Source organism: Gadus morhua, chromosome 2 (assembly GCF_902167405.1).
Source record: "Gadus morhua chromosome 2, gadMor3.0, whole genome shotgun sequence".
In the NCBI taxonomy this organism is placed as follows: domain Eukaryota; kingdom Metazoa; phylum Chordata; class Actinopteri; order Gadiformes; family Gadidae; genus Gadus; species Gadus morhua.
In genome coordinates, this window is record NC_044049.1 from 7,528,175 (window position 1) to 7,595,674 (window position 67,500).

The following is a 67,500-nucleotide window of genomic DNA, read 5'->3' on the forward strand; positions in this document are numbered from 1 at the left end:
CGGTCAGGGACATAGTGCCCCTTACCAAGGCAAGCGAACAGGCCAGAGTGCTTGCGCTGGTCCCCTCAGGGTAAGCTCCTCCTCCGGACTCAGAACACCACCTTTGATGTTGTGCTTATTACTGTTTTACTTGAACACACTCCAGGTGATTCACAGCCTTTTCCTTTCGCCAGTGTTCACACACTTGAGGGGAGTTTTTCCGTTTTTTTCTAAGCCAAAGGTGCTGTTTAGTGCCCTATGTCATCCATCTACCCCCCACACACACACACACATGTGCACAAACACGCACGCACACACACACACACACACGCATAAACACGCGCACACACACACAGCCGCATAGACCTGCATCGGGGGGGTGTGTACTATTTTCATACAAGGCGTCATCGGTACTATTTTGGTTGTGGTTGTTTTTAAAAGCCGCCGGTGAGACCTCAGTGGAGGTCCGTGCTTACACCGGCCCCCGGCAGGCTGCTGGGGGCCTTTTGTTCCACCACTGCTCGGGATTCCACCGATGTTGTCCCACCTCTGCACTGCCGACCCAAGTGGATCTCTGCGTTGGGGGGTTCACAGCGGTATAGTGGTCAGACGTGGTGCTCCAACGAAATCTCCAGCCAATAACCCTATCTTCATTCCCTACCTCCCTCCACCCTTACCCCATCCACCTTTACCTCCCACCGCCCTATCCTGCCTCAACCCTTACCTCCTTACCGTACCCCCTACCTCCCTCCACCCTTACCCCATCCACCTTTACCTCCCTCCACCTATCCTGCCTCCACCCTTGCCTCCCCCCCCCCCACCTCCATCCATCCCTAACTCTGTGTCAATGGAAAGAGAGAAGGACAACATGAGAGAGACAGAGACAGAGTGAGAGGGACAGAGTGGGAGAGAGGGACATAGCAAGAGAGAGACAGATAGAGCCAGAGACATAGCAAGCGAGAGACAGACAGAGCAAGAGAGAGACAAAGACAGAGCGAGAGAGAGACAGAAAGAGACAGAGAAAGAGAGAGACAGGGAAGGAACAGAGCGAGAGAGAGCGAGAGAGAAAGAGGGATGTATTTATTTACCTCAGAGGCCCTGGTTGGTATTTACATCTGCTAAGAGCTTAACAGTGGACTTTTTTGGGGGGTTGTTTTCTTTTTGTGAGTGTGGACCTTGGGAGAGATGTGTGTTCTTGGCTCTGTGTGTCTGTTTTTCGAGTCTTCCTGCGTCATTGCACTACTCTCTCTCCCCCCTCTATCTCTCTCTCTCTCTCGCTCATCTTCCCTCCCTCTCACTCTCTCGCCCTCTTTCTCTCTTCCTTCCTCTCTCTCCCTCCCTTCCTCTCTCTCCCTCCCTTCCTCTCTATCTCTCTCCCTTCCTCTCTCTCCCTTCCTTCCTCTCTCTCGCACCTCTCTCCCTCCCTCACTCTCTCCCTTCCTCTCTAACTCTTCCACTCTCCTTATAATTCTCCCGCTCCGTCTCTCTCTCCCTCTTACTCTATCTCCCTCTCTATCACTTTATCTCTCCGTATCTCTCCATCTCTCTGTCTGCCTCCTTCTCTCTCTCTTGCTCTCTGTCTCTTTCTTTCTCCCTCTCTCTGTATCTATCTTTCTCCCTCCCTCTCTCTCTCCCTCTCTCTGTCTCTCTATTTCTCCCCCCTCCCTCTCTCTCTCTCTGTACCTCTTTTACTCCCTCTCTCTCTCTCTCTCTCTCTCTCTCTCTCTCTCTCTCTCTCTCTCTCTCTCTCTCTCTCTCTCTCTCTCTCTCTCTCTCTCTCTCTCTCTCTCTCTCTCTCTCTCTCTCTCTATCTATTACTCCCTCCCTCTCTCTCTCTCTCTCTCTCTCCCTCTCTATATCTATTACTCCCTCCCTCCCTCTCTCTCTCTCTCCCTCTCTCTCCCTCTCTCTCCCTGTTTATGCAGTGAAGGGGCTCTTTCTGGCAGGGAGGACGGGAGGCAGGATATGCATGCCTCCCACCGTCACTCGATATCTGTGGAAAAAAACGGGTCTGATGATTGGATAGTGCAACACCCCCCCCCCCCCCAAACCCTGTGCTCTACATCCCAGCTCAGTTTATCCCCCAGCTCTCTCAGCCACCACAAGCCAAAGTACCTTGTAACACATTGTTTTTGTTGTTGTGCTGTTGTTCTATGTGGGGTGGGAGGAATGTACAGTATGGCCCAATCCCATTTCTACCCCTTACCCCTTCCCCTTACCCCTCCCCCTTGTTTTGAAGGGGTAAGGGGTAGAAATGGGATTTGGCCTATGTATTGCCTGAAGGGAGCCATACTATATAACAATATTACAAGAAATGACACAACAAACGACGCAAAAGCTCATAAGTCATATGAGCTAGAGGTGGTTATAGGGTGTTTGGACTCCCGAAGAAGTCTAACCTTTACCCCGCTGACTTCAATTACATTTATCTCTATCTTCACCATAATCTGTCGCTCACAACAACGAAGAATGTATGTGTTCGACCAAAGTCATGGCCGAGACGCTGCACGCTGAGGCCCCTCGTCAGGGATCACCCGGTCGCTTTGCATTCTCCGCGATAGGGAAATGCGTCTGACGGGGGCAATGCAAAATTACCAAACCACATGAGAGAGTGAGCAAAACATCACAGCACGATTCGACGGCACCCACTCGTGATATGGAGAGGTGTTTTTTTTTTTTTTTTCAGGGAATAGTGAAGTTGAAGAGCAGAGGAGACAGGGGAAGGGGAAGTGGACAAGTGGAGGAGAGACCTGCAGGGGCACCCTCAGGGGACACAGGCCGCGCTCTGTGTTTTCTCGATGGACCAGAGAGCGTGCCGGTTAAACGAAGCACCTGGCACGGAGGCGGGAGAGGGGGAGAGAAAGATATTTGAGAAGCCTGTGTTCATTAAACATCTGCTCTTCATAGGCCGTATTCTAAATAAAACCAAATGCAAACACAAAAACACAAATATAGGCCTACCTTGTCCTTTTTGCGTCATTTTAATCAAGCACTATTGAAAAAGCAAAAACGACAACAAGCACTAAGAAAAGGTAATACAGCAATTTGAATGTTGCCTACTTCACTTAATGAATATAACAGACTTGAATAGGCTTAAACATCTTCGTCCACATGAGCTTCAGGTTCAGCCCTCTACCGCCATCTTGTGTCAACTCTCGCGCAACTCGGAAGTCACATACAAACGTTTCAGGTACGGAGTGTGCATGTGTTGCAATGCAACTGCACATCTTAACTAATTGTAACAGTGAAAATAATGTGAAAAAATATATACAACTATGGTAGATTAATAATAATAATAATAATAATAAATTAAATTTATATAGCGCTTAATATGGTACTCTAAGACGCTTTACATATTGCCCTATCAAAACTATGTAAGACAGACTAGGAATAAAAGAAAAACAGAGGTTAAACATGAAGAATAAGGTGTGAGTTAGGTGGGGAAGGCTAGTGGGAAAATGTATGTTTTGAGGGCAGATTTGAAAGAAGAGAGGGTTGGAGAGACTTTGATGTGGTTTAGTGCTTTAGATTGCGGTAACCCACATTAATGCCGCTTTTCCACTGCATGGTACCAGCTCGACACGACTCGACTCGACTCAGCTCGCCTTTTTTGCGTTTCCACCGCGAAAACATGGTATCTGGTACCTGAAGTGGCTGCTTTTTCTAGTACCGCCTCGCTCTAGGTTCCAAGCGGCTGAGCCGATGCTAAAAGGTGACGTCGGCAGACGGCCGGCCACTGATTGGCCAGAGAGTGTGACGAAGTCACGAGAGCGACATGGCAACCATGCTGGTAACAGCCATAGCAGCGCCGCAGCCAACATATTCCACTTCTTCAACATGCCAGCTAATAATACGAACACGAATACCATCGCATCGATGTTCTCCATTGTTGTTATGTGGGTTCTGTCCATGTGTGGGTTACGTAGGTGTTGTTTGGGTCGCGTACAAAAATACGTCACGGCCCTTTCGCGCAGCCGACCCCGCCCACGTCCCGGAGGTACTATTTGCGGTGGAAAAGGACCCGCGCTGCTACCGTGTCGAGTCGTGTCGTGTCGAGTCGAGCTACATGTGCGGTGGAAAAGCGGAAAAGTGTTCATAAACTTTTGTGAAAGTGAAATTAACCAAGGCTGTAGGCCTACTTTAATTTGCCTCAAAGGAAGTCTGAATTTAATTCAGACTTCCGGCCAGGCAAAATGAAAAGGTCATAATTCAGTGAATTATGACCTTTTCATTTTGCCTGGCCGTCTTGACAGCATAGACGCTGGAAGTGGGGGGGCTGGGGGGGCTGGTGGCGAGAGGCTGAATGTGAAATGCAAAAACCCCCGTGGAAATAAATAAATAAATACATAAATATATCAGACTATTATTATACTATTGTCATTTTATTTACATAACTCAAACAACATATTTGACTATAAATGTCACAAGCATGATTTGATTCACAAAATGTAGTACATGTAGGCCTAGTAGCCTACTGGATACACTGGACGTCCCTGCTCTGATGACGGAATTCATCAGCACCACCCCAGAACGAAAGACCACCTTTGGAGTCCTACCATCTACTTAAGGTAAGAAAATGTCTTTTAAATGCGTATCGGTTTGGGCCCTTGATTAGCGATATCAGATGGTTGGTTGAGGAGGAAGAGGAAGATGGTTTGTAGTTCACCACTGTGTGCGTGCTTGCATGCGTGCGTTTGCATCGGAGTTCGGAGGAAGGAGTTTTTTTTCTTAACGTTAAGTTTGTTAACTTAAAACGATCAAATCAGTTAGCCTCATCTAGGCTATGTTACTTGTTCATAACACTGTCTAATGCATAATATCAGTACCTTGTGCGTGTAATTAAATATTTGAGGTCTTAATTAAAGACATATTCTGAGAAATACTTGCATTTCATGTGTGATTCAATGAAGCACATTCACAAGTTGGCCTTATGGTGTATTTCTAAAACCTCTGGTCTAATACAGGTTGGTTGTGATGACATCTTATTATAGCCTTTATCACATGATTACTAGGCATATAAATAACCAAGTGTACAGTAACACCCTATCGAAAACGTTATTAATTTATGTTTGACCTTTCGCATTATGAAGTCATCGGAACGTTTCTCAGCCCCCTCAACTGTGAATTACTTCCTGCGTCCCTGCTTCACAGGTTACATGACTCAAAAGAAGAACGTACACATTATTTCAGTTCGGAAGTTAGGTAGTTAACCTCACTTTAACTCTACATTACAACTGACAATAGGTTATATTTAAGCAATAGATCACGACAGGCTGTGGTATGTGCTCATTATACTACTGGGCGTTGTTCGGCCCGACGCACAGCGAAGGGGGCCGGCGACCCCCTTCATAGTGGTATAATGAGCATATACCACAGACTGAAGTGGGCTATTGCTTTTATACAGCGGTTACTATTATGGAAAAACGAAAGTAATAGACACATTACATTTAAAAAAAAACAAGAAAGTCAAAGTAGCTGTTTTTTTGAAGAATACAAAAAAGTAGGCAATTTATCCTATGGAGCAGTTCACTCACCGTGTGCCTAAGCTTTCGTTAGTCTCTCCATCGCCTTGCTCACTCCCGGAGTAACAACATTTACACCCGCTCCATCATTCAACATATTTTTAGGCTTCAGTGAACTGAGCTATATAGCTTTTATACAACTACTTTTATACTTTTTAATCGTTTCTAGGCTACTTCCAGGCGCGGAGTGATATGCAAACTTTCACAAAATGATTTGGCGTCATAGCAGTTATGACTTATGGAAGCCCGTTTCCGCCACGTAAAAGAAAAAAAATGCAGGTCACAACTCATTATTTTGAGATAGTATCTCATTATTTTGAGATAGTATCTCGTTATTTTGACATAGTATCTCGTTATTTTGACATAGTATCTCGTTATTTTGAGATACTATCTCATTATAATGAGATACTATCTCATTATTTTGAGATTTCTCAACAGGACCAGACCAGTCATTGTAGCCTAATTGTAGCTTATCCATAGGTGCTACATATAGCCTATTATTACAGTAGATTAGCTGGAGATGATGAACTCGATTATTAAAGATTATTTCAGACGGAGGTATACAAATGCTGAAATTTTGGCTCGATTATCTATGGAGCACAACATAAACATTAGTAAAAGAACTATAGAAAGAGTGCTTCATAGAAATCAGCCGTACACCACCAGCGTTCAATACGTTGGTTCCCCGTGCTTGGACCTAGAGTGACACAGTCTGGGGAAATGCCGTATTCACTGCCGTGAATAAAACTTTGCATTGCGGCAATGTGTGTGTTCTCCGTTCCGTGATCCAATCTCACTTTCAATGGGCGACCATGCTGCATCATTGAATCAATGAAATACCCCGCTATAAGACGTAGGTCGCTGTTAGTTGAGTGGGTGTTTAGCCAGATCATCTTTGGCGAGAACCCATCAATGCAACCACTGATGCATATCCCATACGGCTTCAATTACAGGACTTTGGGACTCCCCATACAGGACTCCCCATACAGGACTTTGACATCTTAACAAAAACCCGGTTTTACACACTTAATTTATTAATTTTATTAATTTCTCAGATTAACTTTGTTAAATTAGTCTGGAAGTAGGCTGGACACGTGTTTAAAGTGAACTGTGGGCTTGGCCTACGATCATTTAAAGGAATGTTGCAATATGTTTATTTATGTATAAACTGCTGCAGTCGATAGCATAATAGTGATTGTGTTGGATACAGTTGTATTAACATTTTACATTCAAAAGGCATGTATAATCTAACAATAACCCTATCGCGTTTTTAGACCGCATATACTGTCTAAAACCCCCCGAAGAGGTACCTGTACAATGTAAAAACATTACCGTCAACGGTAGATATAAGTACCCCTTCGATGAAGTGTGCGACCAACTTCAAATCTACCACGATAATCAGGTTAGATCAAACTGTCTGAAGCCATGATCGACTTTTTTTCTCTTAGCATTCTAGAAATGAAATGGGCCATATAAGCTCTCAAATGAATATGTCACCCATATTTGCATAGTAGGCTTAATACGAGTAACATAAAGGGTAAACTGTAGACGCATGCAGCTTCTTAATCTGTGATACTTTTAATTGTATTTGATAACGTTTTACTGGAATCATGTCTGTCCAATTGTTTTTTTGCTTAGACAGTAAAGGAAATTCATGATTACATGACATTGCCCATACAAGATGAATGTTTGAATCTGACTGTGAAATGCGTCAGACGAAGGAGAAGTGAAATCTGCAAGAGATTTGGCACTGGTAAGAGAGAAATCCATGCTTGTAACACTATTAACTAAGGTCTATTTAGTCACCTGTTGCTTCCTAATAGCTTCATACTTGTCAACTGACCGCTCATCTTCGACAGTTACAGATGCTTCCTCTTTATCAGACCCAGGAAAACGTAAGCAGATGTGTTTCTTCTAGTCACTAGAAGAAACAAACGCACACAAACACAAACACACACACACACACACACACACACACACACACACACACACACACACACACACACACACACACACACACACACACCAGGGATGGTTTTGTATGTTGGCAGGTGAATTGTGTCACTTTCTTTGTTTCACTTTACTTCCAATAGCTAAACAACAGTTAAACAACACAAGTGAACCGACTGACACAGACTTGTGTACTTGTCAACTGACCGCTCATCTTCGACAGTTACAGATGCTTCCTCTTTATCAGACCCAGGAAAACGTAAGCAGATGTGTTTCTTCTAGTCACTAGAAGAAACAAACGCACACAAACACAAACACACACACACACACACACACACACACACACACACACACACACACACACACACACACACACACACACACACACACACACACACACACACACACACACACACACACACACACCAGGGATGGTTTTGTATGTTGGCAGGTGAATTGTGTCACTTTCTTTGTTTCACTTTACTTCCAATAGCTAAACAACAGTTAAACAACACAAGTGAACCGACTGACACAGACTCAGTGAAAAGTAAGCTGTTTATATTGTTAATACGCAATGCTGTTTATATACATGTGTGTATACTGACCATCAAACATCAAACACGGATCAAAGTACCCAGCCAGGTGATGTTTTTTTACCCCTTTCTGTTGGACGTTTCCATGACATCAGACATCATTCATTACATTATCTAGTTGTGTGACCGTCAAGTGTCGAACAGTGAGAGATTTCATGTCATATTCAATGACACCATACATGTAACTGAGGCTATTTTTTGAGTTGATATATACCCATCAGCTGCGGTTAGTGTTGGTGTGCCGTTGGCGGTGGTGCTACTGCTGTTGGTGCCGTTGGCGGCGTTGGCGGTGTGGCTCTGTCGACGAAAAAAGAAACCGACGTGAGTGTCCACACAATCAATTTTTTCATTGTGTAGGTGTGTTATTGTTCAATTGTGTTTATATTGTGTGTGCAATCTGATTAAGTACAACTATCCTTATTATGTATTGTTTATTCACCAACGTTACAAGACGCCATTCTAGTTCTGAATTCTCTGGAATTAATTTCACATTTCACATTTCCCAAGATGGTTGCTTGGAATCTGTGTGACATGATGTCTGAAGATTACAATTAGACTCTTCATACTAGAAACATGCATTCGACTATTAGTTTTGTTTATTCAAATCATCACATTAGCTTTTTTAGCTGGATGCCACTTTATTAAGTTGAGGAACTTAAACTTAAATGATAGACAACAGAAATCTTTTTAGTTCTAACACTAACGTGGACAAGACATGCCACTCACATGAGGGCGAGGGTGCAGCCAAATTCTTGACTTTAAGGAAGAACAAACTACCCACAACAGAAAGGGAGTGGGGGGGAGGATTCAGTCCACATCCTAACAATCCAGAGTTTATAGGGCTTGTTCATTGCAATGTCACATCACAATGACCACCTCCTTTTTTTGCAAGCATAGGAGCATTGGAATGATAGTCATTCTGTTGGTAGTAATTTTATTTTGTTCATTGTTTACTAGTTATTCGTGAAATGATTTTCTTTATTGCGAAAATGAGAGAGAAATTGTGGTTCAAACTGCCCCAGCATTTTCATGCCAATTCAGAAAAAATATGTTTTCAGTAACGTATACATTTACGTCGATATACAGCTGAGTATTGCCTACGAAAATTCCCATGATGCAGTCTGCTGTACAAGCCCTATTTGCTGACTTTGGTATATATATTAATATACAGTTTGAGATTTTCCTGACAAGAAACTTGTTAGCTTTGTATCGGATACATTACTCTGTGATATGTTATTGTTATTTTAGGTCCATATATCCTGTTGCCCATTACATTGATATTGAATTCATCCAGTAGGCAAACCAGGAACCAGAGCCAGGTGTTACCTGTAATGAAGGGACTTTACTTTACTTTTTTTGCTGACTCATAACGATGGTTATAAGTCAGCACCAGGAAATGGGTATGTAACCAGGTGCCATGTTCTGGGGTCTCATTTATAACCGTTGCGTACCCACAAAACGGCACAGCAAATCGCAAAGTGTTAAAATCCCAGAGTATTCATGACCAGAGTAGATTTTATACACTTTGGTGTTGAATAGGCACTAAGTACATTTTTTGGGGTGTACCAGAAACACTCTTGGGTGTTGTCTCTAAGTATAATGCTGGTGTAGAGTAATTTAAGTGTTTATTTTAGGATGATGGACTCCCTGAGTGTACAACGGTTGAGTGTCCTACTATCCCGGCGGCACGTCGGTTTAGGTTTCGATTCGTCATTGGCTCGCTGCGCCTTCTCATTGGTTGAATCTAGAGACATGTGACCGTTTGTCCTCTTCCACACTACGCGGCAAACTGTTTCGACAGAGACGGTTGACTAGAGAGGATCGAATCAATATCGCCAAGGAATTGCTCCGAGTGAACGAAGACATTTTTGAACTTCACGGGAATGTAAACAGGTAAGAAAAGTACCAAGTGAATAATGCACAGGGTTTCTATGTTTCATAGTTAGTTGTGCGTATGTCCTTCATATAGGTCAGAAATTGTATTCATAATGGGTCTTAAGAAGGTATTAGAGGCTTAAATTTAACTTGTTCAAACCTGCAGAAACCCTGAATGCAGAATATTCAGTATTTCTTCGTCTTTTAGATCTGATAACCAACTTATAAATGCTAACGATTTTAGCTAACGTCAAACTTAATGGCCAATGCTAATGAGGCACATGTCTTCAATTTAGCTAACGCCTCGTTACCATTTTTAGCTAATGCTAACGAGGCACGTGGCTTTAATTTAGTGGGAGCGTGTCTATGTTCCCCGGGTCCTATGTTCCCCGGGTCCTATGTTCCCCGGGTCCTATGTTCCCCGGGTCCTATGTTCCCCGGGTCCTATGTTCCCGGACCCCGGGTCCTATGTTCCCCGGGTCCTATGTTCCCCGGGTCCTATGTTCCCCGGGTCCTATGTTCCCCTCTTTGTATGAGACTGGGGAACATAGGACCCTTTTTTATTTTATTTTAAAAAAGGGTCCTATGATAATAACCTGTTTGTATTTGGCCACCTTTTTAGATGCTGACTATTTATTGACAAGAGCTTTTTGAACCTTTTATGTTGTGTCATGTGCTTTCATCAGGTGTATTTCATGCTCAAAGTATGTGCTCTCCCTTTTCAGGTAGGGATAGTGACATGGCCTCACTTCTCCTGCTGGTCTACCTCCTGCCACCACCTCCAAGTGGAAAGAATGGAGCTGTCAAAATCAGTATCCGGGAAGCTGTGGATCGTGTAGTGAAGTTTCACAGGGTAATTGTATCCTGATAATTTTTATTTTATTTTTAAAGGTCCCATGGCATGCCGCCAGGGCTTGTGTGTTGCTGATGGATGTCACAATCTCTGTGTTTGCCAATCTACTTATCGAGTCTTGAAAACAAAATGGCGTCGACGGGTGATCTACTGATGGTATTGTGTGTATAAAATGTAATTTTATTTTTAATAAACAATCTGTACACTTACAAAGTTCTCAATGCCTCGTTTTATATGTTAATACCCTTATTGAACTACCAAAGAAGTGTCGGGCTACTTCTAGCCTTTTAAATGGTTTAAAATAGCGATTTAGTTTTTACCATAACCACTGCCCCATTGTTCCAAGTTTATAGCTTTTTGATAGAATCGGCTAAAAACAGCCAACTGAAGAAAGCGTCTATATGCGTTTTTTTGTGCTCCAAAACAAACGTTTCAACTCATTATCATACAAAACATATCACAAATCCGTTTTACACCGGAATTCCCCTTTAATTGGTTGACAGGGACACATTTATTTATTTATTTTCAAGTTGTTTGTTACATCATATAAATGTAAAACTAAAAATGGTTCTTGATGTAAAATAATTAAAGTTTAACTATAATGTTAACTATATTATATATGTATGCACTGTAACAACAACAGCAGCAAGAATCTAATGTGTAGACCAGGCCTATTCAACTAGCGGCCCGTGGGCCAAATGCGGCCCCTCCTAATTTTTTTCTGGCACGCAAGAGGTTGCATGCAAAAAAAAAATAAATAAAGGAGAAACATAGTTGCATGCAAATCAGGTTTCTGTGTGTAGGCGGTGATACTAGCCAGTATCAGTACCCCACAATCAGGAACTGGCATCACTTATTCTGACAATGTTTGGCTCAAACGATACGTATGAGTCTAGCTTTTCTCATATCAATGCCGTCAGAACAAGGGCACGTTGCTCGATGACCTATGAGAAGCTGCATGAGTGTCTCAGGATGAGCCAAACTAGGCAAACAAGGCAGTGCAATCTTTCTCACTGACTCACTGGCTCAAAATTTCTCATATGTACAGTAGTTGTTTTGTGATGATTCCAACAACATTGTGGAATTCTAAATACGTGTCCAAAATATGTGAGAACGAAATCTTTTATAATGATACGATTAAAAGTGAAGAAGGAAGGAGTGCGTCTGACAAGTTTATTCCATATAATAGTACTATATATATTAAGTTAACACTACTTTAAGTACGATTTATTTTTAGCGATTCATTGACGTAGTTTTACTCTGTGTGGCCCATGAACCCCCAGTGGTTTTCCTTTTCGGCCCACTTGTTAAGGAGGTTGAATAGCCCTGGTGTAGACTATTCATTCATGAAGTGTTGATAATTCACCTCAAAGGTGTTGGTTGTACACCAGTCAGAGTACATTCTCACTCTAGAAGTATTAAATAATCAGCTCTGCGAAGTGCTACAAAGCACTGACTTGGAGTACATATTTTCTCTCTCTGGGGTTCTAGGTTTACACTGCAGGTGTAAGGAAGCACTGAATGAGTGCCCAAAAGTACCACTAATAGAGTACATTTGCACTCTCAAAGTGTTCAAATGTAACTCTAAATTTGGAGTACATATTTTGCTCTTCTAACAGTGTTCAGCGAACACTGAACTCTTGGACCTATATATATACCCAGAAATGAGTGTTAAATGTACACCCATAGAGTACAATGTACACTGTGATATTTGCTGTGGGGGCTGAAAGTGGCGTAGATGACTTTCCACGCCAAGGTTGTGATCTATAAAAAACTAACTTGACGGGAGAATGTGCGCAGCCCTAAGCAAACTCTGACCCATGCGTACACATGGTTTGGAGGAAAAGGAGAATTGGCGACACAGACGGGGTGGTGGTGAACGATTATGTTTTATCATTGCCCTTCATAAATTTAATTTCAACCCGTATCATGTGTTAAATTGATGTAATCAGAATAATTTAAGTCAACTGCGTTATTTCTCAGTTATAACTCCAGAAACATTTCCTTAGAATCAAAGTGAAAATTCAAAATCTAAATTCTCTATATTTAATCCCGTCACTCCATACTGTCCACTGACGGCGCAACTGCATGGAATAAAGCATCTGTCCAACATGTGTCAATAACATAATATTTTTATGTGACACTGTAAACACATAATCAAATGTCAATTAAATCCCAAGTGTGGAAAACCAAGCCACATACTCCTCATCACAATTGTTATATTATTGTGTGTTCCTCTTGATGCTTTTCATGACAAATCAGGCATTAAAAATCAGGCATTAAAATGTTCAAGAACATTTTACGTGGGTAATTACAAACTGATAATCCAAGGTGTTCTCGGTCAGTCTTATTACCGTAACCCTATAAATACAGCGATGAGCCCCGTAAAAAGTTATTGAATGGAGGTTCAGACAGTACCAGGATTATACTAACTGTGGCTGGCGTCTCTCTTTCCCTGGCTCAGGGTCAGGACTGAAGACGGGGCTCTCCCTGAGCAGACTGCGGCACAACCTGAAGCACAATCACTGCTAAGTGGAACCAGTAGGTAAGAAGATACTGGCTGTACTAAACATTACAATTTTTACATTGCCAGTGCCCATTTTATTAAGCAAGTAAGTAGTAAGTAAGTAAATACGTAATTAGCCCCAAAGTGGCAATTCAGTTGACACAACAGCATAGTGAGTGGCAAAAAGGGAAGTAAATAAACTAGTAAAATAATTAAAATAAAGTAATGGAAATGAAGATGCCACATACGATGTTCAGTGCCTCTTGTTCTATGTCTTTGTTGACATAGATTTCGTCCGGGGGCTTTTTCTGCGGACTACAGCGCTGCTACAGATGATGTGACCGTGACCATGCCAGATGCCTTTGGTAAGTAAAGGTGGCGTCGAATCAGATCCGGCTGTTGGGCACCCTAGTCCTTTGGCTCCTGTAGGTATTTCTATGGGAAGGAAGTATTTGATGCAGTGGCGTGTCCGTAATAACTGAAAAGAGAAGGGTTGGTGCATTGAATAACAGGGTGTGGCACCAGATCACAAAGCGGTCCGGAGAATGTAGACTGCACCGCTGAAAGTAGGCCTACTTTACAAGCGTTTTGAATCTCTCTTCAAACATGATTTGAAAACGGTGATGTTACGGTTATGATATCGCATCGGGTGGGACCGGTTGTACGAGGAATGCACTCAATTGTTGTCAGGTCACGTGCGAGGCTCAGCCTACGTCTTCGGCTGCCAACCGATATAAAGCAAGGCATATGCATAGTCATATGCAAATGTGTCTGAGGCATTGCCATGCTGGGCCTACTGATCTTATGATTCAACCCATCCTCGACCTTATACTTCGATTATTAAACATGATTTGTTAATGTGTCGTTAAAATAGTTATCGAGGCCTGAACATTTTATATATTTATTTTTTGGTTTCATTGGTTGATATTTGATAGTGGCGTTATAACTGTACTAACCTGTTTTTATTTATTTTTTCATACAGGAGGGAAAACACGTTTGAATGGAGATTGTAGAGATTGAGGGCGAAAATTGTATTGAAGTATTGGCTTTGGCCCCGTCCACACAGTCTTGTACGTTTGGTCCGACCGTCCAGACAAACCCGGAATTTTGGATACCTGCAAACACATTTTTTTAAACCAGGGACCTCTACGAATTCTCTTTTTTGCATAGGAAATTCCCTTCCTATGGAGATGACCCCGGAAGTGCTTGGAGGAAAGGTGGTTCGAATTCTAAAAATGCTCAAATTCTAAAAGGAGCCTTGATGCTTCTTTTAACCCTCCTTTATACTCCTGAGATTCCTTTGCGAAAGGAAAGGAGATAGTGGTATCCCATATTCCTTTACGGCGGCAATATTTAAAGCAACATGCCATCAACGAAGTTAACCGACTCTACGCAAAGACGCATGAGAGATGGGGGAAAGCAGAAGAATAGAAGAGAAGAAAATACAATTGATGATACCTGATACCAATTCCAGAAACATAATTATTTGAATACAAATGAATTCATTTATTGCTGGTTAATAAGCACATAAAATGCACCATAAGAAAAGAAAATGCCAACTACACACCAACCCTACCAGCTGGGCATAGTTCGATTTCCGTCAAATTTGTTTGATTTGATTTGTATTATTTTTGTAGTTTTAAATACAGCCCCTTGGTAAATTAATTATTAACTGTACATTAAAAAGTATATTTTTAACGTTGTGTGTGTGTGTGTGTGTGTGTGTGTGTGTGTGTGTGTGTGTGTGTGTGTGTGTGTGTGTGTGTGTGTGTGTGTGTGTGTGTGTGTGTGTGTGTGTGTGTGTGTGTGTGTGTATGTTGGGGGGGAGGGGGTGATGAGGTCAGCATTGAAAAGAGCGGTTGCATTTCCTTAGCTGCCGAAGACAGTAGATTCTCTGGTGGGCTTTCTTAGTGAGGGAGCTGATATTTGATTCCCACTTGAGGTCTTGGGAGATGACTGTCCCCAGGAAGGGATATGATTCGACAGTGTTCACTGGGGAACCATGATGCATGATGGGGGCTAGTGGAGCTGGAGATTTTCTGAGGTCCACTATCGTCTCCACTGTTCTTTCTGCCTTTAGGGCTAGATTGTTATCCCAATCTCATGAGGGCTCATCTAATGGTTCGATTTAGTTGGTTTTTCAATTATCACTTTACCACTTTCAAACATTCTAAAACTGGTGTAAAATGTTGCTGGCCAAATTAATGCCAAAACAATGAATATTGCGCAGCATTTATAATGAATCATCATATAGACTTTCTCTCAGCACCCCCAACTCGGACTGACTTCCCGCGTCCCTGCTAGGAGTCAGTAAGTCAGAATGTTGTGTGCTCCCTCTATCCCCCCTCCAAAATCCCCACCACGTGTGGATGGTCTTCCTATAGGGAGGATAAAGGTCTTGTTTGAAGTGAAAGTAAAGAAAATAAATATCTATATATTTTTTAAACATATGATGCAACAGTTCATTAGTTATTTGGGATATAGGTCAGGATGTTGTAGGACTCCCAGGAGGTTTAACCTTTTCCTGCTCCCTGAAACAACTCATCACAGTGAATCCTCACACTGGGCGAAATATTTGGCTTTGCATGCTCCGTGATTTAGGGAAATGGGGTGCAAGGCGTTTTTTAAGTTAAGGGGACAGACTGAATGCTCTTTGGCAGGCCTGATGGTCATTTGTCAGCTGCTTTTCATAGGCCAGATTCGAAATGCAAAAACAAAAAATGCATTTACAAATCCACAAACACATCTATGTTCCAATTTTCTTATATAATTTGCAGGCCACACACAAATGTGGCCCTTTTTATTTTATATATATATGTATATCAATTTCCCCCCCTTAAACTTCAAAATTAGACCATATCTTTAGCCTAACCACTGTCTAACATTTTTGAGTTAATTGTAATTTTGGCACAATTAAGAAAAAGTAATACACTCATTTGAATGGAGCCTACTTCACTTCATGAATATAAAATAGTATTGAATAGACTTTCAGGTTCAGCCCTCTACCGCCATCTTGTGTATTTGCTCAACTCGTCTAAGTCACAGTCCCAGGTCGAGAGAAAGAACGGAAGATGCAACGTGTCTTGAATGTCAGCAATTACTGTGAATCTTTTTGCGTATTCGCCGATCGCCGTTGTATTTACATGGGCACAGACAGAGGGGCGATCAAACATGTATCGACATACAATAGGGTCATGTTATGCATTAATTTTCCCATATTGGTGGTAGTTATCAAATGGTCATATCTCTTAATCCCAGGTAAATAGATTGGACGATCGATATCTATCTAGAGATAGGCCTACTCATCTGTATATAGCCTACTGTAGATATCTATAGATATAGCGATATAAATAAATAAATATAAATCACATTTCTCTGGGGCAGCAGGTGTCGTCAGTCTCTCCGGTGCAATGACTATTCATTCATTATTTCCGCATTTACACATTTTTCCTACAGGGGATTGATAAAGTTCTATCTATTGAAAGGAAAGAAACACTTGGTCATACTTTACACGCTTTACCACAGCATTGGCCTACTGAATGCAACAGATATATTTTAAGCATTGGAATGAATGCCACATTAATATTTGATGCAGTGGCGTGTCCGTAATAACTGAAAAGAGAAGGGGTGGTGCATTGAATAACAGGGTGTGGCACCAGATCACAAAGCGGTCCGGAGAATGTAGACTGCACCGCTCCTGTATGTTTTTGCAGGTTTGCAACGTTTAAAAGTTCAGGGGAAAGTATATGCCTGTCTTCTGGGGTTGCTTAAAACAACAGCCTTTTGAGGGAGTGTTGTTTCTGAATATTAGTGTTGAGGGCCAATAATGCTTACTATCATACATTATTCACCATGTCTGTGGACACATTTGTAAGCAGTCACATGTTAATATATCCCCCCCCCCCCCCCCGTGATAATATCTCACTCTGAACTCAGTTCAAAACTTGAGAGCCCTGTTTCCGTTGACTCCCGAGCTGCCCTAGCCCAAGCTAAATCGTACAATGAATGGTTTATTCTATATGATTTGTATTCTGTCAATTTCTCTCGCACCACCCGTATCAGGTAAGAAGCAATATTCTTTCCAAACTCACACTACCGGACTTTTACATTTAAACAAAATCCCGCCTGAGGAGAGCAGCTCGCTGTCAAATTACCTTGAAATGGATGAGGCTCGGTACCGGACACAGTTGTGGGATGTTTTCAGATTGTTCACAGATCAGACCTATAGGATACTATGACTTGGAAATGGGTCTGGAAGTATGGTAAAAGTCCTGTAGTGTGAGCTTTGCCGGTGATCGTTGAAAGGAATGTCGCAAGTTGTTATTTATTTATTGACTAGCGATAGATAGGATTTCATTTGCATTTGACGCATTTCTAGGAAACATTTGCCTTGGAACCCCTTTGGTAATAACTATACAATGTAAAAACATTTCAACCGGAGATGGATATTATGAATACCCCTGGTCTCTGCCTCCGGGTAAAGTGTGTAAAGATCTTGAAGTCTACGCCGACAATCAGCCGGTAAGTCTTGCTAGACCCATAAATTGGCTTATTTTTCTTCTTAGCATCTTTCTCAATATAGGCCTATAGATGCCTACATGTCTGATCTGTTTAATTTGAACAATATGATGTTTGTGGACTAATACGAATATGCCTAATGCCTTATTGCCTTTCGATGAACAACAGCCTAAGCCTATTAAATAGATGATAATAAGACCATATTCCTTATTTTAATCAGCTAAACTACCTGAGGCTGTGTGGCTAGCCTGTGCATAAGGAAACAATGCAAAGTAACACACCTTCCTTTTTGTGTAGAAGTTGTATTTGAATGTAGTGTATGGTAATTCATTGTTTACTGTTCCTCCCGAACAATGTCTGATGGTTACTCTCTTTTTGTATCTGCATAAGATACTACTGGCCCAACATCCTAACGCAACACTCCCTAAACTAACACAGTGTCGAAACCTGACTGTGAGATGCATCTACGAAATGAATGGCACTGTAAATGTGGATGAGATGTGCAGGGAATTTGTCACCGGTAAGAGAAAAATCAATGCTTTTAAGTTGTGACACTATTACTAAGGCTATTTAGTCACTGGTTGCTTTATAATAACTTCACATATACTTTTCAACTAAACACTCATGTTCAACAGATTCAGATGCTTCCTCTTTATCAGAGCCAGAAAGACGTAAGCTGATGTGTTTCTTCTAGTGTGTGTGTGTGTGTGTGTGTGTGTGTGTGTGTGTGTGTGTGTGTGTGTGTGTGTGTGTGTGTGTGTGTGTGTGTGTGTGTGTGCACTAAACTGATCTCATATCTGCAATAGCTAAACAACAGTTAAACAACACAAGTGAACAGACTGACGTGGACTCAGTGAAAAGTAAGCTGTTTATACTGTTTATACGCAATGCTGTTCATACACAATGTGTGTATGTATACTGACCATTGTCATTGAACTGATCTCTTAACTTAAACAGATGAACCATCACCCACGGATCAAAGTACCCAGCCAGGTGATGTTTTTTTCCCCTTTCTTTTGGACGTTTCCATGACATCAGGTTCCATTACATTATCTAGTTGTGTCACCGTCAAGTGTCGAACAGTGAGAGATTTCATGTCATATTCAATGATGCCATACATGTAGCTGAGGCTATTTTTTGAAGTTGCTATGTACCCATCAGCTGCGTTTTGGATTACTGTTGTTGGGCCGGTGGTGGTGTTGGCGGTGGTGGGCGCAGCGTGGTGGTGTGTACGAAAAAAGAAACCGATGTGAGTGTCCCCAGTTTGTTAAAATAGTTGAAATCTCTTGTTTTCTTATTGTGTTTATATTGTGTGTTATTATGTATTGTTTATTTGCCAACCGGTGCCACAATGCTATGTTCCAATCATGTGATCTGAGTTTCTGAAAGCAAGTTACGAGCCACCGTTCTAGTTCTGAATTCTCACATTGCATATTTCACATAGTAGTAATTGTTTGTATAAAAATGAATAATGGTGAAAAAGCACCAAGATGGCTGCTTTGAATCTGTGTGACATGATGTCTGAAGATTACAATTTGACTCTTCCTACTAGTAACATGCATTTGACTTTTAGTTTTGTTTATTCAAATCATCACATTTGCTGTTTTAGCTTTTAACCTGGATGCCACTTAATTAAGTTGAGGAACTTAAACTTAAATTGATAAACAACAGAAATCTTTTTACTTTTAACACGCACGTGGACAAGACCTGCCACTCACATGAGGGCGCGAGGGTGCAGCTGAAGTTTTTTTTAACCTCAAGGAAGTACAAACTACCCACAACAGAAAGGGAGGGAGTGGGGGGGAAGAATTCAGTCCACACCCTTTCAAACCAGAGTTCATAGGGCTTGTTCATTGCAACGTCACATCACAATGACCACCTTAATGACCAGGTTTTGCGCAGGTTAAGTTTGAAACATAACCCGGTTTTGGGTTATGTTTCCAGAGGTTTTAGCGTTCCCTTTTCTTGTGATAATGTCCTTCTCCTCGTCATAGCTCTCCAGGAGAACCTGGAGTTCCATTTCATTGAAATTAGCGGCCCGTTTCGCCATATCGATCAGGGTTTCCATGATCCATACATCACGTCTTTTTAAGTTTGGCGTGGACGCGCACAACCCTGTGTTAACCAACCCCGAGTTGATTGAACTAATGCATAACCGCTGCTGTGGAACCGAAAACTCTGGGTTGGTCGGCACAGGGTCAATCAACCTAGAGTTCAGCGTTAACTCAGTGTTTGTTTAACCTCCGTTCGTGGAACACCCCTCAGGTTTTGCGCAGGTTAAGTTTGAAACATAACCCGGTTTTGGGTATTTCAACCGGCGTTCACCGCAGATTTCATGTGTTCACAATGGCATGCCCTTTTGATGAGAGAACTGCTGATATCAGAGCGCAAATTATACGTGCAATCCACCGGGAGCGATTGATAAGACCACGGCTCGACATCTTGGCATATTGGATGACTTTTTGCTGGAGTGGAGAGATATAGATTCTCGCGCAAATCTTTAATATATTTAAATAGCCTTACATAGCCAACACTACCAATCGAGGACCTGGCCTCAGTTCACTCCAGACTATTTGCGTAGCCCTCCGTTTTTTTCAAATGGTAGTTTTATCTAGGCTATAATGCTGGAGATGCTGAGCACATCACAGTCGTTTCAGATGACCCATCCAAGATTTGTATCAGCCTCCTATCATACAAAGAGCAATATTGTCTGAGTACTATGCCGAGAGGCATTTACAACATAAAGTATAAAATAGTCCTAACGGACTTGCATCCACTGGAGAATGTTCGATCGTAGCCGGCGGCTTCATTACAAGCACTGATCCATCTTGATCTGTGAAGTTGATGAATTGTCACTTTTAGGTTTTCTACCCAGTTACCAAAAAAAGAAACATTTGGAATAGTATGCGCTGTGGCAAGCACACGGTTTGCATGTGTTACTTCGAAGGCAAAAAAAATCTAAAATAGGCCTACAAGAAAACACAAAAACCTACATTCAACCAGTGTGGGGTATGGCCCATGATGACCCTCTGAGGTGGTAGGTACCTCCAGGTACCGGCCTTTTCACGATTGGCTTAAAAAAATGGCTTATTTAAATTTATACCAATACGATGGTGGGAAAAGCTTACCAGTTTGAATGTTTTTTATACTTGATCCTCTGACCGCTTGGAAGCAATCGGAGTAGGCTACATATTGTTTTAGAAGAAAGGGGTTATGTGGTAGGATCTTTAAGAATGCTTAATTGGGATATTTATATATTCATGGCTCAAATATTAAGGATCATGCTTTTGACGTGTAACTAACGCATTTACGCGGTCAGCGATCCGCTGCCAGGCTTTGGTTCTCCGGGTTCCAGAGGTTTTAGCGTTCCCCTTTCTTGCGATAATGTCCTTCTCCTCGTCATAGCTCTCCAGGAGAACCTGGAGTTCCATTTCATTGAAATAAGCGGCCCGTTTCGCCATATCGATCAGGGTTTCCATGATCCATACATCACGTCTTTTTAAGTTTGGCGTGGACGCGCACAACCCTGTGTTAACCAACCCCGAGTTGATTGAACTAATGCATAACCGCTGCCGTGGAACCGAAAACTCTGGGTTGGTCGGCACAGGGTCAATCAACCTAGAGTTCAGCGTTAACTCAGTGTTTGTTAAACCTCCGTTCGTGGAACACCCCTCAGTCCTCCCATATTAATGTGTAAACCACATAACAAGTAGTCAACAGAAGACAATGTTTTAATAGGTCATTTTTAAGGTGCAGTAATTTCACACTTTTACACAATTCAATTACTGTATGGTATGTTAGATAACAACAGTAAGAGCTCAAATTAGAGCAATTGAAAGAGTGAAACATTAGTCTCCTGTCATCTCCTTCTCATGCACTGGTTAGCCATGGTTGTAAACAGGTCATTCAATTATTTTGAGTAGATTTTGTCCTTGTTTAGCATGTGCTATTGCTACCATAGATAGGCTATACAGAGGACAACTTGTAATTTTTGTGTTCTATTTTTTCATACTGCTATTAAAACTGATAAACCTACTCAGCTTTCCATGATTGTTGATAATCGTTAAATCAGCGGGTTGTAGACCCCTGCGTTGGTGAGTGTGGTGCGACACCCCATAAGCGCCACACACGTACGTACCGGTGGGACGGGTTTGTACGAGGCTTGGAGGGAATCATCACAGTATACCCACTAAAATAAAATAGAGTAGGAACGCACCAAAATTTGCGTATATCCACTTAAAAATGTGCACGGATACGTATCAATCGTCTTGTGACAGATCTTTCACTTCTGTGTTTATTTTTCGCAAATACTGGTTGGGTATAACTGCAATAAAATACTTTAAGCAGGGGAAATTATCTCCTACATTCACCATTCATAAAATTCCCCCTGCGCGCTCGCGCTCTGCCCTGTCTCTGTTACGAAGCGCGAAGCTGCCCCTGCATCTCTGCACGTTGGTTGGCGGGCCGAGCCCCTCATTCTCGCGTGTGTGTGCGCGCGTGTGCGCGTGTGCGTGTGTGTGTGTGTGTGTGTCCAGTCCTCCCATATTAATGTGTAAACCACATAACAAGTAGTCAACAGAAGACAATGTTTTAATCCCACTTTATATCTCCTTGTTACTTTTAGATGAGAACCCCTGGTCAGCCTTTCAGACTGGGTGTCAGGCTAGGGAATTTAAAAACAGGCATCCTTGCTTAGAGTGGAGGGAAAAAAAGTTATGTAAATATCAGCCAACATACAGTTGGTATACACAATTGAAATTCATAATGTTAATCACTATGCAAATGAGAGTAGCTAATTCATGGTCATTTTTAAGGTGCAGTAATTTCACACTTTTACACAATTCAATTACTGTATGGTATGTTAGATAACAACAGTAAGAGCTCAAATAAGAGCAATTGAAAGAGTGAAACATTAGTCTCCTGTCATCTCCTTCTCATGCACTGGTTAGCCATGGTTGTAAACAGTTCATTAAATTATTTTGAGTAGATTTTGTCCTTGTTTAGCATGTGCTATTGCTACCATAGATATACAGAGGACAACTTGTAATTTTTGTGTTCTATTTGTTCATACTGTTATTAAAACTGATAAACCTACTCAGCTTTCCATGATTGTTGATAATCGTTATACTCTTAAATCAGCGGGTTGTAGACCCCTGCGTTGGTGAGTGTGGTGCGACACCCCATAAGCGCCACACACGTACACGTACCGGTGGGACGGGTTTGTACGAGGCTGGGAGGGAATCATCACAGTATACCCACTAAAATAAAATAGACTACACCACTGAGCATTGGAATGATAGTCATTCTGTTTGTAGTAATTTTTTTTTGTTCATTGTTTACTAGTTAATCGTGAAATGATTTTCTTACATTGCGAAAATGAGAGAGAAATTGTAGTGCTTCAAACTGCAACAGCGTTTCTCATGCCACCTCGGCAAAACTATGTTTCAGTAGATTACGATATATTTACGTTGATATATGGCTGAGTATCGCCAACAAAAAATCCCATAATGCAGTCTGCTGTACAAGCCCTATTTGGTGACTTTGGTATATAAATTAATATACTGTTTGAGATTTTCCTGACAAGAAACTTGTTAGGTATGTAGGTATCGGATACATTACTCTGATATGTAATTGTTATTTTACGTCCATGAATCCTGTTGTCCATCACTTTGAATTGGAAATCCTCCTGTAGGCCAACCCAGAACCAAGGACTGGAGTTAACTGAAATGAACAGACCCGACGATGGTGATCAGACACCATCAGGACATGGGTATGTGACCAGCAGGAGCCATATATTGCACTTTGTAAAATTGGCTAAACTATGATTATTTCAATGGTTAAGATGTAAGAGAGTTTTCAATGATAAAGATTCAATCTTATCTTCTTGATGAAATAGTTAATTTCTTCTAGTGTTCTGGATCAAAGCAGTGCGTTCCTAACTACTGACAATAAATTGTTGGAATGGTAACGCCATTTTGAACCACAGGGCAATGGGGAGGAAAGACTGAAGGGTTTCAAAGCGATTTATTACATGTATTTGGATATCTTTTTGTCACGGTTAGCGGGTGGCAGGCAGGCAGGTAGGACCCAAACGCAGACAGTTCGAGTAAAAGGATAATTTATTAACTCAAAAAGGCAAGGAACACGGGTGACGCAGGTAACACCGGGAACACCGGGAACACAGATAACACACAGGACAGAACTCACCACAAACTAAAATGATCCGACCAGGAACAAAGCAAAGACAAGGGCTTAAATACCAAACGCACACACAGGGCACGCAACGAGTAACAGCTGAGACACATTAGGGAGGGAGCAGTAATCACACAGGAGGGATACCTGACATGGGGAGAAACAAGACCGATAGCAAAGTAAAACAGGTAACACACCAAAACAAGACAAGGAAACAGACAGACCATGACACTTTTTTGTTTATGTATGTGTTTATTACGTTAACTGCATAATTGTGCATTAGAAGTATAGCAGTAAAGTAGTAGTAGAAGTAGTAGTTATACTAGAGTACTGTTAGCAACAAGCACGATATTCAAGATAGTCTAGTCCGGCCAAATTGACTGGGTTCGCACCCCAATGTCTGCTGATGTCTAGCCCCTACCTGCCCCTTAATGACATGTATCTGTAGTCAATATTGGATGCATCTGCTAAACAACTAAATACTAAACCATAGTAGCAGAAAATTACACTTTAGCTCGTGTTCAATTTTCAATAATAGCAGATTCTGTGGCATACAACAAATTATGATAATATAATATATTGATCAAATTTAAATGTATTAATTGAGAGATGGGAGACACGGGGGCTCCCACTCTTCCAGTAGGGCATACTGTGAGCTTTTACTTGTTTCTGTTTGTGCTTCATGCTGCCTCCAAGGAGACAGTGTGAGGAGTGACTGAGCAGGTACCACTTACCTTTTAAATTGTGCTAAAAAGTTGTTGAATGTCGTAAATTAAGTTCAGACAATGACCTGGTTATACTAAGTGTGGTATTACAACCTTACAACGTCTCCTTCCGTGGTTCAGGGACACGACTGAAGACGGGGCTCTCCCTGAGAAGACAACTGAGAAACCGAAGAGCAATCACTGTTACGTGGAACTGATGAGTAAGAACAAACTGGGGACGGGACCGTCACCCTGACAAATGATTGGTCCCCTTTGGAAGGACCAAGGCGCCGTTGTCTCACTTCTGGCTGTTGGACAGATCTGTCTGTTAGTGCTCTGGTGCCTAGTAGTTTGTGGTAGTATTTGATGCAGTGGAGAGTCCAGAATAATTTAAAAGGGAAGGCGTGGCCTAGGAGTTTGGATAGAATGACAGGTCGTGGGCTGGGTGGTGTGGACTCCGCACAGCTGAACATAGGCCTTGTGTACACGAGTTTTGAATCTCTTCAAATCGTGATTTGAAGCGTTTGCATGTTAGTCAGCTAGTTTGCTATCATAGCCTCATATGACACAAGCTGGACTTGATTGAGTCACTCTTACACTCACAATAATAATAATAATACCTTCATGGATATTGCCATGCTGCATACTTAACATTATCATTAACAAGCTTCGGATAATGTTAGGAGAGTTTCTTATTTTCTTCCTGTTTCTTTGTAACTTCTACTTTACCTTTTATACCATACAATAGAGTGCCTGATCGATGCACATATAGCTCTGTGTGTGTGATCACTGCCCTTCTAGACACTGAAGGCATACGTTATCCCTTTAAAATCGATATGAGGTTAGATGCAATCAAATTCGTTTTTGCAGGGCATGAGCAAACCCAGGTTACCTTGTTGTCACGCCCCTGATTGGTTGATATTTGGGTATATTTGCGTTATTACTATACTAACTAACCTGTTTTTATTTTTCCTTTTCACACAGGACGGAAAACCTGCTGGAATGGAGATTGTAAAGATTGAGGGCGAGGTATAGCCTGGGTATACCCATGCTGCCATGCGCGAGATTTCATTTTGCCCTGCTAGGCAGCCTGGATTCCATGGATCCGATGTTCGCTTCAGGGAGGGAACCAGGGCGAGGGGACAGCTAGACGATGACGACGTCTTTGCCACACTCCAAAGCTTGTACTTTGTTCATATCTATGGATCCAACATGGTTGCAAATGCAAAGTTGCCTTTCGATGCAGCCTTAGATAGTGTTCTAAGTAGTTAAGAACGCAAGATGGTTTAATTGATACGATGGTTTAATTGATACGATTGGCTATGAGCTACGTACAAACGCATTTGATAGACATTCGTAAACACTCTGGGCATTCGTAAACCACGCCTTAAATACGAGAAAATTAATGTGTGGTTCCCAGACCAAATCTCAATGTAGATTGAGGTGAGGTCTGGTGTTAGCCAGGATTGTTGAAGTATGCAATTATATGAAAATAGTACAATGGTATAGGAGAGACTTATATTCACATGAGAAAGATATTTAGCTTTCTAAGTTTAGATTTAGCTTTCTGCTAAATCTTAAGTACATTGCACTTTCTATAATGCATTCTTCAAGATTTGCATGTAAATTAAAAAAATATGTATTATAAAGTTAATGAGGGCTGGCAAATGTCCAGTTGGAAAGTTGTAAATATATACAAAGGAACTCAAACAATTTGAGGGAGGGTGGGGGCTTGCAACAGTGAGAGACCATGTTAGGAGTTACTCAATCTTTGGGGTGGGATGGGACATTTTTGCGTAGGTAGAGCTTTCAGAAATTACTGTGCAGGGTTTCATTTCTGTTTACATTGAAACACCTTCTTCATGAAATGCATTCAGAGATGGAATTGCTGTTTGAACTTTGCTTACTGTGACTTGTGAGAGTCAGCCCACAGTGTGAAGTCTTACAGCCTGCCGTCTGATACAGCCTTTTGTATTTCTATTTATTTTAGAGGAGCTCTGGTAGTCTAGTTTTCCCAGCTTTATTTTGTAGTTTAGTCTTGATGTTGTTTTGGTAGTTTAAGAGCTACTGCTGGGTCCTACGGCCTACAGCGGTTGGCCTAGTAGTTCATCCAACTTTTTGTTCTGTTTCAACCCATGCACACGCTCTCACGCCACACTTCGTGCTCTTTCCTACATTATCAATTGCTTATGTCTAGAGCTGTCAGTTAAACGCGTTATTAACGGCGTTAACGCAAACCAAATTTAACGGCTTTACATTTTTTATCGCGCGATTAACGCAATTATTTTATAAAAAATAATAATAAAAAAAAAAATAAATAAAAAAAATCTTTGGCTCAAAACAAAGAAGCAGTAGCCTGACTGCTATGTTCAAATGACATTTGTTCAAAGCAGTCGTTTAATTGCACTATAGGCTCTTTTTTTTGTATCGTCCTGTTTTGATCAGTGTATATGCCAATGTTGTTATCAATAAAAAATCATTTGCACAAGGCAAGCCGATGCACTTCACCATGTTGATAAGAGAATTAAAATGAGAAGAATTATGGGACAAAAAAATCAAGGGATATTTAGCATAGAAAAATAATTCGCGATTAATTAGAGTTAACTATGACATTAATGCGATTAATCACGATTAAATATTTTAATCGCTTGACATGTTGATCAAAATGTATTGGAATGGTCTCTATGGAATAGTCTCACCCCCACAACATTTAGGTATTAGTTCATTGCATAAGTCTTTATGCAAAATGGTTGAACAAGTTGTTATAATATGTCAAGCATATTTTTTTATACATTTCTATACACTGGCATTAGACTCTTTTTTTTGTTATTTTTTCTAAATATGTCCTGAATTGGTCAATTGCTACCAGGTGAATCTTGACTTTCTCTAAAGAAGGGAAATGTGTGAAGTGTTAGATCAACCAACAATCAACCAGTTCTGGCATAGCTCAAAGGTGCATCACCTGAACCATGAAATGGCAAATATATATAGCTGGAGCACAACACAATGTTACACGAATTTGTGGCCCAACAGACAGGAACTGCATCCTTCAGGAGTTGTAGGATGACTGCACTGTAAGTCCTACAGCAATGCATGTACAGTTTACCCTAAAGAGATTTTCCTATGTTCACATTTCTAGCAATGACGTGGTCTGTCAAAAAATTACAGTACAAACAGTCAAAGCTCTCTTGCAATCAATCTCCCACATACACTAAGGTGTAACTTACGATTTACAATAAGTGACTTCAAAACTTTTGCCATAGTTTACATCAGAACATCCCTCCAGAGTACACTGTTATATTGACAACATGACTAAGCAATTTGACTGTCCTATCCGTAGACAATGACACAAGGACTTGTCATTCTGATGGCACTGACATGTTCATCGAAACAGATATTTACTTTTGAGTGATGAACTAAGGGTTTTGAGCAAGAGACTGGCTTTTGCAGGTAATCCATGGCGTTTTGCTATTTTAACGCATTGTTTTGAGTAATGCACTTACTGCTTTGCAAATTTCAATTCTGATCTTAGAAATGTACCAAAGCGACTGAGAAAAACTGCATTGAGACTGTTCTGACCCCCCCGTGAACGCAGACTTTCAGGTTCAGCCCTCTACCGCCATCTTGTGTCACGCTGAATTATTTGCTCAACTCTCTAAGTTTAAGTTACATTCCCAGGTCGAGAGAAGTTAGAACGGAAGATGCAACGTATATTGAATGTCAGCAATTACTTTCGAATATTTTTGCTTATTCGCCGTTGTATTTAAATGGGCACAGAGGGGCAGAGGGGCGGTCAACCATGTATCGACAACGTTTGTCTTACAAACAATAGGGTCATGCTATGCATTCATTTTCTCATATTTGGTCATATCTCTTAATCCCAGGTAAATAGATTGGACGATCGATCTCTATCTCTAGAGATCTATACTCATCTACTGGATATCTACAGAGAGATATCTCTATAGATTGATCTCTATATAATTTAGATATCTAAATAGATATCTCTATATATCGGTTAATAGAAATAGATATATATGGAGCAACATTGGAAATAATAAATCACATTTGCAGACACATGGCTCCTTATTATCACTGCTATCTGAGGGAGGATCGCTCCAGCCTGGTTGAAGAGCAGATCACGTTACTCTGGGTTTTGCCACCAGGGGTGATAAATCACATTTCTCTGGGGCAGCAGGTGTCGTCGGTCTCTCCGATGATAGCTATTGATTCATTATTTCCTTTGACTCTCGAGCTGCCCTAGCCCTAGCTAAATCGTACAATGAATGGTTTATTCTATATGATTTGTATGCTGTCAATTTCTCTCGCACCACCCGTCTCAGGCAGGGCCGGATTAACAATTGTCTGTGCCCTGGGCAACAAGGCTCTAGGGCCAAATCCTGGGCCCCTATACTATAGGTACAGATGGGCCCCCCTGCGCCAGGTTGTTGACGGGGGGGGGGGGGGGGGGGGGGGGGGGCGTAAAAAAAAAGTTATCAAGGGCCCCTTTCATGTCACGGGCCCTGGGCAAGTGCCCAGTTGCCCTAATGGTTAATCCGGCCTTGGTCTCAGGTAAGAAGCAATACGCTTTCCAAGCTCACACTTCAGGACTTTTACATTTAAACAAAATCACGTCCGAGGAGACTGGAGAGCAGCTCGCTGCCAAATTATCTTGAAATGGATGCGCGGTACGAGACACTTGTGGGATTCTTTTCAGATTGTTCACCGATTAAACCTATCCTACGACTTGGGAAATGGGTCTGGAAATAACTGAAATGACGTCGATTGTTGAAAGGAATGTCGAAAGTTTTTATCTATTTATTGACGCGCTATATAGATAACATGGTTTCTGTTTTGGATGTGGCATACACTTCCTACTGTTGGCGCTGTGGTTTAATTGGAATTTTACGCATTTGTAGACACCATAGGATGCCTTGAAGGCCTAATCCGTAAAGAAACGATACGATGTAAAAACATTTCAACCGGAGATGGATATTATAAATACCCCTGGCCTTGGGTTGAAGTGTGTGATATTGAGCATGAAGTTTACGCCGTCGATCAGGTAAGACTTAATAGACCCATAAACGGCTTATTTTTCTTTTTAGCATCTTTCTCAATACATAGGCCTATGCCTACATGTATGATATGTTTCATTTGATCATGCGCATGTTTATGACTAATACTATTAATACGAAGACTAATACGAATTGCCTTTCGATGAACAACAACCTATAAGCCTATGAAATAGATGATAATAAGGCCATATCCCTTATGTTAGGGGCCACTCACTAGGGCCGCGGCCCCGTGCCCGACCTCATTTGCATACTAAAATCTAGAACGTTTGGCTAGTGTGTGACCACGCCATCCGTATTCCAGCATGGAACAGACCCTTGGCCACGGCACACTTGGGAGAGGTGTGCCGTGGCCAAAGTACAGATGCTAATGAGATGACACGCGCACACGACATGGCAAACTTGCCTAGTGTGAGTGTGCCCTTACACTGTGTGTGATAGGGTGTGTGGCCATAGCCGGTGCATAAGGAAACAATGCAAAGTAACACACCTTCCTCCTTGTAGTGCATCAATGATAAACTCTGAATGGAACAAAATGTAAAAGACATGCATGTTTCTTTTAAATTCGGAATGTTTAGTTCCTTGTGATCTCGGATGGAGGTGATATTTGCAAACATACTATCATGAATTACAAATTCACTTATTTTGTACAGTAGGCTTGACATCTAGAGTAGTGAGTAAAGGAGTGAGTAGGAGGATTATACCTCTCCAATGGCTTGGGTTGCTACGCCGGTCGCATGTGCTTCTGCATCTGTAACACTTTGAATTTCTTTGAAAAAGTTGTGTTTGAATCGTGATTTGTATGGTAAGTAATTGTTCACTGTTGTTCCCGAACAATGTCTGATGTTTACTCTCTTTTTGTATCTGCATAAGACGAAACTGGCTAACGGTATTGGTGAACTCCCTCAACAAAAACTCTGTCGAAACCTGACAGTGAAATGCTTTTACAAAAGTGATGGCAAAAATAAAGAATTCTGCGCAAAATTTGTCATCGGTAAGAGAAAACGTGATGCTTGTAACACTATTAACTAAGACCTTACTATTTTGCCACCTGTTGCTTCATAATAGCTTCATACTTGTCAACAGATCACTCATCTTCTGCTTCCTCTTTATTAGACCCAGGAAAACGTAAGCTGATGTGTTTCTTCTAGTGTGTATGTGTGTGTGTGTGTGTGTGTGTGTGTGTGTGTGTGTGTGTGTGTGTGTGTGTGTGTGTGTGTGTGTGTGTGTGGCTGTGTCTGTGTGTGTGTGTGTGTGTGTGTGTGTGTGTGTGTGTGTGTGTGTGTGTGTGTGTGTGTGTGTGTGTGTGTGTGTGTGTGGCTGTGTCTGTGTGTGTGTGTGTGTGTTTGTGCACTAAACTGATCTCATATCTGCAATAGCTAAACAACAGTTAAACAACACAAGTGAACAGACTGACGTGGACTCAGTGAAAAGTAAGCTGTTTATACTGTTTATACGCAATGCTGTTCATACACAATGTGTGTATGTATACTGACCATTGTCATTGAACTGATCTCTTAACTTAAACAGATGAACCATCACCCATGGATCAAAGTACCCAGCCAGGTGATGTTTTTTTCCCCTTTCTTTTGGACGTTTCCATGACATCAGGTTCCATTACATTATCTAGTTGTGTCACCGTCAAGTGTCGAACAGTGAGAGATTTCATGTCATATTCAATGATGCCATACATGTAGCTGAGGCTATTTTTTGAAGTTGCTATGTACCCATCAGTGGCGTTTTGGATTACTGTTGTTGGGCCGGTGGTGGCGGTGGCGGTGGTGTTGGCGGTGGTGGGCGCAGCGTGGTGGTGTGTACGAAAAAAGAAACCGATGTGAGTGTCCCCAGTTTGTTAAAATAGTTGAAATCTCTTGTTTTCTTATTGTGTTTATATTGTGTGTTATTATGTATTGTTTATTTGCCAACCGGTGCCACAATGCTATGTTCCAATCATGTGATCTGAGTTTCTGAAAGCAAGTTATGAGCCACCGTTCTAGTTCTGAATTCTCACATTGCATATTTCACATAGTAGTAATTGTTTGTATAAAAATGAATAATGGTGAAAAAGCACCAAGATGGCTGCTTTGAATCTGTGTGACATGATGTCTGAAGATTACAATTTGACTCTTCCTACTAGTAACATGCATTTGACTTTTAGTTTTGTTTATTCAAATCATCACATTTGCTGTTTTAGCTTTTAACCTGGATGCCACTTAATTAAGTTGAGGAACTTAAACTTAAATTGATAAACAACAGAAATCTTTTTTTTACTTTTAACACGCACGTGGACAAGACCTGCCACTCACATGAGGGCGCGAGGGTGCAGCTGAAGTTTTTTTTAACCTCAAGGAAGTACAAACTACCCACAACAGAAAGGGAGGGAGTGGGGGGGGGGGGGGGAGAATTCAGTCCACACCCTTTCAAACCAGAGTTCATAGGGCTTGTTCATTGCAACGTCACATCACAATGACCACCTCCATTTTGCAAGCATAGGAGCATTGGAACGCACCAGGATTTGCGTATACCCACTTAAAGGCACCCAGTGCAACTTTATGTAAGCATTCAATGAAAAATAAACATTCAATTTCTAGTCTTTTTTGCACGTAGTAAGTTTCAATAACTCCATACCATTACATATCGACATTCAAGGAGCAAAGATGAGACGTCGTTGTGTGGTGAGAACTGATAGAAAATCGTAAACAACAACAATCGCCGGTGGGGAGAAGCCATTTTTCCATTGACTGGAAGCCTGCTTTATTAATCGTAGGCTACAAAAAATAAAGAAAATGGCGGCATTGTTGTTGTTATCGATTTTGTATCAGTTCTCACCACACAACCGACGTCTCATCTTTGCTGCTTAAATGTCGGTATGTAATGGTATGGAGTTATTGAAACTTACTACGTGTAAAAAAGACTAGAAATTGAATGTTTATTTTTAAGCCTCGAAAGTTGCATTGGGTGCCTTTAAAAATGTGCACGGATACGTATCAATCGTCTTGTGACAGATCTTTCACTTCTGTGTTTATGTTTCGCAAATACCGGTTGGGTGTAACGGCAATTAAATACTTTAAGCAGGGGAAGTTATCTCCTACATTCACCATTCATAAAATTCCCCCTGCGCGCTCGCGCTCTGCCCTGTCTCTGTTACGAAGCGCGAAGCTGCCCCTGCATCTCTGCACGTTAGTTGGCGGGCCGAGACCCTCCTTCTCGCGTGTGTGTGCGCGCGCGCGCGCGTGTGCGTGTGTGTGCGCGCGTGTGTGTGTGTCCAGTCCTCCCATATTAATGTGTAAACCACATAACAAGTAGTCAACAGAAGACAATGTATAATAGGTCATTTTTAAGGTGCAGTAATTTCACACTTTTACACAATTCAATGACTGTATGGTATGTTAGATAACAACAGTAAGAGCTCAAATTAGAGCAATTGAAAGAGTGAAACATTAGTCTCCTGTCATCTCCTTCTCATGCACTGGTTAGCCATGGTTGTAAACAGGTCATTCAATTATTTTGAGTAGATTTTGTCCTTGTTTAGCATGTGCTATTGCTACCATAGATATACAGAGGACAACTTGCAATTTTTGTGTTCTATTTTTTCATACTGTTATTAAAACTGATAAACCTACTCAGCTTTCCATGATTGTTGATAATCGTTAAATCAGCAGGTTGTAGACCCCTGCGTTGGTGAGTGTGGTGCGACACCCCATAAGCGCCACACACGTACGTACCGGTGGGACGGGTTTGTACGAGGCTTGGAGGGAATCATCACAGTATACCCACTAAAATAAAATAGAGTAGGAACGCACCAAAATTTGCGTATATCCACTTAAAAATGTGCACGGATACGTATCAATCGTCTTGTGACAGATCTTTCACTTCTGTGTTTATTTTTCGCAAATACTGGTTGGGTATAACTGCAATAAAATACTTTAAGCAGGGGAAATTATCTCCTACATTCACCATTCATAAAATTCCCCCTGCGCGCTCGCGCTCTGCCCTGTCTCTGTTACGAAGCGCGAAGCTGCCCCTGCATCTCTGCACGTTGGTTGGCGGGCCGAGCCCCTCATTCTCGCCTGTGTGTGCGCGCGTGTGCGCGTGTGCGTGTGTGTGTGTGTGTGTGTGTGTGTGTCCAGTCCTCCCATATTAATGTGTAAACCACATAACAAGTAGTCAACAGAAGACAATGTTTTAATCCCACTTTATATCTCCTTGTTACTTTTAGATGAGAACCCCTGGTCAGCCTTTCAGACTGGGTGTCAGGCTAGGGAATTTAAAAACAGGCATCCTTGCTTAGAGTGGACGGAAAAAAAGTTATGTAAATATCAGCCAACATACAGTTGGTATACACAATTGAAATTCATAATGTTAATCACTATGCAAATGAGAGTAGCTAATTCATGGTCATTTTTACGGTGCAGTAATTTCACACTTTTACACAATTCAATTACTGTATGGTATTTTAGATAACAGTAAGAGCTCAAATAAGAGCAATTGAAAGAGTGAAACATTAGTCTCCTGTCATCTCCTTCTCATGCACTGGTTAGCCATGGTTGTTAACTAACCCTCAACAGAAGACAATGTATAATAGGTCATTTTTAAGGTGCAGTAATTTCACACTTTTACACAATTCAATTACTGTATGGTATGTTAGATAACAACAGTAAGAGCTCAAATTAGAGCAATTGAAAGAGTGAAACATTAGTCTCCTGTCATCTCCTTCTCATGCACTGGTTAGCCATGGTTGTAAACAGGTCATTCAATTATTTTGAGTAGATTTTGTCCTTGTTTAGCATGTGCTATTGCTACCATAGATATACAGAGGACAACTTGTAATTTTTGTGTTCTATTTGTTCATACTGTTATTAAAACTGATAAACCTACTCAGCTTTCCATGATTGTTGATAATCGTTATACTCTTAAATCAGCGGGTTGTAGACCCCTGCGTTGGTGAGTGTGGTGCGACACCCCATAAGCGCCACACACGTACACGTACCGGTGGGACGGGTTTGTACGAGGCTGGGAGGGAATCATCACAGTATACCCACTAAAATAAAATAGACTACACCACTGAGCATTGGAATGATAGTCATTCTGTTTGTAGTAATTTTTTTTGTTCATTGTTTACTAGTTAATCGTGAAATGATTTTCTTACATTGCGAAAATGAGAGAGAAATTGTAGTGCTTCAAACTGCAACAGCGTTTCTCATGCCACCTCGGCAAAACTATGTTACAGTAGATTACGATATATTTACGTTGATATATGGCTGAGTATCGCCAACAAAAAATCCCATGATGCAGTCTGCTGTACAAGCCCTATTTGGTGACTTTGGTATATAAATTAATATACTGTTTGAGATTTTCCTGACAAGAAATTTATAGGTATGTAGGTATCGGATACATTACTCTGTGATATGTAATTGTTATTTTACGTCCATGAATCCTGTTGTCCATCACTTTGAATTGGAAATCCTCCTGTAGGCCAACCCAGAACCAAGGACTGGAGTTAACTGAAATGAACAGACCCGACGATGGTGATCAGACACCATCAGGACATGGGTATGTGACCAGCAGGAGCCATATATTGCACTTTGTAAAATTGGCTAAACTATGATTATTTCAATGGTTAAGATGTAAGAGAGTTTTCAATGATAAAGATTCAATCTTATCTTCTTGATGAAATAGTTAATTTCTTCTAGTGTTCTGGATCAAAGCAGTGCGTTCCTAACTACTGACAATAAATTGTTGGAATGGTAACGCCATTTTGAACCACAGGGCAATGGGGAGGAAAGACTGAAGGGTTTCAAAGCGATTTATTACATGTATTTGGATATCTTTTTGTCACGGTTAGCGGGTGGCAGGCAGGCAGGTAGGACCCAAATGCAGACAGTTCGAGTAAAAGGATAATTTATTAACTCAAAAAGGCAAGGAACACGGGTGACGCAGGTAACACAGGGAACACCGGGAACACAGATAACACACAGGACAGAACTCACCACAAACTAAAATGATCCGACCAGGAACAAAGGAAAGACAAGGGCTTAAATACCAAACGCACACACAGGGCACGCAACGAGTAACAGCTGAGACACATTAGGGAGGGAGCAGTAATCACACAGGAGGGATACCTGACATGGGGAGAAACAAGACCGATAGCAAAGTAAAACAGGTAACACACCAAAACAAGACAAGGAAACAGACAGACCATGACACTTTTTTGTTTATGTATGTGTTTATTACGTTAACTGCATAATTGTGCATTAGAAGTATAGCAGTAAAGTAGTAGTAGAAGTAGTAGTTATACTAGAGTACTGTTAGCAACAAGCACGATATTCAAGATAGTCTAGTCCGGCCAAATTGACTGGGTTCGCACCCCAATGTCTGCTGATGTCTAGCCCCTACCTGCCCCTTAATGACATGTATCTGTAGTCAATATTGGATGCATCTGCTAAACAACTAAATGCTAAACCATAGTAGCAGAAAATTACACTTTAGCTCGTGTTCAATTTTCAATAATAGCAGATTCTGTGGCATACAACAAATTATGATAATATAATATATTGATCAAATTTAAATGTATTAATTGAGAGATGGGAGACACGGGGGCTCCCACTCTTCCAGTAGGGCATACTGTGACAGGGTGTCCGCGGAGGTCTTAAAAGTCTTAAAAAGTCTTAAATTCATTTTTCTAAATTTAAGGCCTTAAAAAGTCTTAAATTCGTCAAAAATGTCATATGCTGGTCTTAAATGTATAACTCGGAGGTCTTAAATTTGTCGGGGCAGGGTTATTTAATTTTTTATTTTTCTCGCGGGACTTTTCGGGAAGGAGATGTACGAGGGGCTACTTTCTTGCTAGCTGCATATAAACGGATGTCTGCGCGCTTGCTAGCTAGTCTGCAACAATGGGTAAATGCAAGTTCAACGTCAGTTGGCTGGAAGACGTCCGTTTCCGAGGTTGGCTAGCGTCCGTTGCCAACCCAGAACAGGCCAGATGCATTCCGTGCAAAAGTAGCCTACATTCAAGCTCGGCACCATGGGGATTAAGGCTGTCGTCAGCCATATGCAGAGCCAAAAACATAAAACCTCTGCCAGGAGCCACACACAGACCCCAGCCATTTCTACGTTTTGCATCTCTGCCCCGGCGCCACCGCCGCAGACGGTCCGCGCTGCTAGCACTGACCTGAGGGTAGCATTTGGTGCGACACCAACACTGAAAGCGGAGGTGTTGTGGATTCTAAACACAGTGGTCAAGCACCAGTCCTACAACTCGAATGAGGGGATAGGAGATCTCTTCGGTTTGATGTTCCCTGACTCTCAAATCGCGAGCACCTTTACTGCTGGAAGGGACAAAACGGCGTATATAACTCACTTCGGACCAGCGCCTTTCATCCGAAATGAGCGAATCTGCAGCGTCTACAAGGCTTTTGTTTTGATATTTGAGACGTTGAACCACGCCACTAAAAGCAAGCAACTTGACGTGCACGTCCGATATTGGGTCGGAGATCGAGTGCATTCCCGGTACTTGGGCTCGCAATTCATGGGGCCCCACATATATGGGGGTAAAAGGGATGATGATACATAATATTTTTTAGACAATATGCAGAATCTTTTCACTTACGAATTAACACGGTCGGCTATTTTTGCCAGCACGCCACCCTAGCCATATTATGGGTAACCGTGTTCCCCTTGGCTGTGATTTGAACTTTGAATTCCTCGTAGGAGTTCATAATAATACATTGCTCGCCTTGGATGAAATACACCGCTCTTGCGCGATTTATTTTGCATAAGGGTGAGTCAAATGACGCGAGAAACGCCCCTTTTATGTGAACGCGCATTGAACCTAAAGCGGAAAACCTGGTTCAACTAATTGAATCTAAAGTGAGCGTCGTGGTACCATTTAACTGTGATTGCGAGTTGCGGCTCTGTCGAGCCAGGTTTTCCCAAGAAAGCCTGGGTATGTTCAACGAGGTTCGTGGTATACCCCCCAGGTCTTACTGAAGGCATTTATTTAATGGTGAAAATATTATTAATCAGTGGCGTTAACAGGCGCGTCGTTAGCAATTGAAAACATCCGGGGCTTTAGCCCGGGGGGGGAGCACCGTCCTGACTCCTGCGTGCTACAGTATCTTAATTAATTAAATAATTAATTAATCAATTAATGTATCGATTAATTAATTAAGGGCGCCCCCAACACATAGGTCGCCTATGCCGAGTGCCAGGGCAAAAATAAGACATTAGAATAGCCTATATAGCCTGCGTGCACCTACCCGATGTCAAGAAGCCATCGCTGCTCCGACGGACCTTTCTCCCCCAGCCAGGCAACGGCAAGTAAGTAGTGGTCTGCTTTTATGTTTCATTTTTAAGTTATTACTTATTTTCAGTGTAGGTTTAATGTTACAGATAAAAACATGCTTTATATTTAGTCAGAATTTCAGAGTTCTAATGTTTTCCCGGAATATGCATTCCTAAACTGTTCACGTCAAGTTCTCTTTAAGATCGCATGAGATGATATGTGCTATCGCGCGACCTGTAACCAGGAAGTAAACACTCGCTTGCATGAAATGATATGCGCTATCGCGCGACGTGTAACCACGTAGATTTAAATAATGAAAGAATAATATGTTACTTTCTGTTACTTGCTTATGCTGTATGCAAGTTGTTTAAGAAGCTTATCTCCATATAAATCTGAGCTGTACATGAATCTGTTAATGAAGTCTCATTTCGACTCCTTCCTCCACTTCACTATTCATGTTCTGTTGCTTGCAGTTAACTACAGCCGCCCTTCCTGGGTAACGCCACCACCAATCCCTGGTCATCCATTGAAGCCATCTCTCTCACTCTGCACAGTCACACTGTTGCCGCTTCATTCTCATTGTCTCATAATCTCATTATTATGGCTGCTGTGGATGCTTTAAAAAAGAAAAAAAATTCTCTTAGGTAAAATCAAACCAGTGGGATGTTAGATTGAAAACCTCCAAAGCAATGTATTAAAAATCGAAAGACAGTCCTACGTGAAGTTTCTTTTTTGGGGATTTTCAAAATGAGGTACCAGAATGGATTGTCAACCCACTGTTTCTCAACCCTCTCCGATTATTACTATGAGTAGTAGTATTGCATGCATACAGTACTCACATCAGCGCCTATAGAGGCTGCAACCATTTGCTTCTCAAAAGATTGTAGTGTTTTAGAATGAACAACCAGAGGGACAAGACAAGACTAATTTTGATTGACAAGTTGGCTAGATTTATATGTGTATTTATATTATTTTTTTATTTATAAGAATGAAAGAAATTGTGTAATGAAAGAATAAAACAATGATTGATGCATTTTTGTTTGAATAACATCTTGCTCCCGCGGCCAGTGCCAGCGCCGGCATTGCAAGGGGAGGGATATTACGTACATTTGCAGGAGGCGGGATAAGTGCGGCCGCTGTCACTCAGATTTGTTTTGGTTTGACGCAGACAGCATGGAGGCAGAACAGACCGCAGAAGTCAACGCGATCGTCTTCAATGTTGCTGCAACGATGCAGCATATATTCAGAAGAGCAGCCAGTACTTACGTGTATGAAAGCAGCTATATATATATATATATATATATATATATATATATATATATATATATATATATATATATATACACACTTTCTTTTTTTTTTTTTACGGCAGATATCCGGGGCTGATCCCAAAAGATCCGGGGCTATAGCCCCGAATGCCCAGGTCTAACGACGCGCCTGGGCGTTAATATCGACGGTGCAACCGGTGCAGCTGCCCGGGGGCCCAGACGCTGTCACCCCCCTCTCAACAACTTACAACTTGGGAGCACCATGAATACGTGCTGGTGCACCCAAATTAAAAATTTAGGCGCACCAGTGCACCCAAGGAAAAAGTTAGTCTGGAGCCCTGGAGTATCACTTTATGTTCAATAAACAGACAGAAAGTCAACTTGAATGAGTCTCATTGAGTGACGCACATGCTTGGGTTGTAATACAGCGGGATCCACCCCACCATCGCGGGTTTAAGGTCTTAAATTTCATTCAAGGTGGCATTAAAAAGGTCTTAAAAAGTCTTAAATTTGACTTGCTGAAACCTGCAGATACCCTGTGTGAGCTTTTACTTGTTTCTGTTTGTGCTTCATGCTGCCTCCAAGGAGACAGTGTGAGGAGTGACTGAGCAGGTACCACTTACCTTTTAAATTGTGCTAAAAAGTTGTTGAATGTCGTAAATTAAGTTCAGACAATGACCTGGTTATACTAAGTGTGGTATTACAACCTTACAACGTCTCCTTCCGTGGTTCAGGGACACGACTGAAGACGGGGCTCTCCCTGAGAAGACAACTGAGAAACCGAAGAGCAATCACTGTTACGTGGAACTGATGAGTAAGAACAAACTGGGGACGGGACCGTCACCCTGACAAATGATTGGTCCCCTTTGGAAGGACCAAGGCGCCGTTGTCTCACTTCTGGCTGTTGGACAGATCTGTCTGTTAGTGCTCTGGTGCCTAGTAGTTTGTGGTAGTATTTGATGCAGTGGAGAGTCCAGAATAATTTAAAAGGGAAGGCGTGGCCTAGGAGTTGGATAGAATGACAGGTCGTGGGCTGGGTGGTGTGGACTCCGCACAGCTGAACATAGGCCTTGTGTACACGAGTTTTGAATCTCTTCAAATCGTGATTTGAAGCGTTTGCATGTTAGTCAGCTAGTTTGCTATCATAGCCTCATATGACACAAGCTGGACTTGATTGAGTCACTCTTACACTCACAATAATAATAATAATACCTTCATGGATATTGCCATGCTGCATACTTAACATTATCATTAACAAGCTTCGGATAATGTTAGGAGAGTTTCTTATTTTCTTCCTGTTTCTTTGTAACTTCTACTTTACCTTTTATACCATACAATAGAGTGCCTGATCGATGCACATATAGCTCTGTGTGTGTGATCACTGCCCTTCTAGACACTGAAGGCATACGTTATCCCTTTAAAATCGATATGAGGTTAGATGCAATCAAATTCGTTTTTGTTGGGGATTTATTGGGGTAGCCATTTTACTATTTTTTTTGCAGGGCATGAGCCAACCCAGGTTACCTTGTTGTCACGCCCCTGATTGGTTGATATTTGGGTATATTTGCGTTATTACTATACTAACTAACCTGTTTTTATTTTTCCTTTTCACACAGGACGGAAAACCTGCTGGAATGGAGATTGTAAAGATTGAGGGCGAGGTATAGCCTGGGTATACCCATTTCATTTTGCCCTGCTAGGCAGCCTGGATTCCATGGATCCGATGTTCGCTTCAGGGAGGGAACCAGGGCGAGGGGACAGCTAGACGATGACGACGTCTTTGCCACACTCCAAAGCTTGTACTTTGTTCATATCTATGGATCCAACATGGTTGCAGATGCAAAGTTGCCTTTCGATGCAGCCTTAGATAGTGTTCTAAGTAGTTAAGAACGCAAGATGGTTTAATTGATACGATGGTTTAATTGATACGATTGGCTATGAGCTACGTACAAACGCATTTGATAGACATTCGTAAACACTCTGGGCATTCGTAAACCACGCCTTAAATACGAGAAAATTAATGTGTGGTTCCCAGACCAAATCTCAATGTAGATTGAGGTGAGGTCTGGTGTTAGCCAGGATTGTTGAAGTATGCAATTATATGAAAATAGTACAATGGTATAGGAGAGACTTATATTCACATGAGAAAGATATTTAGCTTTCTAAGTTTAGATTTAGCTTTCTGCTAAATCTTAAGTACATTGCACTTTCTATAATGCATTCTTCAAGATTTGCATGTAAATTAAAAAAATATGTATTATAAAGTTAATGAGGGCTGGCAAATGTCCAGTTGGAAAGTTGTAAATATATACAAAGGAACTCAAACAATTTGAGGGAGGGTGGGGGCTTGCAACAGTGAGAGACCATGTTAGGAGTTACTCAATCTTTGGGGTGGGATGGGACATTTTTGCGTAGGTAGAGCTTTCAGAAATTACTGTGCAGGGTTTCATTTCTGTTTACATTGAAACACCTTCTTCATGAAATGCATTCAGAGATGGAATTGCTGTTTGAACTTTGCTTACTGTGACTTGTGAGAGTCAGCCCACAGTGTGAAGTCTTACAGCCTGCCGTCTGATACAGCCTTTTGTATTTCTATTTATTTTAGAGGAGCTCTGGTAGTCTAGTTTTCCCAGCTTTATTTTGTAGTTTAGTCTTGATGTTGTTTTGGTAGTTTAAGAGCTACTGCTGGGTCCTACGGCCTACAGCGGTTGGCCCAGTAGTTCATCCAACTTTTTGTTCTGTTTCAACCCATGCACACGCTCTCACGCCACACTTCGTGCTCTTTCCTACATTATCAATTGCTTATGTCTAGAGCTGTCAGTTAAACGCGTTATTAACGGCGTTAATGCAAACCAAATTTAACGGCGTTACATTTTTTATCGCGCGATTAACGCAATTATTTTATAAAAAAAAAAAAAAAAAACTTTTTTTTTTTTGTTTTTTCTTTGGCTCAAAACAAAGAAGCAGTAGCCTGACTGCTATGTTCAAATGACATTTGTTCAAAGCAGTCGTTTAATTGCACTATAGGCTCTTTTTTTGTATCGTCCTGTTTTGATCAGTGTATATGCCAATGTTGTTATCAATAAAAAATCATTTGCACAAGGCAAGCCGATGCACTTCACCATGTTGATAAGAGAATTAAAATGAGAAGAATTATGGGACAAAAAAATCAAGGGATATTTAGCATAGAAAAATAATTTGCGATTAATCGCGATTAATTAGAGTTAACTATGACATTAATGCGATTAATCACGATTAAATATTTTAATCGCTTGACATGTTGATCAAAATGTATTGGAATGGTCTCTATGGAATAGTCTCACCCCCACAACATTTAGGTATTAGTTCATTGCATAAGTCTTTATGCAAAATGGTTGAACAAGTTGTTATAATATGTCAAGCATATTTTCTATACATTTCTATACACTGGCATTAGACTCTTTTTTTTGTTATTTTTTCTAAATATGTCCTGAATTGGTCAATTGCTACCAGGTGAATCTTGACTTTCTCTAAAGAAGGGAAATGTGTGAAGTGTTAGATCAACCAACAATCAACCAGTTCTGGCATAGCTCAAAGGTGCATCACCTGAACCATGAAATGGCAAGTATAGATAGCTGGAGCACAACACAATGTTACACGAATTTGTGGCCCAACAGACAGGAACTGCATCCTTCAGGAGTTGTAGGATGACTGCACTGTAATTCCTACAGCAATGCATGTACAGTTTACCCTAAAGAGATTTTCCTATGTTCACATTTCTAGCAATGACGTGGTCTGTCAAAAAATTACAGTACAAACAGTCAAAGCTCTCTTGCAATCAATCTCCCACATACACTAAGGTGTAACTGACGATTTACAATAAGTGACTTCAAAACTTTTGCCATAGTTTACATCAGAACATCCCTCCAGAGTACACTGTTATATTGACAACATGACTAAGCAATTTGACTGTCCTATCCGTAGACAATGACACAAGGACTTGTCATTCTGATGGCACTGACATGTTCATCGAAACAGATATTTACTTTTGAGTGATGAACTAAGGGTTTTGAGCAAGAGACTGGCTTTTGCAGGTAATCCATGGCGTTTTGCTATTTTAACGCATTGTTTTGAGTAATGCACTTACTGCTTTGCAAATTTCAATTCTGATCTTAGAAATGTACCAAAGCGACTGAGAAAAACTGTATTGAGACTGTTCTGACCCCCCCGTGAACGCAGACTTTCAGGTTCAGCCCTCTACCGCCATCTTGTGTCACGCTGAATTATTTGCTCAACTCTCTAAGTTTAAGTTACATTCCCAGGTCGAGAGAAGTTAGAACGGAAGATGCAACGTATATTGAATGTCAGCAATTACTTTCGAATATTTTTGCTTATTCGCCGTTGTATTTAAATGGGCACAGAGGGGCAGAGGGGCGATCAACCATGTATCGACAACGTTTGTCTTACAAACAATAGGGTCATGTTATGCATTCATTTTCTCATATTTGGTCATATCTCTTAATCCCAGGTAAATAGATTGGACGATCGATCTCTATCTCTAGAGATCTATACTCATCTACTGGATATCTACAGATATAGAGATATCTCTATAGATTGATCTCTATATAATTTAGATATCTAAATAGATATCTCTATATATCGGTTAATAGAAATAGATATATATGGAGCAACATTGGAAATAATAAATCACATTTGCAGACACATGGCTCCTTATTATCACTGCTATCTGAGGGAGGATCGCTCCAGCCTGGTTGAAGAGCAGATCACGTTACTCTGGGTTTTGCCACCAGGGGTGATAAATCACATTTCTCTGGGGCAGCAGGTGTCGTCGGTCTCTCCGATGATAGCTATTCATTCATTATTTCCTTTGACTCTCGAGCTGCCCTAGCCCTAGCTAAATCGTACAATGAATGGTTTATTCTATATGATTTGTATGCTGTCAATTTCTCTCGCACCACCCGTCTCAGGTAAGAAGCAATACGCTTTCCAAGCTCACACTTCAGGACTTTTACATTTAAACAAAATCACGTCCGAGGAGACTGGAGAGCAGCTCGCTGCCAAATTATCTTGAAATGGATGCGCGGTACGAGACACACTTGTGGGATTCTTTTCAGATTGTTCACCGATTAAACCTATCCTACGACTTGGGAAATGGGTCTGGAAATAACTGAAATGACGTCGATTGTTGAAAGGAATGTCGAAAGTTTTTATCTATTTATTGACGCGCTATATAGATAACATGGTTTCTGTTTTGGATGTGGCATACACTTCCTACTGTTGGCGCTGTGGTTTAATTGGAATTTTACGCATTTTTAGACACCATAGGATGCCTTGAAGGCCTAATCCGTAAAGAAACGATACGATGTAAAAACATTTCAACCAGAGATGGATATTATAAATACCCCTGGCCTTGGGTTGAAGTGTGTGATATTGAGCATGAAGTTTACGCCGACGATCAGGTAAGACTTAATAGACCCATAAACGGCTTATTTTTCTTTTTAGCATCTTTCTCAATACATAGGCCTATGCCTACATGTATGATATGTTTCATTTGATCATGCGCATGTTTATGACTAATACTATTAATACGAAGACTAATACGAATTGCCTTTCGATGAACAACAACCTATAAGCCTAATAAGGCCATATCCCTTATGTTAGGGGCCACTCACTAGGGCCGCGGCCCCGTGCCCGACCTCATTTGCATACTAAAATCTAGAACGTTTGGCTAGTGTGTGACCACGCCATCCGTATTCCAGCACGGAACAGACCCTTGGCCACGGCACACTTGGGAGAGGTGTGCCGTGGCCAAAGTACAGATGCTAATGAGATGACACGCGCACACGACATGGCAAACTTGCCTAGTGTGAGTGTGCCCTTACACTGTGTGTGATAGGCAGGGGCGCCGCTAGGGATTTTGGGCCCCATGAAAATAATCTTTACAGGGCCTTCTGTATTATAATTTCATCATCATTAGGGGCCTCTCTGGGCCCCCCTCCATCATGGGCCCCTAGAATCCGTCTCCTTTACCCCCCCTTTTCGGCGCCCCTGGTGATAGGGTGTGTGGCCATAGCCGGTGCATAAGGAAACAATGCAAAGTAACACACCTTCCTCCTTGTAGTGCATCAATGATAAACTCTGAATGGAACAAAATGTAAAAGACATGCATGTTTCTTTTAAATTCGGAATGTTTAGTTCCTTGTGATCTCTGATGGAGGTGATATTTGCAAACATACTATCATGAATTACAAATTCACTTATTTTGTACAGTAGGCTTGACATCTAGAGTAGTGAGTAAAGGAGTGAGTAGGAGGATTATACCTCTCCAATGGCTTGGGCTGCTACGCCGGTCGCATGTGCTTCTGCATCTGTAACACTTTGAATTTCTTTGAAAAAGTTGTGTTTGAATCGTGAATTGTATGGTAAATAATTGTTCACTGTTGTTCCCGAACAATGTCTGATGTTTACTCTCCTTTTGTATCTGCATAAGATGATACTGGCTAACGGTATTGGTGAATTCCCTCAACAAAAACTCTGTCGAAACCTGACAGTGAAATGCTTGTACACAAGTGATGGCAAAAATAAAGAATTCTGCGCGAAATTTGTCATCGGTAAGAGAAAACGTGATGCTTGTAACACTATTAACTAAGACCTTACTATTTTGCCACCTGTTGCTTCATAATAGCTTCATACTTGTCAACAGATCACTCATCTTCTGCTTCCTCTTTATTAGACCCAGGAAAACGTAAGCTGATGTGTTTCTTCTAGTGTGTGTGTGTGTGTGTGTGTGTGTCTGTGTGTGTGTGTGTGTGTGTGTGTGGCTGTGTCTGTGTGTGTGTGTGTGTGTGTTTGTGCACTAAACTGATCTCATATCTGCAATAGCTAAACAACAGTTAAACAACACAAGTGAACAGACTGACACAGACTCAGTGAAAAGTAAGCTGTTTATACTTTTTATACGCAATGCTGTTCATACACAATGTGTGTATGTATATACTGACCATTGTCATTGAACTGATCTCTTAACTTAAACAGATGAAACATCACCCACGGATCAACATACCCAGCCAGGTGATGTTTTTTTTCCCCTTTCTGTTGGACGTTTCCATGACATCAGGTTCCATTACATTATCTAGTTGTGTGACCGTCAAGTGTCGAACTGTGAGAGATTTCATGTCATATTCAATGATGCCATACATGTAGCTGAGGCTATTTTTTGAAGTTGCTATGTACCCATCAGCTGCGTTTTGGATTACTGTTGTTGGGCCGGTGGTGGCGGTGGTGTTGGCGGTGGCGGGCGCAGCGTGGTGGTGTCTACAAAAAAAGAAACCGATGTGAGTGTCCCCAGTTTGTTGAAATAATTGAAATCTCTAGTTTTCTTATTATATAGGTGTAGTATTGTTTTATTGTGTGTTATGTATTGTTTATTCGCCAACCGGTGCCACAATGCTATGTTCCAATCATCTGATCGGAGGTTCCAAAGCACGTTACAAGCCGCCATTCTAGTTCTGAATTCTAGAATAACTAGAATTCTGGAATTCATTTCACATTTCACATATTAGTAATTATTCCTATAAAAATTAATAATGGTGAAAAAGCTAATGGAATCTGTGTGACGTGATGTCTCAAGATTACAATTTGACTCTTCCTACTAGAAACATGCATGCATTTGATTCAGTCCACACCCTAACAATCCAGAGTTCATAGGGCTTGTAGGCTACATTGCGACGTCACATCACAATGACCACCTCCATTTTGCAAGCATAGGAGCATTGGAATGATAGTCATTCTGTTTGTAGTAATGTTTTTTTGGTCATTGTTTAGTAGTTAATCATGAAATGATTTGCTAATTTTGCGAAAATTAGAGAGAAATTGTTGTGCTTCAAACTGCAACAGCGTTTCTCATGCCACCTCGGCAAAACTATGTTACAGTAGATTACGATATATTTACGTTGATATACGGCTGAGTATCGCCAACAAAAAATCCGATAATGCAGTCTGCTGTACAAGTCCTATTTGCTGACTTTGGTATATATGTTAATATACTGTTTGAGATTTTCGAGGTGAGGTATGTATCGGATACATTACTCTGTGATATGTAATTGTTATTTTACGTCCATGAATCCTGTTGTCCATCACTTTGATATTGAAATCATCCTGTAGGCCAACCCAGAACCAAGGACTGGAGTTAAGATCCGACGATGGTGATCAGACAGCACCGGGAAATGGGTAGGTAACCAGGAGCCATGTTCTGCACTATGTCTAAACTATTCGATTTCTCATTGGTTAAAATTTTCAATGTTTTCAATGTAAAAAAATTGTCATGCTGGATTTGTTCATTTTTTCTAGTGTTTATGATCAAAGCTATGCTACTGGCAGTAAAGTGCCTGGAAGGTAATGCTATTATGGATCACAGGGCAATGGAGAGGACAGACCGAAAGGGTTCTAAGGGATTTATTACACGTATTTGGATACGTTTTTTGTTCAGGATTTGTTTGTCTAACCCCAACCTGCCCCTTAAAGGTCCTATGACATGCTACTTTATGGTTGCGTTAATATAGATATTAGTGGGCCCCTAGCACAGTATTTGAAGATGTTCCTGAAATTCAGCCATGGGGCAAAATTACAGCCACTTTGAGCCAGTCGCACATTGAGCTTTCCCCAAACGCGCCGTTTCGGTGTCAGTAGCTTTAATGCAAATGAGGAGGAGAGAGGTGGGTCAAGGAGGAGGGTGGGGGTGTGGCCCTGAGCAGCTTGCAGCCACGGTACCATGCGCTCTGCTTACAGTGGATGTATCGCAATGGCGAGGCACACACAGCCTTTGGCTGTGTTCTGTAAATATTCTAGAACACTCCGGGTCCTCCGGTGGGAGTCCTGGAGCTCTATATCTAATTAATATCATATTATACATAGATATCTATATCATATAATATATATTATCATGGCCAAAAGCTGTGTGCACCTCCAAACGATATTATGAATCTCAAACGACTGCGTCAGGTTCTCCGACGTCCACATCAATCTGAAGTAGACTGAACCCCGACATAGAGGAGAAAAGGGTTGTTGCCCGCAATTGTTGCTGCCGAGGGACCACCCCGCCGAAGCGGGCAGCGGGTAGCGGGGCTCAAGCGGGAGACATTCGCAGGCAACAATCCTTTTCTCCTCCATGTCGTGGTTCATGTACTTCAGGGAGTCAAAGCCAAAGTTCCTTTCCCCCAATTCCTTCTCAACCATGGCTGAGATAACCCCCATTACGAGTCTCGTTGTGGAAATACCAGAGACGAGAGTCCGACGTGTTATGCGCCATAACACCAACAGCAGAATGGTTATCCAAATAACGAAGAAGTGTACAACACTTGCGCTATAGTCCAGGAGCTCTATATCTAAATAATGTCATAGATATTCATATCATATAATACATAATAATCACGGCCAAAAGCTGCGTGGGCCTTATGTATATTATGAATCACAAACGACGTCTCTGGTTCTTCCACTTCCACATCAATCTGAAGTAGACTGAACCGCACGCTTCCAGCTGCCGGCTGCTGGCTGCCGGGCGGCTGGCAACGGGGCTCCGGCGGGAGACAATCCCTTTCTCCTCCATGTTGCCGTTCATGTACTTCAGGGAGTCAAAGCCAAAGTTCCTTTACCCCAATTCCTTCTCAACCATTGCTGAGATAACCCCAACTACAGTCTCGTTGTGGGTTATGCGCCATAACACCAACAGCAGAACGGTTATCCAAATAACAAAGAAGTGTACAACACTTGCGTTACAGTGTGTGTAATCACTAGTGGTGAAACGGATCAGTGTGTCCACGGTTCGGTTCAGATAACCGTTTTGGGCCTCGGTTTCGGATACGGTTCGGATTAGGATCATGTCCGTGATAGTAAAAAGGCAGACTTTTTTTTGACGGAGGGTTTGGGGGAGAAACACAAAAATGAATGAGACCCACAGGCTATTTGCAATGTGTTAATTGACTGCAATCAGACAACTTGCAAGGCTTTTTTGTGCAATAAATGCATTTGAAAACATGGTGCACTGAGTGTAACATGTAAGGGATAACGGCCGACGAGGCTTAGAACTCTGGCGACGAGCGCAGAAGCCAGAGTTGCCTCTACCTGTCCATTATTTCCATCGAACCGGTCGACCTCGAAGGCCGTTATCCCGCTTATCACCCGTTTGTATCTATCTCCCGTATATTTAGAATATAATTGTATCAATTACTTTCTTTAAATTTAGGAATTGTTTAAAGCCCAGTTTGTTTTGAACGCTGACAGGCTGAAGGGAGGGGCGGGAAAAGTCTCATTGGCTCGGGCAGCACTGGAGAGAATGCATTCCGCTGGGTCCTAAACACCCTTTGGTATCGGACGTAGGCTACAGTAGGCAAAATACGCTACATAAGGCAATGCCTTCATGAAACCGAAATCCGCGGATCTCAAGAATGCTCCGAACTGTGGTAAACGAACCGAACGGATTCGGATACAATTCGAATCCGCTGCAGGCCTAGTAATCACACATACACACACATGTGGCGCTCGCACGGTCGTATCTCATTGGCAGGCCAAATTATCTGGGCTGGCAAGGCAGAGAAAGGGGAGGTGGCATCTCCCCTTATGACGACGTATGGGGAAAATTCCATAACGGCGCGTTTGAGCTTCGTTTTTCATAGGCGGAGCAGAATGCCTATAGTGCTCGTTTTACACCCAACAAAATGTCTAGCTACTGAGGGAGCATAGGTATGCTATGGGAGCTCATATTAATGTTAGAAAACCTCAGAAAGTGAAATTTTCATGCCATTGGATCTTTAATGACATGTATCTGTCGTCAAAATTAGATGCTTTGGTTAGTTGCATCGGCTAAATGACCAAAATGCTAAATGATAGTAGAAGAAAATTACAATTTACCGCCCAGTGTCATTTTAATGTATTAATGTATATAATAATTGATCATATTTAAGTTATTTCATTGAGAGATGGGAGAGACGGGCGCTCCCACTCTTCCAGTAGGGCATACTGTGAGCTTTTACTTGTTTCTGTTTGTGCTTCATGCTGCCTCCAAGGAGACAGTGAGAGGAGTGACTGAGTAGGTACCACTAACCTTTTAAATTGTGCTAAAAAGTTGTTGAATGGAGTAAATAGGTTCAGACAGTACCCGGGTTATACTAACTGTGGCTGGCGTCTCTCCTTCTCTGGCTCAGAGTCACGACTGAAGACGGGGCTGCACAATCAATGCTAAGTGGAACCAATAGGTAAGAAGATACTGGCTTTACTCAACATTACAATGTTAACATTGCCAGTGCATGTGTGAGTGAGCAAGTAGCCGGCCTCAAAGGGAAATAAACAAATCCATCAACGAAAATAATGAAGTTAAGATGTAGGTCCACTGGTACTGTGCTCAGTGCCTCATATGCTGTTACCTTTTTTACATATAATTCCTCTGGTGCCTTTTTCTGCTGGCTGCAGACCTGTTACTGGGGACGGGACCGTCACCCTGACAAATGATGGGTCCCCTTTGGACGGATGAAGGCGCCGTTGACTCACTTCTGGCTGTTGGACAGCCTAGTGCTCTGGTGCTCGAGGCAGGGGCGGAGCAGGGCAAGGCATAAGGCGCGGGAGAGGGATAATAGGTTGGTAGTTACTCAAACTACCTTTGAAGATATACTAATTCATCATGGTGTGAGTAAACAATAATAATATATATATATATATATTGGTGAAATTAATCCCTAAAATAATCTTGAAAAGGAATAAATGAGTGACTCTTTGTTAATCTATTCTGTTGCATTTGTTTAAGCAAATAAATTCATGTTTGTCAAATTTGCCGAAAACTGCAGTGCATGCATGATGAGTACCGTATCTGCTCCTTGATTGGTCATCGGTCGTCAACTGTAGGCTGTTATCATTGCAGACAGAGGGCCTCTACGAATATTCAAATCTCCTAACCTTTATGCCTCCTTTCCTTAACCTTTGTGGGAAAACGTCATCAGATCTAGGAGAGATAAAAAGGTGCTTCCTCTCGAACATAGGAAAAGATAGCACTGCTTAAAGATGAATTTGACTCCACTCTTCCTAACCAACGTCATTGTGCGATGGCGGGTATTGCTGACCTCTATCGTCTCTAGTGTGAAACTACGATTTTCCGAAAATTGACTGCAACAAGGGCTCTTTGATCAATGCGTTCTTGTCATATTGATTTCAATCAGGTTATCGCCAACAGTGAGAATCACTTGGGTCGGACTTGGCCAACGGGAATATTTTAGGCCACTTGAATTCCAATTCACATGTGAAAGAAAAGAGGCTAAACTCATGTTGATGTTGAAATTAACTGCCCCCAGTAGTCTTTCTTAAATGTGAAGTTGGCATTTTCTTTTCTTATGGTGTATTTTACGTGCTTACTAACCAGTAGGGCTGTCAACGAATATTCGAAGTTCGAATATTCGTTCGAAATGTATCCAAAAACGCGAATTCGAACGTGAAAGTTAATATTCGAATGTGAAAAAACACTCCCGCGGTACAAGCGCCTCTATCTGCTTTGTGAATGAGCCTCTGTCTGTTCGCGATGTCCCTCATAATATTCGAATGTGAAAAAACACTCCCGCGGTACAAGTGTAACAGACTAGTATTGTGAAGAGCGAATGTATTTTATCCCCTCGGGGTTTCCGTACTTGGATATAGGTATTCCAGCTCGGCTATGCCATTCAATAAGCATCCGTAGTAGAGCTCAGGGAGCTAGTAGTCTGGCTGGTGAAAGCTGCTATAACGCAATGTTCTCGGCAAAGTCCGAGACAGCTTTTTTTTCATGAATCCGAACGGTGCGTAGTGCTGGCCCTTTCGCTGGCATGGTGAAAGACGTAGGCGACATGCATTTTTTTCTTTATTGATTTTAATAGGCCTTCTCGATAAATGGTAAGCAAAGCAAGGAACGTTACCACTAGCATACTTTGTAACATTCAGAAGCGGGCGTCTTCTTCAGATTACTATAGTTTGCGCGCTTGCAGGTGTGGTGGTGAAATGCAAGCGATACAAAGATGTGGCTTTTCATGATTAGGCCTCCACGTTACTGGGCTGTTTATAGGATATATATATATATCCCACTAATTTGAACCATGGTTTTGTCGCATTATTGACATATTGACGGCAACTGCGTAAAATAGGCAACCAGATATTCGAATAGTTCGAATTCGTGATTTTTTTCCAAACGAACATTCGAATGTCATTTTTGAGCAATTTTGACAGCCCTACTAACCAGCAATAAAATAATTCATTTATATTCAAATAATTATGTTTCTGGAATTGGTATCCGTTATTATCAATTGTATTTTCTTCTCTTCTATTCTTCTGCTTTACCGCGTCTCTCATGCGTCTTCGCGTAGAGTCGATAAACTTTGTCGGTGGAATGTTGCTTTAAATAATGCCGCCGTAAAGGATTATGGGATACCACTATCTCCTTTCCTTTCGCAAAGGTTGCTCAGGAGTAACCTATGTTAAAGGAGGGTGAAAGGAAGCATCGAGGCTCCTTTCCTAAGCATTTTTTGAATTCGAACCACCTTTCCTCCAAGCACTTCCGGGTCATCTCCATAGGAAAGGAATTTTCCTATGCAAAGAAGAGAATTCGTAGAGGCCCAAAGTTATTTTTTTCCTTGTTCCTTCTCCCACTGAACTTGAAACTTCTAACGATACCAATGACCATGCTTTGCCCTGTTGTAGCACTAGTGTGGTGATTAACAGCAGTTCTACTCAGATATAGGAGGTAGCTGAGATGAGAACCACCACGGAGGTAGCTGAGCTGAGAACAACCACGGAGGTAGCTGAGATATTACACATACACAACACAATTCAAGGTAATGATTTCCCAACAGGCCGAGGTAATTTCCCTGAAAACATATATGAAGCTAATGTTAAGAGGTACATCCTTCAAACTGGCCCATGTAAGTTTAAGGGTCCCTTTCCACTTACAGGCAATCGTAGATTTTCAACCCATTATTTTACGTCCATCACTAAAGCTGGTTTTAAATTGCCACGCAGCTGGTTGTGCTATTCCCCTAAACTTGACTGTGCGTATTGCGAGCCATGCCGGCTTTTTGCAGTCGTCAAAGCCCCTCGTACAACAATGCTTGGGTAAACGGGTTCCGAAATTGGAAGCACATCACCTCCAAAATGGGGGTCCATGAATCTTCACAGATTCATCTCGGTGCATGCGTTGTGTATGAGCAGTGGAAACGCCATGGTACAATAGATGCTGATATGGAGAGGGAGGTTTGTAATGTGGCTAACTTTTGAGGCAAGTGTAAGAGTGTATTGTGAACATCCCTCTTATATTGGCCTCTTGTAACATGGCATTTAGGGGACATAGAGAAACCATTGGGCAGGGAAAATCTGGGGATTTTCTGTTCATAATAGAACTGTTGGCCCGCTACGACCATGTCTTAAAATAACTGATCAGTCGGCCCGAGGGATCCATAAAATATCTGAGCCATGCAATTCAGGATGAGATCATTTACATTTTATCTCAGAGAGTCAAGAGCAACATAGTGAATGAAACTAATGCTTCCCTGTTCTATTTATAGTCATTGCGGACATTCAAGATGTGTTCATCTGACTCAGGTCTACAGACATGTTGCATTTGGCCGAGATGAAATGGGTGTTGCTACAGACATTAGGCTAGTTGAGGCTTTCCTTGGATTTGAGTTTACGGTAAATTTCTCCGCCTCTGAACTGGAGAGCAAAATTTTGAATTAGATGGACCTCCTCAAAGCTTCTGTGTTATTGCAGAACGCTTTAAGAACTCTACAGAGTACAGAGAAAAGTTTGATGAAGCAAAGTCTTCCACACTGGCTTTGAAATGGGGCAGAATTTGAAGCCACCAGGTTAAAAAAAGTGAAGCGTCATTTTTATGATCTTTGCGAAGACAGTTCGCTCCCCGACGCAGAGAATTACTTCAAGGTCAATGTGTTCTATGGTTGTCTTCCTTTTGGTTAATCATGATGTGTTTGGGAAAGCTGAATAAAATGATCCTTTTCTTCATTTTGCAATTTGTTTTCTTTTTTAGTTTTTGAGTGGATTCAGACAGGGGTCATAAAATCAGTCAGGGGGCTCATCCACAAAAAAGTTGAGTTGGTTTTTCAATAATTATGTTTTGAAGGAGGCTGACCTCTAGAAATAAATCGATGCAACAGTGGCGGAGTTGCTAGATATATTCACCAAGGAGCAGTTACTGAGGTAAGAAAAAGAAAAAAAAAAAGAAAAATGAGGGACAGTGTTAAGCAGCAGGTTGTAAACTTTTGGAGCTGGAGCAAGAGTTGAGGCTGTTGAAGATGGCAATGGAAGAAATGGAGTCGGCAGGCTTGCTAACATTGAGTCTTTTCAAAAGCTGTGTAACCTTATATCGGCACCTATTTAAATTAATCTACGTGTTCAGGCTGAAGAGTACTTTCTGCCTCACAAGGGGAGTGTTGGGGGTCAGGAGGCCAACTATGGGTTTCTCTGATGTGTTTCTGAGAGGAGGTTTGCTCATTCTCATGATCAAGTTTGTCTCTACCGCTTGGTTGAACGTTATTAGAAGAACAATTAAAGCCTTCTCCTTCAAAATTATGTCAAACCTGATTGGAGTCAGGTAGAGAAGTTGTCTTGTAACCGATAGGTTGCTAGTTTGATGTGTTCGAGTTGATGTGTCCCTGAGCAAGGCACTTAACCCTAACTGCTCCTGATGAGCTGACTTTCGCCTTGCATGGTTGACTCTGCCGTCGCCGTCGGTGTGTCAATGTGTGCATTAACCGATGTAAGCCGCTTTGGATAAAAGCGTCTGCTAAATTCTCTAATTGTAATTGAGTCGCACAGCACTAGTAGGACCAGGTAAAGTTCTTATTCGGGATTATTATCTACAACACTAAAGAAAAACAACTCAGTGGACTAACTTCTAGCTAATAATAAGTGATGGTGTAGTATCTCTGGCGGGTGGGGCAAGGTAACAGTGTAGATTATTCTTGATATGGGTGCTTGAAGTCTGTCAATGCTGGAGAGAGAGACTGGGGGACATGGCACATCACCCTCAATGGACTCTATTAACACTGATCGAAGGATACACAACGCCAGGTTTTCTTCAGAATATGCATACAAAAAATTATGGCTTGTTTTCTCTTGCTCCATACACCTACATACATCCATCGTGTTTCCAAATGAATCCGACTTACGTTTAATTGGGCCTGTTCTTAAAGGGGTAGTTCGGAATTTTGGACATAGGGCCTGATTCCGAAGTGAGCTTTGGTATTCTATATCACTGGAGACAGTTTTCAACACATTTCATACAGTCCTTCTAGGTGCAGTGTTCGCTCGTGCTAGGCTAGCGCAAGTCAATGGGCAATGCTAGCCTGCTATTAAAAACAGTCTTACCCACTCCACAGTACACCCGAGGTAAATCAATTATAACGACAGACTATACATCTAAATGTCTGTTTATAGAATAATGTTAGAAATAAAACCAACCTTGCATTGCATTGCATTTTGAGGGAATTGCGGGGTCTCAGCAGCAGTGTTTATATTCCTGTACGTAGGCTACGGCAGCGGCGGACTGATACCTAGGTTACCTGCTGCTGTCATTGCTACAAACGCAGAGTACAGTGAACGAAGGAATTCTACAAGCGTATTAAATTAACAAGATATGGCCACGTTTGGAGGAGTTAGCGATGCATCTGCTTTTGAAGACGATTATGAGGAATTTGTTGTATCCAACGAACCGTACATGTACGAGCCGGTGTTTTGATGTCAAAGCCAGCAGCAACAAGCCACAGTTGAGTCCTTTCTGGATCTCGCACTGGAAATTGGTGGAAACTTTGTGGTGCCCATCTGTACCGTTTATTTCTACAATTTCTAAAAGCACACTGAACCATCATGTTGCCTAGTCGTCCCACGCTTCTCTGTTTACGTTCTTCTGTCGTGATTCGGTTGCAAACCTAACCAGCGCATAGTAGAATTCCGCTTCTGCTGAGAAAGTAGTCCCTCGATGATTCATGCGATGCATGGTTAGTTTTATTTCTAACATTATTCTATCAACACAGACATTTGAATCTATTGTCTGGCGTTATAATTGATTTACCTCGGGTGTACTGTGGAGTGGGTAAGACTGTTTTTAATAGCAGGCTAGCATTGCCCGTTGACTTGCGCTAGCCTAGCACGAGCGAACTCTGCAACTAGAAGGACTGAATGAAATGTGTTGAAAACTGTCTCCAGTGATATAGAATACCAATGCTCACTTCGGAATCAGGCCCTATGTCCAAAATTCCGAACTACCCCTTTAAAAGCGAAACACCGGAGAGAAAAACCGGAAAAACCGGAATGTCGAAACCATGCAAATGTGCTTGATGATACTCTGCACTTCTTATTCTTGTACACACCCTTTTCATTGACAGTGGGAAAACGAAAGAAATATCATTCCCTAAATGCCAACGTGCTTGTACACACCCTTTATGATGTTGGATGTCCAAAATTCCGAACTACCCCTTTAAAAGCGAAACACCGGAGAGAAAAACCGGAAAAACCGGAATGTCGAAACCATGCAAATGTGCTTGATGATACTCTGCACTTCTTATTCTTGTACACACCCTTTTCATTGACAGTGGGAAAACGAAAGAAATATCATTCCCTAAATGCCAACGTGCTTGTACACACCCTTTATGATGTTGGATGAGATAAGACAAATGGGATGAGTGAATATTAGTCTCTCTGAAAGGAAAAGAATATTCCATATTTATATACAGATTTTTTTTGTATCACATTTGTTCTGCATTCATGTTACTATGTAGCCTATGACAATATGCGGAAAAGAAACATTTTGGTCACTGCCTTTCAATAGGTTTACTACTGATTAAAGATTACTTCACTTTCTACAATGACAAAGGGCTAGCATACACCTGTGATTTTCATCTCATCCACAAGAGGGAGCAAACCGCTATAAAACAACAACTTGGGGTTATTCCTGTATATAAAGCCATAATGAACAAACCGTTGTGTAAACGTTCGTGGGTACTGCACAATTGTCTTTAACGTTTAGATAAAGAAACAAGAATGCGTACAGAGATTGGCTTGAGATGGGTCCACTGACTGCTGTTACAAACAGAGGGAATGATTGCCTGACCATTGTCTCTCTTAATCTTGTTTTGCTCGAGTGCGTTTTTCACAGTCTTATGAAGTTACACACTTTCACAGTTTGTGAAAGTTTTTTTGATATCATTGCATTTTATGGCGCAAGTGCCTGACCAAGTGGTCCAACAGTTACACACGTAGGGCAAGTGGGTCGCCCAGGGAGCATCAAAGAAGGGACACTGCAAGGCAGACGCCTCTCTCTACGGTGCACCGAGTCAGAAGGACTAGCCAGTAGGAGCCAGTAGGGGGCCGGGGGGAAGCAGACACATATGGTGAAACTGAAGAGAGGAGGCGCGGCTCAGGCGCCGTGCGTAACCTCTTCAAAGACACAAAAGGCCATACGACTACAATTGAAGACGCTGTGATGCACATCATAATTAGCGAACTGCCAATTAGTCAGCGATCACATTCCACCGTGGCTAGGATTATGAGCAATCAAGGAAACAAAAGCCCACGAGAGCTATCGTCAAACACTGATGACACCCCCCTATCAGTTATAACTTCCAAGGGAGGAAAGATAAACTTTAATAACCCCTTGCAATGGGGGAATATCATTTTGGGCATACATTGAATTGTAGCCCATTAGCCTAAGAGATGTATTTATTCATGTAATAGCCCAACTAAGCAGCATTAATGTAAAGGAGAACACTCAGTTAATCCATATTATTGTATGGGAGGATGCGGAAATGTGCTCAAAAGTTATTGAGAGATTAGCACGGCAGAAATCCTTTGGGCCCAGGATCTTAATGGATCTGTTCACACTATGCATTATGATGAATTAACCTTGATATATGCTATGTAATGGGCCTACGCAAATCCAGCAGAGGGAGATGGTCCATTATGCACATCATAATCACACACATGGTCTCAAGTTGGTGCACTTTATGCTATCAATCGGGCATCTGTGATCGGATACTGACCAGATTGCTAAACCTGCGACTAGTTTAGCCCAGAGTACGCTGATCTCAGTTATCTTTTTACAACTGCACTTTGATCAAGTGAATAACTCCTGGACTGCCACAGCCTCTTGTATTGCCTATCAGGGTTACACCACACTGTGAGATCCACTCTCCTGGTGCATAGAACCTGGTCTCTGCTTTCAATGGGGCAAATCAGCCATTTTAATGTAGTGCCACGCTCCTGTGTCCTAACCTGTGGTCCACCCCCATGAATAAATCATAACCGCTGTATTAGCACTTAAAGCCGATTCGTTTTCGGTTTGAAAGAAGAGTCTGGTATATTTGAGCATATACGCATATGACAACACAAACGGATTAACAATCATTTCCATGGTCTGATCTTGCTTTTTATCACATGAAAGCATGCACAGGCACACAGTATAGGAGGCGATACCCTTATATGGTTACCATAGTGTACATGAATAGCATCCCATACACGTACACACACACTAACAGACACACAGACACACACACACACACACACACACACACACACACACACACACACACACACACACACACACACACACACACACACACACACACACACACACACACACACACACACACCAAAATAGGAAACTACTACTGAAAAGCTGAATCATTGACTCTGGACGTTACGAATAGTCTGTTTTTTTTATTAACATGTATGTGCGGATACAGGGTTCACCTGTGATGACTCAAACACTCACAGAACATAATTCCCTGTATCGGCCCCGAAGCAAATAAGCAGCCATGAATTAAATGGGGAAAAAGTTCCACAATCAAGTATCATTCTTTGAAGAAAAAAAAAACAGAAGCAAGGCTGCACATGGACCCATGTGCGTCCTTGCTTGTACACATATCTGAGCAACTCATGATAAATTAACATAAAAAATAAAGTACTGACACCAGTATGGTACATTAGGAGACAGCCTTCCTGCCCCACATGGCACATCGTCGGCAGGTAGTGGAATCATGGCTGCTGTCCTTTTTAAAACCCTTTCATCCAATCAATCTCTGTCTGTAAATCGACATGCCCAATGCTGTCAGACCTGGTTTCACCAATAATAATCATAGTAACACAAATAATTATAGTTATATTCTTGATAATCATAAAATAATTATAATAAGGTAGATACCAGACACTGGGCTTGCTCTTCAGGCAGGAAACAAACAACACAATCTGTGTGTGTATCAATGTTTCATTCGTTTTTTGTTAATTTATGCTGATAAAATGATGCTGCCCCGTTGGCCTAACGCATGCAGCCAGAGTTCAGCTCCACCCACTCTTAAAGCCAGTGGAGCCTCAGGGAAGCGTCCCTATCAGTAAGGGGACGGGATCATTCCAGCCTGCTCGTACTCTAGTCCTAAACGGTTGCTCTAACAACAAACTGCTAATCCATCCTAACAAAGAGAGCTGTGTTGACCTGTTACCACACATGTATCAGAGTATTGTCACTTGTGGGTAGGAGAAGATGTAGGTTTTGCCTGATCTGTGGCGAACCCTATCCTATTCAATACAAGTAAAGAGAAGAGAATCCACCTCTGGTTTCGGTCCCACCCAGTGCATTCAAGATGAGCTGAGGTGCCAGTATGACTCAAAGGACAACACACATTAGAAATGGCACCATCTACATCACCGGGTTCGTGCCATACCCCTACTAGTTTAGTTTAAAACTATGATATAGGTACTGTAGTCATGTGGACACGTAGCAAGAGACCGATAACAAAATAGTTTACTACTTTATCATGTTTACATTTGTTTTATCAGAAAACAAATGTAAATCAGAAAATCTTGCATTACTGTTTGCTCTCTCTTTCTCTGTCAGATGTGGCAGTTACATTTTTTTTTCTGTGTTGCTTTCATTGTCGTTTGTCTTTTCGTTTCAACTGTTTTCTGTTTCGGTTTGAACCAATAATACTGATCCCCCTCCCCCCCAGGTCCAGCTAATATAATTACAGTGGTATGTTGGGACATGTTACAGGAGCAGATCTCATTCGCTGTAGCCAAACACTAAGGCGTCATGAAAAAGACGACATTGCTTATCACTCTTCTCCATCTTCAGAGTCCTCTTACTGTGTGTTTGTGTGCGTGTGTGTGTTTGTGTATGTCGTGTGTGTGTGTCCGTGTGACGCGTGTGTGTGTGGGCATGTGAGTGTGTGTGTGTGTGTGTGTGTGTGTGTGTGTGTGTGTGTGTGTGTGTGTGTGTGCGCGGGCGTGTGCATGTGTGTGTGTGTTTCCCTATACTTTGCCCCGTTTGGGACAGTCACCAAGGGGCTATAGGAGTCCACTATGGCTGGTGAACTGACACAGCACTAGCTTTATTTATAGTGTTTATACTTTGTGTGTGTGTGTGTGTGCGTGTGTGTGTGCGTGTGCGTGTGCGCGTGTGTGTGTGTGTGCGTGTGCGTGTGTGTGTGTGTGTGTGTGTGTGTCTGTGTTCTCCCCCTCTCCCTTTGAGTGGGGTCGGGGATGGGTCAGGATGCTACTGCTTGGCCGTCTGTGATGGCTGCTGTCTGATGATACAGGTGTAGTGGGACGCCGCAGCCTGCTCTTCACTGCCGCTAAGCTGCAAGAAGGAGAGAACACAACTGCCATCTTAAGAGGGTTGGGCGTCCGGTCCATGTCCGACATCTTAAACAACTTACCGGGCGGCCTTAATAGCCCCCAGAACGGCACCACCATGTGGTGGCAGGCCACAGGCTTTGAGGAACACAGCTGGTTAAAGAGTGTATGGAAACCACAAGAAGGAGAAAATAGTGAGAGAGAGAGAGAGAGAGAGAGAGAGAGAGAGAGAGAGAGAGAGAGAGAGAGAGAGAGAGAGAGAGAGAGAGAGAGAGAGAATACATGCGTTGCAGAATGAGAGCAAGAGAGAGACAGCAGAAAGAGGGCGAGAGAGAGAGACAGCAGAAAGAGGGCGAGAGAGAGACAGCAGAAAGAGGGCAAGGGAGAGAGTGAGTGAGAGAGAGGGAGAGAGTGAGACGGGGGAAGTGAGACAGAGGAAGGTTCATTACAGTAAATTAGCAGCTGTGTTATTATTTTAATGGGCTGTTTTGGAGGTCCACAGACTGCTGTTGGGGAGGCCAGGGCCTTCCTACTGTCTAATCACTATCATTACCACACTGCACTACAAGGCTCCTCTGTTAGCCCCGATATTAATCAGAGATAATAACAAAACAAAAATAAAATACTAAAGCTTCTGACAAAACAAAATTAACACCCTTGGAGATGCGCCAGGCACAAATGAAGTCCGTTGAGAGGGGTATTAAAAAACACGGATACATATTGGTGGGAGAGAAGAGCAAAACAATAAGCAGGGTGGGTGGGAGTAGAGAGAGAGAGAGAGAGAGAGAGAGAGAGAGAGAGAGAGAGAGAGAGAGAGACAGAGAGAGAGAGAGAGAGAGGGGGAGAGAGAGAGAGAGAGAGGGGGAGAGAGAGAGAGACAGAGAGAGAGAGAGAGAGAGAGAGAGAGAGAGAGAGAGAGAGAGAGAGAGAGAGAGAGAGAGAGAGAGAGAGAGAGAGAGAGAGAGGGGGAGAGAGAGAGACAGAGAGAGAGAGAGAGAGAGAGAGAGAGAGAGAGAGAGAGAGAGAGAGAGAGAGAGAGAGAGAGAGAGAGAGGGAGGGGGGGGGGGGTGGGGTGGCAGACAGAGGGAAAAGGGATTTAGAGAGGGAGAGGCAGGCTGCGATGATGACGCACATCCCGTGTCTCCAGGGGCGTGGCAGTGTAAACAGGGCTCCTCTCTGGAGCCGGCCCAGCTGAGCACTGGGACACCGGCCATGGCCCCCTTGTGTCACACACCTTCTGTCTGCTCTCTTATGTCATGACGACCATCAGACCGCAGACCACATCCTCTCCGTGGCGGGCGACAATGTCGTTCATTTAAATCGCGCAATTCGTGGAAATACATTCAGTCGTCGGTGAGCTGGCGTCCGTCCACATAGTAGTCGATTTTCAACCCGACCCCCCAACGCCCAGCTCCAAGGGGCCTTGTCTTCAACCTGGATTCATCAGCACAGCACAGTAGTTACGAAAAGGCAGAGTGTATCTGCCACACTGTCTCGTCGTACACAACGCTTTTTTGTTAATAATCTCTGTGCACCCAAAAAAAAACAACGAAACAAATATCATCAGTTGCACACGTGCATGGTCACGTCCGACCCTGGAGGGGGCCCCGGCGTCATGTTATTCCTGTCACGTCAGTGACATGTACACGAGTGAGCGTCGCTGGTGACTAATGCTCACACTAATACTCCTCTCTTCCTCTCATTTCTAGACCCTCCGAGCACAAGGGTAGAGGATCCAGCTAAAAGCTGTCATGGGAGTGGGTGGGTCGGGGGGGGGGGGGGGGGGGGATTTCTGGAGAAGTAGGTCAGTCAGGCCCTAAGTAAATGTCAGACTGTAGTGTGGAAGTATTGTGGAGCGATATGGAAGAGCGTATGAGTCAATGAACCTGCTCGTGAATTAAACATCCTGTCTTATTAAAAAACCCTCCTTTCACGGGCAATACGATTTAATTTCATATTCACATGGTTAAAGCATGACGTCAGTCCCAAATGGTTTTGGGAATTCTGTCATGCCAAGATGGCACGACGATTAGACGATCATTCATATGAAATTACCTCCAAGCCCTAGGTAGAGTTAAATCTGTCCACAGATTGTCTTAAATAATATGTTTAAATAAATAAATAATAACATCAAATTGAATATAGAAACATTAGAAATACACTAATGCATCGGCAGTTTGCAATTTAAGGATAGACTTCATCAATGACCACATGGTTTATATAATCTGCTCTTTTCATGGCTAATTTCTCCACCGAAGTGTTGGCTTCAGTTGTGCCTCCTGATTGGTCAGCTCCCTGATTGGTCCATCGACCGACCATATACGGCATACATCCGTTCACCGTAGCCTGAATTCTTCTAGCTTCCTTGTACCTGAACGCTGCTGCAAGAGCACCCCTGTTCTGAGATCTGATTCGTCCGTGAGGAAGAAGGCGGTGCTCTTTTAGATGTCCTGCGACTATAGGCTCTCTGCTTATATGTGCTGAAACCACAGGACCAAATGTGAGAAGATACATGCACAGTCATAGTGTACACATGGGCAGACAATTTTCTAGTGCAGGACATGAACATGTGAACTACGTACAGATGGCAGGCTTACAATAACCCTCATGCCACAAAAAAACACACACACATGCGTACCCACAGACACACACACACACACACACACACACACACACACACACACACACACACACACACACACACACACACACACACACACACACACACACCCACACACACACACACACACGCAAACACACGCGCACACAAAACAAAAGAATACAAATAATACAATAAAAATTGTAAAACCAGCATTCAATGAAAGCAAATAGTGGTATGCCTCCATCGTGTAATGACAGTGTGGTTTTTCATACGTGCTGTGAGCAATGATGAGACCATCATCAAACTGTATACTGTCATCGTGACAGGTCTGACATCCTGTGAAATGTCTGACTTCCGGTTGACTGTTTAGCCCCTCACAGAACTCACACATCAGCAATCTGTAATGGATTATTTTACATAATAATTGTGATCAGCTTGCTTTCCATTTTTTTTCATGAGTATCTTGTATTTCTTAAGGCCCCCTCTCTCTCTCTCTCTCTCTCTCTCTCTCTCTCTCTCTCTCAATTAGGTATTTGGCTTCTAAAGAGTACCCCATGCAGTATCGCTGCAAAGGAGAGAGAGCTAGACAGACAGAGGGAGAAGGAGATAAAAAGATAAAAGGAGATAAAGTGAGGGAGATAGAGAGCGATCAGGAAGAGAGAAGAGTGTCATTCAGGTCACAAACTCCAAAACATTTTATTTTGTTTTCTCTTTTGCCGGTCCGTTGCAGTACAAGAAGTCACTTTCATAGTATTCATAGTTACTTTTTTGTTGCTTTTTATCATCCGTTTTTTTTTTCTTCTATATACAGAGTAGTAATAAAGTTCTTTCTGGTTGTATTGTGTGGTCTGCTATATGTACACAGTTCGACCTTCTGCAGTGGCCAATGCGATTGCAACATTTACAGTATGTCCCTAACCATACACACACACACGCACACTCACACACGCGCACACACACAAACACACCAAGCGCATCCACTTACACTGGATAGATTTTAATAATAGTACCAGGTTGGGGGTTGGGGGGGGGATAGGGTAACAAACCTCACCCGACCCCCCAAACCCCCCTCCCTCCCCTGCCCCCAATCCCCCCCCAACATCCCACCCACAACGCCCCCCCCCCCCCCCCTCCCCCCAAAGAAAAGAGGATGCAGTCAAAAAAATCCATAATTAAGATACTGTCTTCAAATGAAGCTGGAGGCTCTGAGGAGTCTGAGGAGGCCGGCGAGCAGCAGGGGGAGGGACGAGGGGAGACGCACTGATTGGGTGGGGGCTGTAGCCTCCTCCTCCTTCTCCTGCTTGGCCTGAAGTGGGCCAGCCCCGCCACCTCCTCCTCGCTCTCCTCCTCCTCCTCCTCCTCCTCCTCCTCCTCCCATCCCTCTGTCTTCCCCTCTGCTCCACTTCTGTACAGGGTGTAGTGGGTTTGTGGCTCGCTTTGACCGGAAGGCAATTACATTGAAGCTGCTCCCTGCCGCTGCCACTGCCGCCGCGAAACAGTGGCTCCTGTGCCGACGTGTCTCGCTGTTCTGTCGCTGTGTTCTGAGTTCGGATTGTTACTTCCATGTTGTGATGTCTGGTGACAAAAAACTACTGTCGGTTTGTTTCTGTGTGTGTGTGTATGTGGGTGTTTGGGTGGGTGTGTGTGTTTCCTCTTGGTGGATTTCCAGTTTCTGTTCCGGCTGAAAAAACATATATATACATATGTATTTCTAGATATGTATATATATATATATATATATATATATATTTTCGGCAACACTGAAACACTTTCTGAGACTTATTTCGGGGTCTACTGTGTACTATACTCCCCTGTCTCTTGCGGTAACTACTCGTTAATATTGATGACTTCAAAGAGAAAATATGAATTTATACTTTCCTCTTCTTTTCGGAGGCGTTTCAGCAGAGAAAAAAGTAGAATACAAAAGAAGGAAACCACTTTAAGAGAGAGTCTTCAGAGTTCCACATTGTCTGCAGGTAGAGGACGAGGAGAGATACATTCAGAGTGCTGGACTTGGCCTAAGGGGGACAACAGCAGTTGGGGGATTACTAATGTAAGAGATGATTAATTGAACGTCCTGGTGGTTTGCAGGGGGAGTGTGGGCGGGGGCGCGGGGGGGGGGGCAACAGAATCCCGCCCTCATCTCCATACCGTGGCACGGGAGGTTCAAAAAAGTAAAGGCTGCCAACAGCTCCCCCCCCCCCCCCCCCCCCCCCCCTTTCGTCCTCCTGTCCCTCTGGCGGTCCCGTCGTCTGTCCGATCAGTTAGAAACAAAACAAGAGAAAGGCAACCGAAGAGGCGAGATGTGGGGGGGGGGGGGGGGGGGGGGGGGGCGGAAGGGAAGCCGGTGCCCCGGGGGGGAGGGGCTTAGGGGGTTGGGGGGATGGGCGGGGCTCATCGGAGGCGGGGCGGGTGGGGGAGGCTGAGGCTCAAGAGGCGGCCCGGGCCTTCCCGTACGCCGCCGCCCTGAGCCTCCAGGAGGCGGGCTCCGGCCTCCGGCCGTCCAGTCACAGGCTGGTCACCAGCTGCATCTGTCCGTCCCCCTCTCCGTGGGGGGGCACCTCGGCCGGGTGGGCCTCCCCGCTGGGCCTGCGCGCCGGGGCCTGGTAGAAGGTCTGCATGGGGGCGCCGCGGGAGCCCAGCGCGGGACGTCCCGAGCTGTAGTACAGCTCCTCGGGGGGCTGGGCCGAGCGGGGGGCCACCTCCAGGGGCTCGGGGCTGCTGTCCGGGTAGGGAGAGTCCCGCAGGTTGGTGATGCTGGTGTACAGCGAGTCCCGGGCGGGGGACTCGGACGACGGCGCGTTGCCCCCCGGGCCGCTGTGGCCGCTGTGGCCCAGGCTCTCCGTCAGCTCGGCCGCGTAGCTCTCCGACTCGTCGGGGTCGCTCTGGTAGAAGACGGACTGGGCGCGCTGCAGCAGCAGGGGCTCCTCCAGGGCCTTGTACAGCAGCTCCACGTCCTGCGCCGTGCGCTGGCGCCCCTCCCGGCCCTGGAAGTCGTCCCCGGGGTCGCCCAGACCCTCGGGGCCCGTCGTGGCGCCCGCCCCCGCGGAGCCCCCCCGGCCGGACGCGCCGTGCGGTCGCCCCTGGGCCAGGCTGCCGCTCACCCTGTCAGCTCCGCCGCCCACTCCTCCTCCGCCGCCGCCGCCGCTGCCGCCGCCGCCGCCGCCGCCGCCGCCGCCGCCGCCGCCGCCGCCACGCAGGTTGTTGTGCACCAGCTCAGAGATGATCATCTTCTCAAAGGCCGCCGCGTCCGACAGGTTTCGCCGTATACCGCCGCCCCCACCACCACCACCTCCACCACCACCACCACCACCACCACCACCACCACCACCACCACCACCACCCCCCCCTCCTCCACCCAACGTCTCTGAGCTGCGGGGGTTCAGGAGGGGAGGGGGGCTGGCCCCGGTCCCACTGCTCAGGAAGTCACAGCTACCGCCGCCGCCACCAGCACCACCGCCGCCGCTGCCGCCGCCGCCAACAAAACCACCACCACCGCCGCCTCCTCCACCTCCGACTCCGCCCGGGCCGGTGCGGAGTGAGTAGCTGTTGTTGAAGTTCCCGTTCAGGGGCAGGGTCTCCATCCCACACGGGTCCCGGGTTTTGGAGAGATTGCTTTCTGGACAAAGGACAACAACATCAATGATGATATAGAGACCTATAGCGTGCCATGGAGACGACTTGGGTGTGATGGAGACCGGTGTGTAGGAGTTCTATGTGCAAGGATGAGGATAAAGGATGAAGCTGACAAACCACAGAACACTTACTTGGTTCACGAAAGGTTCCTGTGTGCAGAGACGACGTCCATGAGGAGGTGATGTAGAGGGAAAGAGAGGGACATGAGTCTTTTATCCTGTCATTTTTATCAGGGACACAGCCATCTTAACCAAGACGATATAACAGAATAGTGTGTTCCAAAACATTTTTCTAGGTCATG

The 67,500-nt window shown here is 42.9% G+C and overlaps 2 protein-coding genes and 4 long non-coding RNA genes across 7 annotated transcripts in view; 5 read left to right on the forward strand and 1 right to left on the reverse strand.

Annotated features, from left to right (window-relative positions):
* The first annotated feature begins 7,854 nt into the window (after positions 1 to 7,854).
* Positions 7,855 to 14,721, forward strand: LOC115539398 (uncharacterized). Of its 2 annotated transcripts, none has more exons than XR_003975872.1 (4): positions 7,855 to 8,365; positions 13,237 to 13,317; positions 13,567 to 13,643; positions 14,261 to 14,721. It is a non-coding gene; the product is annotated as an uncharacterized LOC115539398 (long non-coding RNA). The 2 variants fall into 2 exon arrangements; XR_003975871.1 differs by lacking the exon at positions 7,855 to 8,365 and adding an exon at positions 10,648 to 10,772.
* Positions 14,722 to 17,222: 2,501 nt separating this feature from the next.
* LOC115539415 (uncharacterized) lies at positions 17,223 to 26,912 on the forward strand. The gene is made up of 10 exons (XM_030350424.1): positions 17,223 to 17,340; positions 17,657 to 17,799; positions 18,187 to 18,316; positions 18,432 to 18,467; positions 18,603 to 18,656; positions 18,754 to 18,789; positions 18,958 to 19,045; positions 23,489 to 23,566; positions 24,834 to 24,913; positions 25,677 to 26,912. The coding sequence occupies exons 1-10, from the start codon at positions 17,280 to 17,282 to the stop codon at positions 25,712 to 25,714; spliced, it is 744 nt and encodes a 247-aa protein (XP_030206284.1). The 5' UTR covers positions 17,223 to 17,279; the 3' UTR covers positions 25,715 to 26,912.
* Positions 26,913 to 31,102: 4,190 nt separating this feature from the next.
* On the forward strand, positions 31,103 to 40,998 carry LOC115539405 (uncharacterized). Its single transcript, XR_003975873.1, has 5 exons — positions 31,103 to 31,194; positions 31,292 to 31,595; positions 35,237 to 35,314; positions 40,051 to 40,130; positions 40,933 to 40,998. It is a non-coding gene; the product is annotated as an uncharacterized LOC115539405 (long non-coding RNA).
* A 3,144-nt stretch (positions 40,999 to 44,142) lies between these two features.
* Positions 44,143 to 46,535, forward strand: LOC115539406 (uncharacterized). Its single transcript, XR_003975874.1, has 6 exons — positions 44,143 to 44,283; positions 44,633 to 44,775; positions 45,807 to 45,927; positions 46,020 to 46,061; positions 46,199 to 46,252; positions 46,352 to 46,535. It is a non-coding gene; the product is annotated as an uncharacterized LOC115539406 (long non-coding RNA).
* A 21-nt stretch (positions 46,536 to 46,556) lies between these two features.
* On the forward strand, positions 46,557 to 51,144 carry LOC115539407 (uncharacterized). Its single transcript, XR_003975875.1, has 4 exons — positions 46,557 to 46,650; positions 47,480 to 47,545; positions 50,515 to 50,565; positions 50,780 to 51,144. It is a non-coding gene; the product is annotated as an uncharacterized LOC115539407 (long non-coding RNA).
* A 14,803-nt stretch (positions 51,145 to 65,947) lies between these two features.
* The window catches only part of adgrl1a (adhesion G protein-coupled receptor L1a), a gene marked incomplete at its 5' end in the record, with an annotated part of 13,839 nt that continues 12,286 nt past the window's right edge, over positions 65,948 to 67,500 (reverse strand). Inside the window, 3 exon segments of the mRNA XM_030349643.1 lie at positions 65,948 to 66,855; positions 66,922 to 67,182; positions 67,331 to 67,348. Coding sequence (XP_030205503.1) covers positions 66,071 to 66,855; positions 66,922 to 67,182; positions 67,331 to 67,348 — 1,064 coding nt within the window.

What these genes read in the sequence shown, in the direction of transcription:
- LOC115539415 (XM_030350424.1), top strand. Translation starts at nt 17,280, where the DNA reads ATGAATGGTTTATTCTATATGATTTGTATTCTGTCAATTTCTCTCGCA. An exon ending in TCTCGCACCACCCGTATCAG is followed by an intron (nt 17,341 to 17,656) that starts GTAAGAAGCAAT and finishes ACGCATTTCTAG; the next exon opens with GAAACATTTGCCTTGGAACC. An exon ending in GGATCAAAGTACCCAGCCAG is followed by an intron (nt 18,790 to 18,957) that starts GTGATGTTTTTT and finishes TGTACCCATCAG; the next exon opens with CTGCGTTTTGGATTACTGTT.